The 72,089-nt window shown below is 37.2% G+C and overlaps 1 long non-coding RNA gene across 1 annotated transcript; it reads right to left on the reverse strand.

Moving 5' to 3' along the window:
- Window positions 1-15,947: 15,947 nt before the first annotated feature.
- LOC118889552 lies at window positions 15,948-30,761 on the reverse strand. Its single transcript, XR_005018570.1, has 3 exons — window positions 30,641-30,761; window positions 20,389-20,391; window positions 15,948-15,959 (listed from the first exon to the last, which is right to left on the reverse strand). It is a non-coding gene; the product is annotated as an uncharacterized LOC118889552 (long non-coding RNA).
- Window positions 30,762-72,089: the final 41,328 nt, after the last annotated feature.

Consider the following 72,089-nt stretch of genomic DNA (forward strand, 5'->3'; position numbering starts at 1 on the left):
TGCCTGTGAGCATGAGTGAGGAATGTGAGTAGTGCAGTCTATTCAGGGTTTGGATTTAATGAACAAATATGAGTAAATGATATGACTGTTCAAGTGAGTATTGTGACAATGAGTAGAGTAACTGACCAAGACCAGGTAGAGAGGCAAGTGACTCTGGAAAAGAGCCACATGCATTTTAGGGACAGATAGAGACTGAGGGGCTAGAGGTAATGAAAGGGAAGAAAAATATGTACAACACAGAGAATGAGTAGAAGAAGTGGAAAGATAAGAGGTATGGTCAAGGTTGGGAAATTCAGAATTTTAGATCTTGGAAGTGGAGAAATTTCAAATAGTGACAACCTCAAGGTATGGCAGACCAAAAGAAATGAACTTGAGGGTTGCTGGAGTTCAGGAAGTCAAGGATCTGTGAGGTTGGCATTTTAAGGATCATTGACACGGTGGTGAAGTTACAACCAGTGGTCACAGAGGAAGTGGTAGACTGGAAGCTTATGCATTGGTGGGTAAGTTACAGTAGCTCAGAAGATTGTAATAAGATTGAGAACAGGTGGTTTAAAAACAGGATGACAACTACCCTCTGTTACCTTTGTGTGACTAGAAAATCTTGATGCTGCCCTGGGCTAGGTCTCAGATTTTAGGTAGTGGTGCTTTAATTGGATTTCAGCTCCTACCTATGGGCATCTTTTGAACATGGCATAACCTGCAGAATCACAGCCATATTTATAGATGGTATGAACTTTAAATGAGAAAAGGCATTGAAAGATGGTAGAACATCAGTGGTCAGCCAAGTCTTTGCAGATGCCCAACCACATCCCACAAATTCTTACAATAATGATATCAGATCATGTGTATACATTCTCCCATGTTTAGAGACAATGTAATCATCCTAGAGCCATGACTGCCAGCAAAAACAGTGATGAGAATTAAATAGACCGATCAATTCTCCTTACCCTGAGTGCCAAGTGGGAGAAACGGCTTTTATTGCAGTGGATTGCAAGAAAGGGTCCATCCCCTCCCCAAATGTGAAAGCCAGGTATCACTTCGGAGGGAAGTTGGAGTAGTGTTTATAGGAGAGGCTGAAGTATAGGTCTGAAAGTCCTAAAGTCAGGGCCAGCTGAAGGAAAGACCTGGGTAGGGTAAGGGGGAATGGGCTGGAGTTTCTAGGACTGAGATTCCAGTGAGAAATCGCAGTGGAATAGGAGTGTGAGCTCAGAAAATATGACACAAATGGACTTATCTATGAAACAGAAACAGACTCGCAGACATTGAAAACAGACTTGTGGTTGCCAAGGGGGAGAGGGAGTTGGGGAGGGATGGATTGGGAGTTTGGGATTAGCAGATGCAAACAATTATATATCTGGTTTTAATATATATACAGCTTCATTTTCTTTTACAGCCTTGAGAAGTTAATAATTCATACTTATTTTCTTGTTTATACTAGTAGGGTCATGTATGCAAAAGAAGTACCAGCAGCTTTGTTACTCCAGTTCTATAGACCTCACAGAAACTCCTACTACTAGACCATGAATTTCCTGGTGGGGGACTAAGTCTTAACGAATCTCTGCATTCCCAGTGTGTAGCAGAGTCTGACACGTAATAGATCTCTAATACTTTTTGGTTGAAAAAATAAATAAATTGAGTCAGAATGCAGTCTTACAGAATTGGAGGCTATTCTTTACCTCTAAATCCTTTTATGTCAGAAGTTATCATTGAATTTTGGGGGTGGAACATAAATGTCACCATGCGCATGTTTCAACCACATCAACACTAACACTGTCTTACTCTGTTATTTTAACTGAACCTGAAGTAATTGGGACCTGGTCTTCTTGTCTGACTGATGAGTAATCTGCAAACAGCTGAATGGATTGGTATGACCACACGGAGCTGGTCAGAGTCATTCTATCTATCTCATTCCCTCTGCAGACTATCAAGAAAATGAGCCTCTCAGAGTTGTATTTATTCTAGAATAGAACACTGTAAAAGGAAAATTAAAGTTATTTATAAGAAGGCCTGGGAGAAAAGTACACACAACAATTCTTGATGGCAATGATAGGGAATTCATTTAAAAAAATCAACTGCCCTAATCAATTTATAGCTTTCCTGATATAAAAGAACCAAACTCTCTTATTCATGGGTTATGTATTTTTTTCTAATTTTTAAAAATTGTGAGCAGATGACAAATTAATGCATGAGAAACACATTATGAGGACTGAGCATGCATGTTTATATTTCATTGTTTTAATCTAATCTAATACAGCATACACCAAAGTCCCTCATACACACATTTAATGGCATGCGTAATCATGATTGTGCTGCATAATAATTAGGCATTAGTGATAAGCAGTTCCCATAAATTACTGTAATTAGTATTACTTTTACACCACCACAGCCATTTGTTTTTTTTTAGGTTTTCCCTTCTAATTTTGTTAATTCTTTAGTATCTATCATCAACACAAATGTCAGCAGTTTCCCTAATGTCATGTGTGACTTAATTATCATTATTCTTTGCCCAGAGTGAGATCTCAATCAATGTTTGTTGGATTGAATTGAATAAACTCATCACACAGCAGCTAACATTTGCTATGTTATAAGGCAGAAAACTTGGATTGGCTCTTCAGAGGTGAGGGCCTCTATGTGCATTTCTCAGGGTCGAATGCTATCTCCTCCACTCCATACGCTTAGTCTCCTTACTCCCCTCTTGAAAGAACCTTGAGTTTCAGGACTTAATGAAATATTCTGAATATTGATGAGAATATTATCTATAGCCCTTGAGGAGGAACTAAGGGTTCTTGACTTTGGTTTACGGCTAAACTATTATTATTTTGTCTTGCTTGACTGTTTTCCTTTGTTTCTGCATTTTCTCACTTCTCTGGTTAAATTTGATCTTTGGAACTCAGGAAAGGCCTAGGAGGCTGCAAAGGGGTGGTCCTTCTCTGGAAAGACCCTGCAGGTCCCTAACAAGGTACCATAACTTTAAAACCTGTGACAGGACATTCACCCCCCTCTCTGGAGTAGTCGCCTGCCTCTAGCCTCCTTAGGTCCCTTCTCACATTAGGGTTCATGTTCTAATGGAGGTCGTTTCCCTGCATTCTGTCCAACGCAGGAACAGGTTCTTGGTCATTGAGTTCCTGGGAGCCACTGTGTTTGCGACGTTCACAACTTACAGATTAGACATCCTGCTTGATTTTTATGGTGACTTTCAGGTTTAGAAAGCATGAGAATAATTGTGGGTAAACATTTGCATAAAGATTACTGTATAATAGGGACTGTTTAAAATGCTTTACATATATTAACTCATTTAATCTTCACAACACTTATGAGCAGAGGGCTATTATTTATATTTTTAAAAATTTTTATTGGGGTATAGCTGATTTACAATGTTGTGTTAGTTTCAGGTATACAGCAAAGTGAATCTATTATACATATACATATATCGACTCTTTTTTAGATTCTTTTCCCATACAGGCCATTACAGAATATTGAGTAGAGTTCCCTGTGCTATACAGTAGGTCCTTATTAGTTATCTGTTTTATATATAGTAGTGTGTATGTGTCAATCCCAATCTTCAGTTTATCTCTCCCCTCCCTTTACCCACCAATAACCATAAGTTTATTTTCTACATCTGTAACTCTACTTCTGTTTTGTAGATAAGTTCATTTGTAGCCTTTTTTTAGATTCCACATATAAGTGATATCATATGATATTTGTCTTTCTCTGTCTGACTTCGTTCAGAAAGTGCTATTATTATTGACATTTTGCAGATAAGAAAACTGAGAACCATAGAGGTTAAGAAAAATTGACAAAGTCTACCTAGTAAACAACAGAGATGGGATTAAAACTCATTCTGTCTGGCTTTGGAGTGCATGCTTTAAATCACTACACTGCACATTGCCTCTCACAGTGCATGTAACAAAAGTTTAAATTAAAAACACAAACACTACTATACTAAACTAAAAATGTTGCTGAAGAGATAGAGAGTGGGAGGGGGAGTTAGGGGAAGATTTGAAGAAAGAGTGAGCATGCATACACACATAGGGGAGAGAGAGAGAGAGTGGCCCCCAGAGAGGGCCACTGGGTATGAGAGGCACTTTGCATATTGCACAAAGGCACCCATTGAGGGGTTCCTGGGGGCTGACAATGTGGCTAATTTGCATCCTGCTGAATCAGCCCAGAGGGGATATCTTTTCCTTCTTGCACAAAGTTTCACAAAGGTGCCATATAGGCCAGCAGCAACCATGTTTACAAGCTGATGAGTGTATATGAGCAAATTTTGTTTTTTGACTAGAGAAATGGATTTATCTAATAGATAGTATATTAAAAGATTCCAGAAATATGTTTTCTAGCATCGAGACTGTTTGCTTCCCATCAGAATTCCAAGGGAAGTATTTAAGGGATACTAGCATTGGCTAATTTTTATATGGTACCCATATAGCACTAGCCCATTCACCCTTAGACTGCTCAACTCCTAACTTGTATGAATCATTTCCTCTTTTGTTGTCAAGAGCTTAAAGATTAAGGTTTCAAATGGTCTACCTAGGTCTGAAATTTTGTGATTTGGCTTATTTTGTTGAAACATGAATAGTCCTCCAATGAAGAGATGCTGTCTTCTTCCAAAGCCACGTTGAAATGCCCTCATATGTCTCTAAGTGGTATTTGTGCCCCTGCTTAGGCTGTTAGATTTATCAATTTCTTAACTAAAAGATGTTCCATGGAAATCACATTAATCATTGATTTATAATGACTAGATAGCAGGAATACAATAATCAATGAATTTTAATCCTGAAATATTCTTAGTCACTCAGTAGTTAAAATATTTAACAACCTCATATTGGTTGTGCATTAAAACTGCTCTTTAACACAATGGCTGTTTCTGAAAGTGCTTGGATGTGGGAAATAATTGCATTTCTATTGAAGCTATTAGAATGAATCACAATTGGATTTCACATAAAAAGTTCTTAATGCATAGATATTTCACATAATATGTTCCTAGGCAAGGATTCTTCAAATAAAACTCTTTTGTTCTCAAGAAATTTTATCTGTGAGTCAGCTTTACCTCCAATTAGATCAGGTATTCTTGCTTTTTCTTTTTGTTTCCTTTTTTTTTTTTCATTTGCTACTTAAATTATTTCTAGAAATGTTATAACACTGCTGTGGACTGAATGTTTGTGTCCCCCTGCCCCCTTCAAATTCGTATGTTGAAGTCTTTATCCCCAGTGTGATGGTATTTGGAGGTAGGGACTTTGGTGATTAGGTCATGAGGGTAGAGCCCTCATGAATAGAAATAGTGCACTTAAAAGAAGAGACGCAAGAGAGATGAGTTCTCTGTCCGTCATGTGAAGACAAAGCAAGTAGGTGTCCATCTGAAAACCAGGAAGAGAGCCTTCACCAGACACAAGATCTACCAGCACCGTGGTCTTGGACTTAGCCTCCAGAACTGTGAGAAATACATTTCTGTTGTTTAAGCTACTCAGTCTATGGTATTTTGTTATAGCAGTCTGAACTAAGATAAGCACCTATAGTCATTGTTATGGTCACTCTGTAAAGCAGTCTGAACCCCTATCCAAAATTTGGTTTGAATATCAAGATGATGATGCCACATGTATACCAGGGTATGAAAAGGTCACATAATGGGACTTTCTGGGGATTTCAGGGCAGGACCCCAAGCTGGTCCAAAAATGGCTTAGGAGAACGAGGAAAGGAGACTGGCTTGGGTTTCTATAGTAATTAGAGGTGTGGGGCCAGAGTGGGGGCTTCTGCCAGTGGTTTGAACTTCCTACCAGAATCAAAGGAAGGAGCACTTGGGGCTTTAGTGTCAGCTTCACCAGCTGGGGGAAGAATAAGAAGTATGGGGGGGGGCGGTGCTTAAAAGCTAACAGCAGTCAAACATCAAAAAATGAAGTCAGACTCTTTCTTACAATCCTTGTGGAATCTAGCTATAACAGAGCAAATTTTAACTTCTTTTAAACATAAAAATTATGTACAGCATGGTCTGGTGGAAAAAGCAAGACTGAGAGCTAAATAGACCTAGACTCAAATTTGAGGTCTGCTGATTGCTTGCTGTGTCCGTCAGGATTCTGTGCAGTAAATAGAATCCACTGTAGGTAGTTAAAGCATTTGGGAATTTAATATAGGGGGTTCGCTACATACAGAATTGTTAAAGAGGCTGGAGAAACAGGTTCCAGGCTGTACCCCTGGAGTAACTCTAAGAGGACGCGGAACAGCGTCCCCAGGAAAGTACTACTTTTGATGCTGCTCTGTTGCTATGCTGGAAGCAACAGCCTCTTTGAGCACTGCCAGTGCAGCTGCTTCCATCATCCAACAGATTGGGCAATGACACTGGACTGCTGCTATAGTGAAACCTCACATTTTCATGGTCTTGCTTGCCAGAAACAGAAGCCAAGAGCCACAGGAAGTTAGCTTCTGCCTCACCTCCATTTCCCCAAATCTTGCCTTAATGTCTGTAAATGATAGAAGCCAATTCACATCTCAAATCCTAGCTTGAAGGGTCTGAGAAATGTTCATTTGAGTTTGACATGGTCCAGTGGGGGTTGACTGAAACAGTCTAGCCATTTCCCCCTCTCTGTGTGATCTGGGAGAAGAAGTATTTGAATTTTACTTTTCCCTTCTACAAAATGGATCTCATACTTAAATTGAAGGGTATCTAAGGACTAGAGGTCACGTAATTAAAATATCTAGTGTATGGTAGTTGGCCAAATAACCATATGTACTGTTATGGCTATGTCTATTTCAGAACTTTAGGAATCATTACACTGAAAGTCTTAATAAGAAGTTGCTTTATTGTAAAACATGTAATCAATGAATTTTCGCTTCAAGGTAATCTGTGGGGATTGTAAAGCCCAAGCACTAATTTTAGAGATAAATAATAGTAAGTAACATTGCAATTTATAAATATCGGGACTCAAACTCATGCCTCCCTCCATTTATGTATTCACACATTCATTAATTCCTCAGCTCCAGATTGTTTTTACCACCTATTGTGCCAGACATTGTGTTACCAACCCTCTCCAGTTGGGTGGACTCCAACCTTGCCCGTTGCCATTGTGCCAATTGAATGAGACCAAGTCGGGCAAAGAGGAGCAGAAACTGTATTTGTTGATCAAAGAATGGAGAAGGGAGAGCTCGTGCTCTAAAGACACCTTCTCCCCAAAGGGAGGAAAGTGGGGGACTTTTAAGGGGTAAGAGGCAGGTATCATCAGAAACTGGGGAAAAGGGTAGAGATACCAGGAATAGCTAGCACATGTGCAGCCCCTTAGGCTCCCTTGGACACAGCACTGATTGGGCATAGCAAGGTATACGTCTCCATTTTGGGGCCGAGATCTTAGCATGATAATGAAGCTAAGGCAACTTCCTCACACTTCTAGGTTTCCTCTGCACAGGTCCTGTTCTTGCAGTTAGACTGGAACTGGTTCAGGGTGGTTGACTGTCACATTTCCTTTGAGGAAACTAAAAACATCTTTGACAAACATCAGGTGTTTTGGAACAAGAATAGAAATAGGTTAAATCAGAGATCTTTCAGCTCCCTGGGGGATGTATGGCTGACAGTTGTACTTATTGGTAGGTATGTAGCAGAGAATAAACAGGCTAGATCCTGCCCATTGGAGCTTTATGGTCCAGTGGAACAGAGAGATGTTAAATAAATAATCAATGCGATGTAATTGTTATGAAGGAAAAGAATGTTAGTGTGGCTAAAGTGAATATGGAAGAGAATGGCCTGGAATGGGATCCCAGGGGCAGGCAGGGGGAGACCAGGCAGAAAGTATGCTCACTCAAAGCAGTGATTTAAAATTTTCATTTACAAAATCATTTTCAAATCATCTTACACGGAAACTTGTAGCATATAACATATAAGGTTGAAGCTACTCTGCTTGAAGGGTGGGGATATGGGGTATTTGGAAGGTCTAGACCCCTCAGTTTGCTCAGTAGTTTTCACCCCCTTCAGTAGCATCCCTCAATGGGACTAAATGGTGTGAGGTATTAGACCAGAGTGCTCCCTGAAATTGATACCCAGAGAGGGGAAATAACTTATACAAAGTTTAATGTTCATTTTAAAAGCATCAGTCCTAAAAATTCACTGGCTAGAAATGGGAAGTTTCTAAATTTACCTCTACAATTAAGATAATTTGAATTACAAAAAATCAACCCAGCACTTTGTGTTTGCACTGATCAGAGTGCATTCAAATCAGTTTAACATTTTTAAAATTAGCACCTCCAACTCATGTCTGATAGGAAATCAGTCATCGGCTGCTACAAGCATTAGAGTATTTGAAATCCAAAGAGAGTCTCCTTGACCTTCCCCAGCTCAAGGCAAGTCATCCCTAAGGAGGAAGGAAGCTAACATTTCATGAGCTTGTAGTATGACACCAGGTACACACCACTGGGTGCTTTACATAATGTCACATTCTCCCTCTTACAAATGAAAACAGGAAGCTCAGAGAGACAAAGTGACTTGTCTAAGGTTACCATTTAATTGGGCATGGGGACAGATTTGAGTTCAGACTTGTTTGACTGCAAAGCTGTCGGTTCAGAAACTGGCCCCCGTACATGGAGGTTAAGGAGAGACAGGAGAGAGAGGCCGCCACTCCAGATTGGTAGGTGGCAGGTTTAACATACAAGGAGGCTTGCCTTGGTCGGCTATAAGACAAATAGGTCTCTACACCCACCTGCCAGAATCTTAAAAAAAGTTTATACAGAGGCCTTAATGGGGCTCAGTCATGTATTCCATCCACATGATCTCAATAACACATTGCTCTCTCAGGGCTGAATCCTTGAAATCAGCTCCCACTGTGGGGACAGTGGGCAGAATGTACATTCCAAAGACAAGGGAGGGGGCTAGGAGCCTCCGATCCCCTGGGTCTAGCATGAGATCAGCTGTCAGTCACATGCTTCCGTGACCTCCTCCAACCAAAGCGTATGTCACCGTTTGAAGGAGGACTGGTCTCAAGTGTATTGCTACTGTTTAGGAGGGTGAGTAACCAAAAGTGATTTTGGTTTGTGTTTTATAGATAATATTTCAGTCTTTTTCACTTTCAGTCTTCAGTCACTTTCTTGTGACTCACTTGTAAGGGAATTAATGTTTAAGTTTTAAAACAAGTTGTCAATTTCACCTGTGAAGTTTTTAATTTCCTGTACTCCTCTGAGGTGTCAGTCATCTGCCATCCAGTAGGAGAGTTTTGTCTTTCACCTCAAGATCTATTGGATTTCTTGTAGTGATGGGATAAACAATATCATTAATTTATGACTATAAAGCGCTTCAAAACACATTTGCACCTTTCTTTAGAACATTTCAAAGTGTTGAGCAAAGAATTTTAAATGCTACATATTATTTCAGAACAATGGGTATCTATTACTATTATTGTTATGTTCAGGAAGAAAGAGAAAAATAGAAAATGCCAGAGTAGAAGAGAAAAGACCATGTGTATGAAAGCGAAAATAGAAAAGGATTTTTTCCTTCCAATGATTTCTGGCTATTATTATCCTTAAAAGTTAATCAAGAAAAGTAACTTGTTGAAGTAGTACATAGGATTATATTTCCAATAAAGAGCTGCTTGAAATTGTGAGTTCCCAAAATTACCATGAGATGCGGATATACTGCCCGCAGAGTTTACTGGAGTACATTTATGACCACATTTTAAATGCAGAGTAAAGTCTGGAAAAGTCAGTCTATCCAGGGACAGTAAAGAGGTTGTCCTCTCAGGTGCCAGCTCTGACACCTGATTGGCAGAGTGTCCCATTCAGAAGAATTCTGAAGCCAAATCTCAGCTAAAAAGAATGCATCAGGATTGGCCAGCAATGTCTGTCATGGCTAAATGATGGATTGTTTCTTGTTGAATGTGAATGTCAGCTATGAACTGGGTGTTGTAAGAGATTGGATAAGTCTCTGCCAATGTAAAGGCATACACACATGCAGTGTTTAATAAATTATTTCAAACTTTTTTTTTTTACTATGTACTTTTAAAGAGTAAGTTTGCAAAGAACTTATCTTTCTCCTTAGTATAAAAGGTAGAAAAATAAATTCTGGTCATTCTTGGGTTCTAAATAATTGATATACTTTATAAAAATTTTATACCAGTTGATAAATAAACAAATATATAAACAAATTAAGAAACAGACAGCAACCTCATTCAACTGTGTTTGAGTGCAAAGCAAACTGGAAACTTATTTATGTAGTTCTTGGGGCAAAGCTGGGAACATGATGGATAAACTGGAGAAAATAAAAGACTGAAAATGTTGGAACCAAAAAAGGGGTACAGACAATGGAAAATCATTTTTTAAACTGTGAGGAGGAAAGTAGTACATGCTAATACTTAGAACTCAAACTATTGCAAGAAAAAAATGATTTAATTAGGAGCACCTAATCATTTAGTGCTCAGAATGGACCAGAGATATAGAACTGCTTCTTTCCTTTTTATTTATTTATTTTTTATTAAAGTATAGTTGATTTACAATATGGTGATAGTTTCCAAAGGGGAGAAAATGGAAGGGGAGGGACAAATTAGGAGTATGGGATTAACAGATAGAACTGCTTCTTAATCTGTTATGTTTTGTGGGAAAATTTAATGATGGTAGATAATTCTACCATCATTCTTTGGTAGATAATTTAATGGTAATTTAATAATTTTTGGTAGATAATTTAATGATGGTAGATAATTCTACCATCATTCTTTGCATGAATTTGTCTTATATTTATATATATTATAATAATATAATATAAATGTATTATATATATATTAGTCACTGTTTATATTATTTTTCCAAAATCATGGGTAAGGAAGGTATATGCTAAATTTTTCACATCCAAAATAAAAATTTCTGAATGTGAATTCAATGCAAAAATAAAATAAATAAATGAGTGTAGTAGGCTGAATAATGCCCCTCTACCTCCCCCTAGAGATATTTATGTCCTATTACCTGGAACTTGTGAATGTTATTTTATGTGGCAAATAATGCCTTTGCAGATTTAAGTTAAGGATTTTGAAGTGAGGAAACCATCCTGGTTTATCCATGTGGCCCCTAAACGTAATCACATGTATTCTTATGAGAAAGAAACAGGGGGAGATTTGACACAGACAGATGTGGAGAAGGCAGTGTGAACAGAGAGGCAGAAGGTGGAGTGATGCAGCTACAAGCCAAGGAATGCCAGCATCCACCAGAAGTTGGAAGAGAGAAGGATCAGATTCTCCCCTAGAGTATTTGAAGGGAGCACAGCTCTGCTGACACCCTGATATCAGCCCAGTGAAAATGATTTCAGATTTCTGGCCTCCAGAACTGTGAGATAGTGAATGTCAATTCTTTTACGTTTTATTTTTTTTTGACATTCCTTCATTTTGTATTCTTTTCCATTATGGTTTATCACAGGATATTGAATATAGTTCCCTGTGCTATACAGTACCACCTTGTTTTTTTATCCATCCTCTCTATACTAGTTTGCTAATATAGAGAGGATGGATAAAAAATCCATTGCTAATTATCTGCTAATCCCAAACTCCCAGTCCTTCCCTCCCCCACTCCCCACCCCCTTGACAACCACAAGTCTGTTCTCTATATCTGTGAGTCTGTTTCTGTTTTGTAGATAGGTTCATTTGTGCCATATTTTAGATGCTACATATAAGTGATAGCATATGATATTTGTCTTTCTTTTTCTGACTTACTTAGTGTGATAATCTCTAGTTGCATTCATGTTGCTACAAATGGCATTGTTTCGTTCTTTTTTATGGCTGAGTAGTATTCCATTGTATATATGTACCACATCTTGTTTATCCATTCATCTGTTGATGGACATTTAGGTTGTTTCTATGTTTCAGCTATTGCAAATAGTGCTACTATGAACATAGGGGTACATGTATCTTTTTGAATTATAGTTTTATCTGGGTATATGCCCAGGAGTGGGATTGCTATATCACAGTAATTCTATTCTCAGTTTTCTGAGGAACCTCCACACTGTTTTCCACAGGGGCTGCACCAACTTACATTCCCACCAACAGTGTAGGAGGGTTCCCTTTTCTCTACACCCTCTCCAGCATTTGTTATCTGTAGACTTTTTGATGATGGCCATTCTGATGGGTGTGAGGTGGTACCTCATTGCAGTTTTGATTGAATGTCAGTTGTTTCAAAGCACCAAGTTTGTGGTAATTTATCAGCACCACATCAGGAAACTAATACACACAGTTAAAAGGGGAGCAAAGTATTTTAAGGCACTATATTTGTGGTAACATGTTATAGCAGCCATAAGAAACTAATGCAGTGGGTTTAAAAGAGGAAAAAAAGTTGAATATTTCTTCCTTCAGTAAAGTCTCCCCAGACTATGTGACCTTTCCCTAACACATACTTCCCAGCACCTCAAATTTACTTTTGGTAACATTTGTTCATTGTTTCTTTCAGCTGTCTTGTTTACCTGTATATCCCAAGGTGCCCAGAAAAGTAACTGGCACACAGTAGGGGTTCAATAAATATTTGTTAAATGATCAAATGGAATTCAAGGCATAGAATCATTAGGGTGGTGAAAGTTGGGTTGTGACTTATGCAACTGGTAGGATAAAGTTCTTTTGGGCAGGATACAGATTAGGAATAGGGTACAGCAGTTAACACTGTGTATCCTACATGTACCTTTGAAGATAGGTGGTAACAAAATGTGAATTGCTTAGTCATTTTGGAAAACCAACTGCCTATCACTATTAAAATTATAAACATATACAACTTTTGATTGAGGAGATCCCTTCTTGGGAATTACCAGTATGTAAGAATATATAAACAGGGATAATTATTGCAAGTTCGTTCATGGTATAAAATCCTGGAAAAAGTAAATGCCTAACTTTAGAAAAATGACAGAAACAATCATGGCATATCCATACTATGGAATATTATGCAGCCATTAAAAATTTAAATACAGCTATAATAATTGACTTGGAAGAATAGCCAAGAGATACTGCTAACTAAGGTGAGCAAGATGAGGAAGGGTGTTTGTTATATGATTCTTTTTCTATATATACATAAATATACAAACAAATGACTCTATGAGTATGGATAATAACAGTTTCATATAGATACGTATTTAATACTAGCTGAATTATTAATAAGGGCAGCGTTATAGGGGCACTGATGTAGTTGGGAGGGAGAGGTGGAAGTGAAATAGAGAAAAAGAAAATAAAAGACCACAGAGGCAAATATGTTATAATTGTTTAATGCACTTATGTAAATTTATATTTGTATATAGATATAGACATTTAAAAAGAATAAATACAAAAATGCTTTTTTCTTTTTTTATCAAGGTAAAATTGACATATAACATTATATTAGTTTCAGGAGTACAGCATGATGATTTGATATTTATACATATTGTGCAGTGATTACCGCAGTAATTCTAGCTAACATCTGTTACCATATACAGTTACAAATTTGTTGATGTTGTTTAGGAAAAGGCTTTCAAGCAGGAAAGGGGGCTTGAAATAATATTGTAGGAGGCTGTTGTCGTGAAAAAGTAAATGTATGTTATGGTCCCAGTATGCTGAGGTTTTGCAGTAAATCAGTTCTAACGGGAAGAAAGGGACAGCTCTGTGGTACATCTAGACTTCAGCCACACCAGTAGGAGCACTGGATTACTTTGGTGAGGAGGTGGGCACAGAGTAGGACCCCTGAAGAGACACAGTAGGTACACACACAGCCCCACCCACATGGCCTAGGGCTGTAGCCGTCAAGCTCTAATGCCTCCCAGCCAAGTGCGAGGAGACCGAGCCCCCTGCCACCCCAACCCAGGAAGCCAGATCTACTCAAACATAAGGCTTGGGTGCAGCAGTCTAAAAAGTTATCCAGATTGTTTTCTCCTGCCATGTGTACCCTGCTCTTCATTTTCATAATATGTATCACATTTCACATTTATTTACGGATTAGTCACTGATGTTCATTCTCCCTTCCTCCACACACACCTCTCTATGGGAAGGTACTTAGACTCATCGTGACATCCTCAGAACTTAGCATGGTGCCTGTACTTAGTAAAACTTGAAGAATATTTGTTGAAGGTTCATAAACAGGCATTTTCTATACTGTCAAATACATAAGGTAGTGATAGTTTACTATTTTGTTGTTGTTATGAGCCCACTTGGGACTTTAATGAAAGCTATGAAACTTCTTCCCAGAAAAATTCAGAATTTTGTCACATTTTCTGTGGATTCATTGACCCCCTAAAGCCCATTCATGTGGGGTTCATCATTTCCAAATTATGTTAATTTCCCATTTTAAACAGCAGATGTTAACTTTTACGGAGTACTTACTTGTCAGACTTTGAGCTGTTGAGCATGTAATATTTCAGTTAATCCTTATAGCTCTAGGAGGTAAGTCCTGCTTTTACTTTTTAAACAGGTGAAGAGTCAGTTTAAGAGAGACTGACTGACTTGCCTAAACTCACAGAGCTAATTAGTAGCAGAGCCAGGGCTCAAACCGAGAATTTTTTTTTATTCTAGCCTGAGTCTGCACTCCTAACCACTGAAAACCATCTGCCTGTTCTGTTTCCACCCATGGTAAGCGATGGAGTTATCCAGTGAAGACACTTAATCTCCCCTAGTAAGAGTCTGAAATGATGATATTAGCTGGCTTGAGCCCCTGACTTGATGTGAGCAAAGTTTCCTTGATCAAACAGGACAGGCTGTTCCCCCAACAGCACTCTTCATGCTTAGAGAGTCTACATTCCTGCTGCACTTGTTTAGCAATTGGCAGAGCTGTGACTCCAAATTATCTCATGCATGTTTCAAACCATTTAAATTGTCATGGTAGGATTTTGCCTATTAGCAAAATACCATCCCCTGAATACTGATTATGTAAAGTAACACAATTGCCTGGTGATAGGAAAGCAATGACTTCTTGAATGTAGTCCAGCAGTATAGTCATACTGCTCTTTTTCAATGAAATGTAAGGAAGTTGCTTCTGCAATATTCTTTATGTAATTAGATAGATTCAGGGTGTATTCATATTATACCCCATGTTGAAAGAAAAATAAACAGGCACAGTATTTTAAAAAATGCTTAATTGCACATCTAGATGTCCTTTGTCATTGAGGCTAAAGAAGAGTAAAACACGCCTTTTGCATTTTTCAGCCCTCTTCTTTGGTGGCGACAACATTTTCATCAGAGATTGAGTGAACCCAAGAATACTAAATACACTCTTGGCATAGGATTTAGCTCTTAGCTAGCCGGTCCCAGGTTGGGGGATGGGGGAAGGCACTCTCGGTTAAATCTGGAGCTTTTAGCATGCTGGTGATTGATCAGCTGAGTTATTCACTTTTAAGCTTCATCATTTTCACATTTAAAGTAATTTCAGTCAGTAAGAGAAAATTACACTCATTATATCCAAATGCAAATATATGTTTAGAAAGCATGTGGTTTAGAAAACAAATGGGATACAATTCCAACAGTAATGCCTCATAGGGGCATTTGCACACCTCTGTCTCCTAGCTCTTTATAATCATCATATGGTCATGCCTCCCTCCATGAAATAAGGAGATATATTTATTTGTGTCACTCTTCCCATGGGCATGAAGTGGAGCTCTCCCACCTCTATTATTTTTATTTCTTGCTTTCTGCACCAATGACTATACTAATCAGATAAAACTGTGCCTGAAATCATGCAGAAATCCTAGGTAATGCTGTCTAATCCCCAGGCGATCTCAAAATTAGGAAACAACTTCCCTTAGAATTCCTTTAGAATTCCCACCAGCACCAATCTTCAATTAGGGATCTTCAAGGGCTTGTCTGAAGTTAGCTTGTTTGCAGTAGATTAAAGATGGTTGCAAATTTTCTATTACCCTGCCCATTGGGAGATGGAGGCTAATTCATCTCCATGGAATCTGGGCTCACCTAGTGACTTACTTGACCAATTCAGAGAAAAAGACGTTCTGAGACTTCAAGGCAGTGTCATAAGAAGCCTTGCAGCTTCTGCCCACATCTCTTGGAACACTCTTTCTAGGTGCCTCGAGCTGTGATATAAGAAGTCTGCCGACTCTGAGATCATGTGCTGGTACTCCCCATGATAGTTCCAGCAGACTCCAGCCTTCCAACCATCTCTGCCACTGCACCAGTTTTTTTGTTTTTTGATCTTTTTTAATATTTCAATGTAGGTTTTATTGTTATGCAGGTGTAGTGAAGCCAGTAAGTCAGGAGATGACTGGCATTGAAAAGATAGTTTGCTACTCATAGTTTCTGAAAAGAAAGGGCATACCTGGCCATACAGGGCCACGTGAGGACGCACTGGAGTTGATAAGATGGCAGAGGAGTAAGGCGAGAGCATGGACAAGGGCCTGTATTTTGGTTCTTGTGGAAAGGAATGGAAGAGGCAGGGAAAGCAGGGAAATTGGCTAATTTGAATAATTTCAGTGGCCTTCCAGGTATAGGGGCTGACCCTAGTTGTCTGGTACCTGGCTGTGGGGTGATTAAAACAGAGGAATATTAGCTCTGAGTGTAAATGCTCTATGAGAGCCCAATAAAGAGAAGAGGGATAAAGATTTTGGATTGGGCTGGTTTGTGTATGAAAGGTACTCTTGCTATCTCTAGGACTTGGCTAGCCCTGTGAGAGGCAGTCCCTCCCAGGTCAGCAAAACCCCAGATGCCAGAGCATCAAGAATACAGACAATAAAAAAATGTAGTTAATGCAACCAGAAATGTGAGTGAAGCCATCTTAGACCCTCCAGAGCCGCCTATCTGCCAGCTGAGTACTAAGGAGAGAACTCCATCAGTGCCATGTGTACCTGAAGAATCACCCAGTTGACCTCTGCCCCAATTCCTGCCCCACAGATTTACAGGATATAATAAAGAAGTATTGTTTTCTTCTGCCGAGTTTTGGGTAGTTTGTTATATTAGTTAACTGGGATATTGCACCACAAGTTTAGAGCCCTTTCACTTTCTACCCATTCACCAGAAATCCATTAGAATGAGTATTCATTCTTGATCAATGCCAAAACTCAGCAAAATTTTGACTAACGTTGATTTCTTTGTATCTTTTGGCAGAATTCTACTTGGATAATATAATTAATCAGATTTCTTTTAGCTATTCTGATGAACAAGAAAATCACATACAAAATATAAAATCAAACAGATGAATACTAGAAATGACTTCTGGGTTTCTATATTATAAAATTACAACATTTTCAAACTTAAGTAGTTCAACTAATCTTTTTCAAATTGACTCTGCCAAAGGTTAGTGGGTGGGGCTTCCTGCTGATATTGACATAATTGGACTGTGAGGATAAATGGTCACGTTGAAAATGATGCGGCTACTCAGGGAAAAATGAAGAAAACCAATGCCATCTGTATTTCCATAAAGATTAACTTCAGAGGATCTTATAGTTCTCCCAAACAGTTCTTGCACGGCTGGCTTGAGTAGTGTCTGCATTTCCCTGTCCTACAGCTGCCTCCATCTGGAATTTAATATGCACTCATCTCTTTTCCGTTCCAGGAGGGATATGTACTGAAAATCTCCATATTAGTCATCAGCTGTCAACACTGACAAATTTCAATTACCATCCTCTGGTAGCAGTTCACACTAGAGAAGGAAATCAGGATGGCACGCTGGGATAGCATACTTGTGACAGATCTATTTTAATTGCCTTTCTTATCCACATTTAACCTCTATCATTTTGACAGGAGAAGGAAACTCACAGAGGAGGTAACTTTTTCTGCCAATGATAAAGTGGGGTGGGATGGGGAAATAAGCTTCTAGGAAAAGACTGGGTAACACGTTTCAACATAGAGACTGGCATTGATTGCTGGGGATGCTTTCACTGTGAGGCCCGTGGTGGTAACTTTCTGCTTATCAAAATACTTTGCATTTAATCAGCTGCCTGGATGGATGCTCCCGCTGATCATCCATAAATTATTCATCAATTAAAAAGACTTGGCATGATCTTTTTTTTTTTTTTTGCTTCATTTTCTGAGAGATGAATTTTCAAGAGCCCATAGCGGTAGTTTCCCTTAGTGAGTTCTCATTTCTTCTCATTCCTTGCAACAATACTGTTCATTTAGCCTTTTGATTGCAGCTTGATGGTTGCATCAGAGGCTACCTCTGCAGTGATGGATCATGTTGAGTTGTGCTGTTTTGCTCTTGCTTCGTTCTTTTTCTTTAATCCTGACGGATCTAAGCGCTTTTCTCAAAATAAAGAGAAAATGTTTTTCTTTAATAAGACATGTCAAAAAATCATTTATGGCCTCTGGTTTTTCACAGACCCATTTCTCATGGGATTTTTCACTGTGGGTTCTATTCCTTGGGTGACCTGGTTTCTGTTATGATCCAGTCAAAATGAAATTAAGGTATCTTTCTGTGATAACAATTTGCTAATATTTATTGGCCCTAGCTATACTTCACATCTGGATTACAATAGGTAACTTATTTTAATCATCAAAAACCCCTATGAAGTAGATACTGTTATTATCCATTTGTTGCAGATGAGAAATAAGCTCAGAGGTTTTTAAGTAGCTCTCTCATGGTTACACAGCTAGAAAATAGTGAACCTGGGATTCATTCTCAGGGAGTCGGACTCCAGAATCTGATTCCCAATTTCTCTGCTGCACTACGCATTGGGAGTTCATGTCTGCAATGTTTTATTAACCATTTTAGTCATTATTACTGCCCTGCAGAAGAGTAACATCCTCCTGGGGACTTACAAATTCATTATTGTTTTGAAAACTAGAAAGAAAGGATAATGTGGTTTCACCTATCTCAGGAAAAGACCAAAACAGCTAAGCTAGAGAATTAACAGCCAGAGACAAGGACAATAGTTAGATTTGAGAAAATTAGTAAAGGAGTTGACTAAGTCATTTCTGAATTTAGGAAAGAGTAACACCAGGAGTGAAAATGGAGCCAGATGGACCCAAACGGGTCTATCCATGACTTCTCTGTAGTCTTTTCTAGATATGGAACCACAGCGTTAGCCTGGATACTTTCTCTCTTCTATCCCCTCTTTTCTCCATTAAGTTTTTGTTCAGGCTGGATCAGAGTATTCTAAGAGTTGTATTCACACAGTTATATGATAAGGGAAGACATGTCACTTCTTAATTCTAATCCTTTAAACTAATGCAACAAAAACTGTGCAAACTGCTATGCAAATTAGCATAGTCCTCCTGAATCTTCAGGGTGTCAAATGGATGTTCCTTTCACCAGAAGGACTCTGAGAAACAAGTTATGAGTAAGATGTTAATGAAGTTTCAATTTTGAGAAGGCAGTTAAGACAGGAGAGAGAGCATGCAGAGCTGTGGATGCCTGGCCCAGAAAGAGGCAAATTACAATCAGTTATAAATCATAGTGGAATTGAGAGGGGTTAAGGAGGTAATTAAAATCTTTCTTCTGAATAGAGATTGCAACCTTAAAGTTGAAAGAATGGCCTTGGTGGAATTTAATAGAACTCTTCCTAATTATTAAAAGGATAAACCCCATCATTTGATAGAGTGTTCCTTTTTAAATGCAAGCAAATCAAAACCACCCCGGGGCATGTGAATTAACTGTGCTCATTTATAAACTATAAAGTGCCTTATATTTAAGAGAATGCATATGACAAGCTGAAGACAAATCTATGAATATATTTAGATTTGCTAGTGCCAAGATTTCTTACACTTTTTTGGGAAATATCCCAAATGAGATATAATGCAACTCTGGAAATATCAGGACTCATTTAATGCTTGCTGCTTGGTATAACCAAGGAGTCTGTGTAAAGCAGGATTGTCTTTAGAATGATTAGGATGTTAGCACAGATTTGAGTTATAAATATCATAGTTATCCCTGCCCCTTGTGTATGACACATATATCATGTAGCTCTCCAGCACCTGACATATAAGGCTTGGGGAGGGGCTTACATTTATTGCATACATATTATATATTAGGAAATGTTTGGTCTCTGAAAATTATTTTATTGAACTCTCCAAGCAATTTTGTCCATAAGGCTTCATTAGTACTGTTATACATAAGAGGAAACTGAGACTCGGAGAACTGAAGTCAAATGGCCACAGGTCATAAGACTGTAACTGTAAAGGCTGAGTTTAAATTCAAGGTCACTGGCCTTTAAAGTAAATACTTTCTATTATTATATCCTACTGTCTTCTAGAATAATATAGGTACTTCCTGCATATAGTAGGTGCTTAATAAATCTTTGTCGTATGAACTCTGAAGAATCAATCCATATGTACTCAATGGATTTGAAATTTTATTAAGAGAAAAAGTGGAATAAAGTACAATTAAAAGCAACATATGAATATTATTAAAATGATAGATGTAAACATATAGATAACATTTATAGAAACTCAGTGGAAAGTGCTACTATTGAAGTATAGTATTTATCAAGGGACTCTTCTCTGGGAAGAAAACTTTGCTTTTTTTAAATGTGCAATTCCTAAATAAAACTTCCTCTCCACATCTTCTTACCAATCCCTTCAGAAAAACATATTACAGTTTTTCAATATTACATACTAGAAGGTGCCTAAAAGCCTACTTATCCTGCAGTAGTTTTATCTCAGCACATTTTCCTTTCAGTAATAAGGTAAATTAAGACCACCTTCAGGTGATTTTTTTTTTTGACAGACTGCACAGGCAACCATAAAGTTCCCCCAATGAAAATGTCCTCAAGAGAAATGCTCTCCTTAGGTCCTCAAAAAAACTTTAGGACTGGCAGCATGTCCTCAAGAATAAATATCTCATTTAAGTAAGGCATGCTTGACCTTGAGAAGCAGCTGGGGATTCTGAACATCAAGCCATGTGACTTCCCAAAGGCCACAATCAATCTATTGCTGACTGTGTGTTGACTCTATCTTTGTGAGTCCTGAAAAAAAAAAAAGACAGAAGTAGCTTTTGGCTTAGTTTATTTGGTTAGAAGGGCCCCTGAAGACCAGTTTGGATGACACAAAAGTCAACCCACAGCCACTTTGTTTGGGATGATTTGATTAAGGTGCTTCAGTTGGCATCTACATAATGTAAAGTGAATTCCATCAAATTGCAGGGAAGCAGGGCTTCCCTGGTGGCACAGTGGTTAAGAATCTGCCTGCCAATGAAGGGGACACAGGTTCAAGCCCTGGTCCGGAAAGATTCCACATGCCGCGGAGCAACTAAGCCCGTGCGCCACAACTACTGAGCCTGCACTCTAGAGCCCGCAAGCCACAACTACTGAAGCCCGCGTGCCTAGAGCCTGTGCTCCGCAACAAGAGAAGCCACTGCAATGAGAAGCCCATGCACTGCAACGAAGAGTAGCCCCTGCTCGCCGCAACTAGAGAAAGGCCGCGTGGAGCAACAAAGACCCAATGCAGCCAAAAATAAATAAATAAAAATAAATAAATCTATAAAAAAAATTGCAGAGAAGCATGTTACCTTTAATTCCTGCCCCGTACTCTTCATTACTATAGGAAGAAGTATTTTTATCTCATTTTAGATTATTTCCAAATCATATTCCAGGTGCTCTCACTTTCTTACTTGTTCCTTCAAACTTTTATTTCCTAATTGGAGGTTTTGAGGCAGCTAAAATAAATTGAAAAATTATAGCATGCAAAAATATTCAATATTTAGTTAATGAATATGTGTAAAACACTTACAAAGGCTTTATATATTATTTCACTTAATCCGATGAGTTAGTTACTCTACCATCCATATTTTGCAGATAAGAAAACTGAGTCTCAGAAGCTTGAAAGAAATTTTCCAAGGTTACACTTGTAATAAAAGGTGAATTCAAATTTCAAACTAAGACCTGTATTTTTTCAAAATCCATGCTTACCTTATGACTCTGTGTTATCATCCTTCAGTTTAGGTGGGAAAGCTGTAACCTCACATTAATTGTCTCTTTTATCATGTTTCATCTACTTGTATTCATTCATGGAACAACCATTTATTGAGAGACTAATATATGCAGGTTATTGAAGACTGATACAAGGCACAATGTCCTCTCTCTTCAGTTTTTTCTTTTTTTGCAAAAGCTGAAATTTGGTGTGAAATATCATTATGATCCTTTTTAACATCACTTACTCAGTGATGTTTTATTTCATTTATTGATCCAAGCCAAGCCAATATCCCTTGTCATCTGGTAATGAGTACTTAAAGCATTTCACACTGGGCTACTCAGTTTCTCTGCATCCCTTTTTGTCCCTGTCTTGCTCTTTTCTGTGACTCTTCTCATTTTAGTTTTTTGGCCTTGATATTCTTTGGACTGATGTTCAAAAAATACTTCTACTCTCAGATAAGGAAACACGATAATCAGAACGATTTTACCTCTCTTTTTGTCCCTCATACACAGATGTTCAACAAGAATAACAAAGCAGTTAATGTTTTATACTGGTCTTTAAGTTCAAGTGAAATCTTTTTCGTATTTCATAGGGATTTCTGGATTCAATATCTTCTTATGTCAACAGCAAAATCTCAGTTTTTGGGGGTACTATACTTTCCCTCTATTACGATAGTTATATTGCCTTGCTACACTTGTATATCTCTATTTCTACCACTATGTTGTATACTCTTTATAATCAAGAACACTGTCTAATATTAATCACGGTTGTCACCTCATCCAGGCTTAGCACAAGGCCAAAGAGCAGACACTCAATAAAGATGATTGGTCCAATTCCCTTAACTAATAAATGTATGAACCTTTGCATTGGAGACACATCAATGAACTAAGTCAGACAAGGTCCCTTTCCTTATGAGGTTTATGACCTTGAAGTTATTTCAGAACGAGTAGACAGAAGAAAGGGAAAAAATAAGGAAAGATAATCTAATATTATATGAGTAACTGCAGTGTGTGAAGTAATGTTAGCTATCTTATGTTTGCTGCCCCACTTAATGTTTTAGTGGGGCAGGAAATAAATCAATCTTTCATCACAAAGGCAGTAAATCAGTCTTTCCTAAACATTTGTGTTACATCCTAATGTGAAAATAAACCTAAGTCGTCAACCTTTCTGGAGCATGATCATTTGGTAGTTGTTACTTATGGGAGTCCTTTTCCTTCAGCAAAGGTAGAAACTGGATTTACTGTTGCTGTCACATTTGAGTTCATCATTGTGAATAATAAGCATGTCACTTTTTTTCTCTACTGATCTTCTCATCCTTCGGGCATTTGCTGGTAATAACTCACTACTCTGTTGTATTTATTTTAAGAAAATAAACTTATAACCATGGATCTATAAAACTGCTTTTTCCCCGTCATATCACAATGTGGGGGCCAGGTGGGAGAAGTAAGTAGGCTTAACATAGCTATCAAAATGAGAGTTTTGTACTTGTTGTTTAGGCTACTTTCTTGAACTGAAAGATGATTTCTATTATCTATTTTCTCTACACACTGTATATGTTAGAGCTAGGGGTTGGTGGAGACTGACTTGCAAGAAGAACACCTCCAGAAACTATATGCATATATTCATTTGACCTAAGGGATTGAAATAGCTTTTTAACCATTTACCGGGAGTCAAGGCCTTACATCAAGGTTAGAAGCATAGTTGGAAACTAAAAGGCACTTTCCCTAGGAAATGAGACAGAACGCATTTTAAAGAAAGAAACAATTTTGTCAGGTTAACCCAATTGTAGTAGTGTGATTAAATCTAGGAGATGGGAGCCCCAAACCAGGCCTTATGGAAAGTGTAATACCACCTATAGTAAAGTTCTCACAGCAATTGGAGACAAAATGACAAGTGTCTGTTTGTAGAGAAAAGAGATTAACATGGAATCTCAGGACTTTGATCACAGAATCTTAAGGAGCTAGATATTGATGGGGTTTACAAACAATCACAAGAGCCCAAACTCTGCTTAAGTAGAGTGGATGGGAAGAGAGGAAAAACTACCTGTTTTATTCAAAAGGGAAGATCAAAGACTCTATGTTTAAGAAGATGATTTAAAATATAAATCATCAATATTGGTCAAAGGGTACAAACTTCCAGATAAACAAGTTCTGGGGACCTAATGTACAGTGTGGTGATTATAGCTAATGATACTGTTACAGGGGCTACACCAAACTAAGAATCTTCTGTATAGCAAAGTAAACTATCAACAAAATGAAAAGGCAACCTAACACATTTTGCAAATCATATATCTGATAAAGGGCTAATCCAAATATATAAATAACTCATACAACCCAATAGCAAAAAGCCAAACAATCTGATTTAAAAAATGGACAGAAGTTCTGTACAGAGATTTTTCCAAAGAAAACATTCAGATGGCTAACAGGTACATGAAAAGATGTTCAACATCACTAATCAACAGGGAAATGCAAATCAAAACCACAGTGAGATATCACCACACACTTGTTAGAATGGCTGTTTTCAAAAGATAAGAAGTAACAAGTGTTGCCAAGGATGTAGAGGAAACGGAAAGCTTGTGCATTATTGGTGGGAATGTAAATTGGTGCAACCACTATGGCAAACAATATGAAGTTTCCTCCCCAGATTAAAAATAGAGCTACCATACGATCCAGCAATCCCACTTCTAGGTATTTATTTGAAGAAAGCAAAAACACTAACTCCAATAGATACATGCACCCCCCCCCATGTTTATTGCAGCATTATTTACAATAACCAAGATATGGAAACAACCTAAGTGTCCACTGATGGATGAATGATAAAGAAAATGTGATATATATAAACACACACACACAAATGGAATATTATTCAGCCACAAAAAGAAAGAAATCTTGCCTTAGTGACAACATGGATGGACTAAAGGGCATTATGCCAAGTGAAATAAATCAGAAAGAGACAAACACCATATGTTCTCTCTTATTGTGGAATCTAAAAAACCCAAAACCCAAACAGCCCCACCCCCACAAAAAAACAAGCTCATAGATACAGAGAACAGATTGATGGTTGCTAGAGGTGGGAATTGGGAGGCGGGTGGGAGAAATGGGTAAACTTTTTTTTCGTTTAAATAAGTTGAAAAAAGTTCTGTGCTCTATACTTGTATGCTGCTAACAGAGTAGATCTTAAATAGTCTCACCACACAGAAGAAATGGTAATTATGAGACATGGTGGAGGTGTTAGCTAATACTATGGTGATCTTCCAGTATTCAAGTGTTTCAAATCAATAGGTTGTACACCTTAAACTTACACAATGTTATATGCCAATTACGTTTCAGTAAATCTGGAAAAAATAAATTGCAAGAGTAAGAAATGAAGAAAGAGGAATAGTTTTGAAGTCAGCCCTTCCTTCTCCTGGTGAATATTAGCATCTGTTCTGAAATAGAAGATGTAGTATAATTGAATGCAAGTCCCGATTTTGTGAGTTTCAAACCTTTCAGATTCTAGTAGCATTAAAAATGCAAAATGTGCACTTAAAAGTTTTTACAGTTTTGAGTTTTGAATACTTCTGTGTATGCTTTACTTTGTAAAAAAATCAATTTTAATTGTCTTTGAATTTTAATGATTTTTCCAAGTAATCCAATGAATCACTTTCAAGGGTTCCCAAAGAGTAAAAAAATTTTCATAAATAAGTTTTAGTTTTTCTTAATGAAAGCAAATGTTTTCTAAATGCCACCTTGATAGATTCAGAAGGTTGACTGTGCAAGTACCAAAATAGTGGATTACAAGTGATGTAAAGCAGTCAACTTGGAGAAGAAAAGTTAAGTTCAGAGTAACAAGATAATCAAATGGCTATAGATTAACAGGACAAAAAAAAAAGACTTAGGATGTTTTGGTCATAAGAGACCAAAGCAGGAGTAGATATCAATAGTATAGATAATTTTATTCAACATAATTTTGTGTTGCCATTAAGAATAGGACCCTAAAACATAAAAATGATGTCAAATGAGCACTTAGACATATGGCATAATTTATACTGGTCTTTCTTAAGCACCTTTTGGGCTTTGGGGCAGTGGCAGTGGCATTATCCAAAATTTGAATAGACCTGGAAGAGGTAATACTTTTTAATATTTTTCAGTCACAGACCCATTTAAAAAGCTGATGAAATTGATAGATATTCTTACTATGAAAAAGGGACATATGTTCCTACTCAAATTTGCACACAAATTATGGGTTATTATTTTAGCAATCTGGACTTTCCAAAAGCAGATGCTAAAATGTGAGAGATTTATTAGGGGTGAGATCTATGAACAACAATGGGAAAGAAATGGGAGGAGACTGGAGAGCTAACAGACCACAGTGCAGATCTGCCTTCGGTGAAGGAGACAGGAAAGAACAAAAGGTTGGTGAGACCATCTTGGACAGTGGTAGAGTTCTAAAAGGGTTTATCAAGGCTGTTGGGTAGTCCTAAAGCCAAACTTAACCCATTAGTGGAATCCCTCATCTCCCAGGGACAGGCGTGCCTTAGTATCCCTGCCATGCTCAGTCCGTGAGAAAATCTTTTTTTAATTGAAATGTAGTCAATTTACATTTACAATATTAAATTAGTTTCATGTGTACAGCATAGTGATTCAATATTATTATAGACTATACTCCATTTAAAGTTATTACAAAATAATGGCTATCTTTCTCTGTGCTGTGCAATATATCTTTGTTGCTTATCTATTTTATACATCGTAGTTTGTATCTCTTAATCCCATACGCCTATCTCACCCCTCCCCGCTTCCCTCTCTCCACTAGTATTCACTAGTTTGTTTTCTATATCTGTGAGTCTGTTTCTGTTTTGTTATATACAATCCTGTGCTTTATTTCTGAGATTCCACATAAGTGATAACATACAGTATTTGTCTTTCTTTGTCTGACTTATTTCACTAAACACATAAGCATATTGCTCTCTAGGTCCATCCATATTGTTGCAAATGGCAGAAATTCACTCTTTTTATGGCTGAGTAATATTCCATTGTATGTGTATATCACATCTTATTAATTTATTCACCTGTTGATGGACACTTGTGTTCCTTCCATATTTTGGCTATTGTAAGTAATGCTGCTATGAACATTGGGGTTCATATATCTTTTCAAATTAGTGTTTTTGTTTTCTTTGGATATACACCCAGATGTGGAATTGCTGGATCATATGATAGCTCTATTTTTAGTTTTTTGAGCAATTTACATTCCCACCAACAGTGTACAATGATTTCCTTTTCTACACATCCTCACCAATGTTTGTTATTTGAAGAGTTTTTGATGACAGCCATTCTGACAGGTGGGAGGTCATATCTCATTGTCCGTTTGGATTTGTCCTTCACTAATAATTAGCAATACTGAGCATCTTTTAATGTGCCTGTTAGCCATCTGTATGTCTTCTTTGGGAAAATGCCTATTTAGGTTTTCTGCCCATTTTTTAATTGGGTTGTTTGGTTTTTTTTTGGTATTGAGTTGTATGAGCTGTTTCTATATTTTGATATTAATCCCTTATTGGTCATGTCATTTGCTAATATTTTCTCCCATTCTGTAAGTTTCTTTCCATTTTGTTGATTGTTTCCTTTGCTGTGCAAAAGCTTTTAAGTTCAGTTAGGTCCCATTTGTTTATTTATGCTTTTATTTCTTTTGCCTTAGGAGAAAGATCGAAAAAAATATTGCTACGATTTATGTCAGAGTGTTCAGCCTATGTTCTCTTCTAGGAGTTTTATGGTTTCAGGTCTTACATTTAGGTCTTTAAACCATTTTGAGTTTATTTTTGAATTTGGTGTGAGAAAATGTTCTAACTTCATTCTTTCACATGTAGCTGTCCAGTTTTCCCAGCACCACTTAATGAAGACTGTCTTTTATCCATTGTATAGTCTTGCCTCCTTTGTCATAGATTAATTGACCATAAGTGCCTCGGTTTATTTCTGGGTTCTCTATTTTGTTCCATTGATCTATGTTTCTTTGCCATTACCATGCTGTTTTGATTGCTGTAGATTTGTACTATAGTCTGAAATCAGGGAGCATGTTATTTCCAGCTTTGTTCTTTTTTCTCAAGATTGCTTTGGAAATTTGGGTTTTTGTGGTTCCATATAAATTTCAGGATTATTTGTTCCGGTTCTGTGAAAAATGCCATGGGTATTTTGATAGGGGTTTCATTAAATTTGTAGATTGCTTTGGGTAATGTGGTCACTTTAACAATATTAATTCTTTCAAGCCAAGAACACAGGATAACCTTTCATTTCTTTGTATCATCTTCAATTTCCTTCATATATGTTTTATAGTTTTCAGAGTACCTCCTTTCTTTAACCTTGTTTTAAGTTTTTTCTCTAGGTATTTTACACTTTTTGATACGATTTTAAACAGGATTTTTTGGCTCTCTCTTTCTTCCTTTCTTTCTTTCTTTCTTTCTCTCTTTCTTTCTTTCTTTCTTTCTTATTTTTTTTGCTTTCTCTTTCTGATAGTCCATTATTAGTGTAAGGAAAAGCAACAACTTTCTGTATATTCTCTATAATGTGTCTGGAGAAAAACTTTGTTTGAAAGTACACATGCACCCCAGTGTTCATTTCAGCACTGTTTGCAATAGCCAAGACATGGAAGCAACCTAAATGTCCATCGACAGATAAATGGATAAAGAAGATGTGGTACATATATGCAATGGAATATTACTCAGCCATTAAAAAGAATGAAATAATGCCATTTGCAACAACATGGATGGACCTGGAGATTATCATACTAAGTGAAGTAAGTCAGACAGAGAAAGACAAATATCATATGATATCTCTTATATGCGGAATATAAAAAAAATGATACAAATGAACTTACTTACAACACAGAAACAGACTCACAGACTTAGAGAACGAACTTACGGTTACCAGAGGAAAGTGTTGGGGGGAGGGATAGATTGGGAGTTTGGGATTGACATGTACAGACTGCTATATTTAAAATAGATAACCAACAAGGACGTACTGTATAGCACAGGGAACTCTGCTCAATATTCTGTAATAACCTAAATGGGAAAAGAATTTGAAAAAGAATGGATACATGTATATGTATAACTGAATCACTTTGCTGTACACCTGAAACTAACATATTGTTATTCAACTATACTCCAGTATAAAATAAAAATTAAAAAAAAAACTTTTTCGGGGGCTTCCCTGGTGGCGCAGTGGTTGGGAAGCTGCCTGCCAATGCAGGGGACATGGGTTCAAGCCCTGGTCTGGGAAGATCCCACATGCCGTGGAGCAACTAGGCCCGTGAGCCACAATTACTGAGCCTGCGCGTCTGGAGCCTGTGCTCTGCAACAAGAGAGGCCGCGATAGTGAGAGGCCCGCGCACCGCGATGAAGAGTGGCCCCCGCTTGCCGCAACTAGAGAAAGCCCTCGCACAGAAACGAAGACCCAACACAGCAAAAAAAAATAAATAAATAAATAAATAAATAAATAAATAAATAAATTTAAAAAATGAATAGGATATTCTTCAAAAAAAAAAAACAAAAACCTTTTTCTATCACAGAGAGGTATGCTCAATATTTTTAATCTATCTCCATTATTTGAGATGTATGTTCCACTTGCATTTTCTTGGTGCAATTATTAATGGTACTCTCTTTCACTCTCAAAATGTCCTAATTTGAATGATTAATTTTATGATCAATTTGCTAAAATAAAGAACTATAAAGCCTTGTTTCAGATTTATGGGGGGAAAAAAAGTCCCCTACTATCTGTATTGTTAATTTTCTCCTTGTTAATATTTGCTTTATATATTTAGGTGCTCCTGTATTGGGTTCATATATGTTAAAGAGTGTAATATCCTCGTTTTGTTTGCTCCCATTATCATTAAATAATGCCCTGCTTTGTCTTTTGTTATAGACTTTTTTTTTTTGAGGTATAGTTAATTTACAATGTGTCAGTTTCAAACATACAGCAAAGTGATTCAGTCATATCTATATCTACATCTATCTATCTACCTTCAGATTCTCTTCCATTATAGGTTATTACAAGATATTGAGTATAGTTCTCTGTGCTATACAGTAAGTCCTTGTTGTTTACCTACTTTATATATAGCAGTGTGTGTATGCCAATTCCCAAACGCTAATTTATCATCCCCCACCGCCATTATCCCCTTTGGTAACCATAGTCCATTTTCTATGTCTGTGAGTCTATTTCTGTTTTGTAAATCAGTTCATTTGTATTTTTTTTTTTAGATTCTACAAATAAGTGATATCATATAATGTTTGTCTTTCTCTGTCTGACTTACTTCACTTAATATGATAATCTCTAGGTCCATCCATGTTGCTGCAAATGGCATTATCTCATTCTTTTTTATGGCTGAATAATATTCCATTGTGTATATGTAAATATATATATATTGTGTGTGTGTGTGTGTGTGTATATATATATATACCACAACTTCTTTATCCATTCATCTGTCGATGGACAATTAGGTTGCTTCCATGTCTTGGCTATTGTAAATAGTGCTTCAGTGAACATTGGGGTGCATTTATCTTTTTTGAATTATAGTTTTCTCTGGATATATGCCCAGGAGTAGGATTGCAGGAGCACATGTTAAGTCTATTTTTAGTTTTATAAGGAACCTCCATACTGTTCTCCATAGTGACTACATCAATTACATTCCCACAAACAGTGTAGGAGGGCTCCTTTTTCTCCACACCCTCTCCAGCATTTATTATTTGTAGACTTTTTAATGATGGACATTCTGACCGGTGTGAGGTGATACCTCATTGTAGTTTTGATTTGCATTTCTCAAATAATTAGTGATGTTGAGCATCTTTTCATGTGCCTATTGCCCATCTGTATGTCTTCTTTGGAGAAATGTCTATTTAGGTTTTCTGTCCATTTTTTTATTGGGTAGACTTTGTTTTATAGTATATGTTGTCTGATTTGAGTATTGGTACCTCCACTTTCTTATTGTTTCCATTTGCATGAAATATCTTTTTCCATCCTTTCACTTTCAGTCTGTGTGTGTCTTTAGCTCCTATGTGAGACTCTTGTAAGCAGCCACCCTATGACTGGAGCATTAATCCATTTATATTTAAAGTGACTGTTGATAGGTATGTACCTATTGCCATTTTATTACTTGTTTTCTGGTTGTTTTTGTAATTCTTCTCTGTTCATTTCTTCTTCTTTTTGTTTTCTTCCCTTGTGGTTTGTTGATTCTTTTTATTGGTATGCCTGTGTTTCATTCATTCTTTCTAGTTTTTGTGTATCTATTGTAGGTTTTTGATTTGTGTTTACCAAGGGGTTCATATATGTTGACCTATATCTACTTGTTTTAAACTGGTAATCATTTAAGTTCAAACACATTCCATAAGATCTGTATTTTTTTACTCCTCTCCCTCACATTTTGTGGGGTTTCTTTTTTTAACATCTTTATTGGAGTATAACTGCTTTACAATGGTGTGTTTCAGCTTTATAACAAAGTGAATCAGTTATACATATACATATGTTCCCACATTTTGTGTCTTTGATGTCATATCTTACACCTTTATGTTTATCCTTTCATTGTTTATTGTGTTTCTAGTTGATTTTACAATTTTTTTCTTTAATCTTCATACTAGCTTATTTTAGTGGTTGATCCTCAGCCTTTAGTATATATTTGCCTTTCCTAGTGCGGTTTTTCCTTTCCTATAGGTTCTTACTACTTGTTATGGCCTTTTATTTACCACTTAGAGAAAACTTTAACGTTTCTTTTAGGGTGGGCTTAGTATTGATGAACTCTTATTTAATTTTTGCTTGTTGAAGAAGTTCTTTATCTCTCCTTCAATTCTAAAATTGTATTGGGTAGAGTATCCTAGTTTGCGTATTTTCTCCTTTTAGCTCTTTGAATATATTATGCCACTCCCTTCTGTGCTTCCTGTACTTAGGTATTTCTTTCTTTCTTTAGGTTTGGGACATTTTCAACCATTATTTCATCAAATACATTTTTGACCATTTTCTCTTTCTGTTCTCCTTCTGGGACACCAATCATGCAAATACTGGTATGCTTAATGTTATCTGAGATGTCTCTTAAACTGTTCTCATATTTTTATATTTGTTTTCCTTTTTGCTGTTCTCTTTGGGTGGTTTCCATTATTCTGTCTTCCAGATCACTTATGTGTTCTTCTGTATCACTTATTCTGCTATTCATTCTTTCTAGTGTGTCTTTCATTTCAATTATCGTATTCTTCAGTTCTGACTTTTTAAAAAATATTTACTAGTTTCATATAAAAATTCTCACTTTGTTCATCTATTCTTTTTCCTAATTCATTTAGAGTTGTTATTACTTTTGCTTCAAATTATTTATCTGGTAAATTGTCTATTTCTGTTACATTTTATTTTTTTCCAGTGGTTTTCTCTTGCTCTTTCAGTTGAGTCCAGTTCCTCTGTCTTCTCATTTTACTTAATTTCTCTGTCTCTTTAAATTTAGGTGAAACAGTTACCTATTGTCATCCTGAAGGTTTGTCCTTATGTGGGAGCATCCCTATACAGTCTGCGTGTACTCAGTCACTTTGGCAGGAGAGCTGGATTTGATGTGAACACAAGTCCCTTCTTTCCCCAGGGTGTGCTGTCTGCTACCACCTTGGTAGAAGGTGGGGCTGGAGATGGAGGGGCTAGGGCTGGAGCCAGGTGTAAGGCAGGGTTTCCCCTCTGCTCAGTGGCTCTTGCCACCCTATTGGAGATGGTGTAGTATCTCCAGTTCCTGGAGCATAAGCCCAGAGGATTGGGTCTGAGCTGGCTCTGTTCCTTTTAAGTGTGTGTTCTCCCCTCTCTCTGCATCAATACCCTTGTCCCAGAGGGGAATAATGCTGGAACAAGAGGGGTCCGTGCAGGCTGTCTGCTTGTGATGGGGCATGGGCTGTGGCAGGCCAGCCCCAGACAGAGGTCTGGGCTGCTTCTGATGAGCTTCCTGTGTCAGCACCAGTAATGGCTGCCCCCGTCCTACTTAAACTCAGCCTTGGGTCAGAGTATCCTCTGTCCCTCACAGCTATCACTCCCCTCTGTTTCTGCCACCCCCACCCTGATGTTGAGTCAGGCTGCTGGGCAGACAGGGCCTGTGCAGGCTCTCAGTGTGTATTGGGGTATGGGCTGTGGTGGTCCGGTTGCTGTCAGAGATCAGGACCACTTCCAATGTGCTGCCTGTGTAAGTGCCAGAAGTGGCTGTCCCCGTCCCACTCAGACACCACTTTGGGTCTTGGCTGCCTGTTTATTTCACAGCCAAGCTTTTTCCTTGCTTGTGGCAGCCCTAGCTCCACTGTGGAGCTGCAGTGTGATGTAAGCAGGGCTGGAATGTTCACCCGGCTCAGGCTGGGGCATGTACTGAGACAGTAGTGGGAAACCAGGCAGCCTCTCAAGCTGCTTTCAATCTGCCCTCTCTGCCCTGCTTCGGGAGCAAGCCAGCGCATGTGTGCTCCTCACACGTGGAATCAAGGCTTTTCACAGTTTTCCTGTTGGTCCCACTGGCCCTCCAACCAGCCAAGGGAGCTCCTTTTCCCTTTGTCAGAACCCAGAACTAGGGCACCCAATATGTGACCTGAACCGTTGACTCCCCAGGGCAGATCTCCACCTGTGTTATCTCCTTTGTCCTCTGAGTCCCCTCCTAGGGGCACAGGTTCTGACCTGATTGCTTCTTTTCCCTCCCTACCTGACTGTGTGGATATTTCTTACAGTCTTGGTTGTACAGGAGTCCTTCTGCCAGTTGCCAGTTAGTTTTCAGTGAAAATTTTCCACATGTAGATGTATTTTTGATGTGTTTGTGGGGGAAGGTGAGGTCCAAGTCCTCCTATTTTGCCATCTTGATCGATCACTCTTCTTTATCTTCAGTGAGAAAATAATGGATGTCACAGGGTAGCAGCTGGGGCTATAAGTCCATTATGCTCCCTGTGGCTGCAGATCAGAGAGGTGCAGTCTCATAGCCCCCATACTCATGGACCCCAGGGTGAATCCTTGGCTTAAGGAAAAGTAGCAGTTATGATCAGAGAGATAATTTTTACAAGATGATTATCAAATCTACGCCTCTGATTTAATCTGAAGATAATGACTGAAAATGAGTTAGACCCCAGGTATTAGCACTGAAAGTATTTCAAATCTAAATGTACTGAGGATTCTGTCAATGATTGATACCATTTATTTGTTAGTACCTACTCTGAGCTAGATATGATACTAAGCAATTTATATTAATTAATTAACTGTGAGGTCTTATGATATTCAACTTCATAGTTTGGAAAACTGAGTAAATTGCCCATTTATCTAGAAACACTCATATAACTTTTAATGCTTTTTTTTTTTTTTAGCATATAAATTTCTACATATAAATCTCTACATTACCAGTGGTTGCAACCAATGATCTTGAGATCACAATACTTCTAGAGAAGGAAAGATGGACTTTGGGCAGGAAGGTTAGCCTCCTCTTTGTGACAAAGTCCTCTTCCGTAGTCTATGAGAAATTATTTCTATTTCTTTCCATCTTGCTTTCCAGAAGTGTACTTGAGGGAGAAGAAAGCAGAACACAAAACTGAGGTAGGAAACAAAACTTATCCTAACATTTAAAGAGAATAAGGCCACAAAACTGAAGACTTAAAAACTATCTTCAACATAAAATGGAATTATATGGAAAATCCTAATACACTGATGGTGGTACCATAAGAACAGTGTTCATTTGCAACAGGAAGGTTTAGGTTAATTATAAGGAAGAGCTCCTTTTCATTCTTATTAATCAAATGAATTATGTATGTACTAAATGTGAATATGTAAAAAGAGAAAAAAGAGGATACAAACAAGATATGTTATTGAGCCTTCCATTTCAGAAGGATGGGTCAGAAATGACCCTTTTGTGCTATTGATACTTTTAAAAAGAACATTCATGTAGTACAGTGGCTTTCGAACATCTTTTAATCATACAATATACATGTATACACACAAACACAAACATATAGTTCATAATGACCGCAGCTACCTTATTACCTGCAGTACATTCTATTTTGTCTATTTTGTTCTATTCTATTCATTTTTGTCCTATTCTATCCTATACTTTCTCATTGAAGAATGCTAGTCATGGTCAACTTAATTGATTTCACTATCTGCTAATGGCTCACAATTTGAAAAATTGAACCAGTATGTGGTTCAGCCTCCAAAAGACAATTGGTTCAATTACAAGAATCATGACACCATTAAAGAAAGAGGGAAGAGATGAAAGAGTTTTGTGTCACCTTACCTATCATATAGTTATGGAGTAACTGTACAGTAAGGATTTCTTTTTTAGTGTGAGAGAAGTGATGACTGATTCTATATTATGTAAGCAATATCAGTTGTTGTTTAGAGAATAGTTTTCAGTGAATGCTGATGAATCACAGATATTCTATTCTCTCTATCCCAGGCATCATACAGAATGCTGAGAATTATATGAAGGTAGCCTGGCCTTGTTTGTAAGAGCTGTTGGATACTTTAACACTAAAAATCAGGGAGCTGCCTTGAAGAGAATGTAGATCAGCTCAGGGCTAGGTTGTAAGATGGCATGAGCCTAAGGCTCAAGGTCTCATGAGTGGTCAATCTTTTCTGACAGATGGACCCAGAAGTTGAACAAGTTAGCCTGGGTCATAGTGATATAGTGGAATAACATAATTGGCATTGAAATAAAAATCTTTATCATGTCAAGCTCAGCTGGTTATTTGTTCAATGGTTGTTGAGCAAATACTGTGCACTAGATACTGCTAAATGCTGAGCATCCAATGAAAAGAAAACACAGTTTGATCTCAAGGATCCCACAAAGAAGATCTGCCATGTGGTTATTCAGTTTGCTACTCTCCTCCCTAAATTCACCCACTCCCTTCTCTGTCTGCCCTACTTCCTCACTCAGAGGTTCTCCCTGGGCTCTGAGTCATCTTGCCTTTTGCCTCACAGTTGGGCTTGGCCAAAGTGAGTCACAGTAGAAGATTGGAAAGTGGGAAGAGAGAAGTCAGGGCTTTTCTTTTCTACTCCCTCCATATCTGGACTGTGCTTTCTGGTGATGCATGTTTCCTCCATAACTACAGTTCTTGTAGGATAACCCCTTTCCGTTGCAAGCTCTCAATGTTACAGTAAAGCTCTCTGCCCTCCTTGCTATTCTGTCCCTTTGGGTGCTAGTGATGTCTCACTGTGACTAATCTTTGCATCCTCATCATCTATTTCTGGTTTCATTAACCTTTCCCACATCTTTGCAAATGTATTGTTAGGTCTCTTGAGTCATTTGAGTACTCGTCTGTGTCTGCTGAGACTCTTGACTGTTATAGGAGAAGCCATATATAATATAGGAGCAAAATGGAGGAATATCAGGTGAGGGGAACTCTGCAGTGACATTTTTAGAAAGTTTTTTTTTTTTTGGCACATGCAGTGATGGGGGCAGGGCTACTGAGAAAGGTTATTTGAGGTAGGTCATTAATAATTGGAATAAGAGTGTGTTAGATGAAGACTTAACAGAACTGAACCTGACATGATATATTCATTCAGATTTTTACTATTGCGTCTTTTCGTTTTTGAATCTTGGCTGAGCTATCTTTCAGTTCAACGAAAATGTTGCCACTTTGGACGTGTTCGTGAGCTCACCTCACATTTATTTACTGGTGAAAAATAATGAGCACTTAAGGGCATGATGTGCTTTTAGGCTGGACACTAGAGTTATGCCTTTGGGGAATATTTTATTTTTAATATAATGTTCACTTTCTCAAAGCACTGTATCTTTAAGGCTCATCCTAACTTCATTAAAGACTGAAAAATGAGGACTTGTGCTAATGTATGTAGATGATACAGTTTTCTGTATATTGTTCTATCTACTTTTTGTAATTTTTTAGCTGCTACAACCAACCTTTTTACCTTGATCCCATTTGACAGGTTGGCTAATTTAGTATGAAACAGTAGCAAGCAAGATAAAGCTAACTTCTGCACATCCGAGGAAGACATGGACATGCTGGATGAAACTAAACAAACATGAATCTTTGACCTTCTCCTTTAACTAGCACTCCCGTCCACTGAGCTCATTATAGGGAAATCTGTTAGCATCCTTCAAATGTTGGCAGATGACTGGTACTCAGCACATGCTGCTAGCCCATCAGGGGATCAGAAGAAGCCCAGTTTGTGCATGACCCATCACTGCTAAATAGCAGATTCCTGCAGTTACTTGCATTACACAAAACTGCTTGATGCACATTAAAGAGAAACTTTTTTTGAACCCCATACTCATTAGTTTTTTTCTCTTTAATTCCGTTTTCTGACTTCTGTGGTGAGATTGCCTTAAAGTCTTATCATACGTGCTCACACTCTGAGCAGCTAATGAATATGGATGTTGTTTGGGTGAAAGGGTTGTTGCATACTTTCTTGAGTAGGGTAAAGAAGGGTGAGAATGCATTATTGTTCTCTATATGAAATACCAGTGAATCATGTGTGGAGACGAGGCGTGTCTTGTCTTCATAATTATCTAATCATTAATACCTTATTTAGGAATATCTAGAATTCAAATTTAGTAGGGCTGTAAATATTGTTTTACAGGCCTAAAATGAATATTAACCAGAGTTTGAGTTAAGCAGAGCTAGTTGCCCCAAACGAGGTGCTAATATATCTTTTACAAGAGTCTCATGTGACTGTGAGGAGAGATTGAGGAGAGACTAGATTAGGAATTGAAGCATGTCAACATAATTTGACAAAGTCTGAACACGGAAACATTGTCCAAGGTCAAGAGATCTTTTATTGTAGAGGATACAGTGAATTGATTCCATTTAGAAGATATTAAACTAGGTAAACCATCAAAATGTAAAAGTTAAGGGAGGGCTTCCATGGTGGCGCAGTGGTTAAGAATCCACCTGCCAGTGCAGGGGATGCGGGTTCAAGCCCTGGTCCAGGAATATCCTGCATGCCATGGAGCAACTAAGCCCGTGCGCCACAACTACTGAGGCTGCACTCTAAAGCCCGCGAGCCATAACTACTGAGCCCGTGTGCCACAACTACTGAAGGCTGCATGCCTAGAGCCTGTGCTCCACAACAAGAGAAGACACTACAATGAGAAGCCTGCACACCACAACGAAGAGTAGCCCCCGCACGCCGCAACTAGAGAAAGCCCGTGCACAGCAACGAAGACCCAAAGCAGACAAAAATAAATAAATAAAATAAATAAAATTTTTTTAAAAAGTTTAAAAGTTAAGGGAAAGCACAAATAGACTTACTTAAGCTAGGTTAGGAATTAGGTGTCCCTCAAAACCACATGGCATATGACTGCGTTCTAGACTGTGGTATGGAAATAACATGCACCACTAACAGTCTTGGTTTATAATCTTTCATATGAACTCCTCCTTACTTATTCTCATTATGGCTGATTGGAATAGAGATAACTTACGGGAAATCTTTGGAAGACATATCCTGAAGATGGCAAAGCTTCCATCAGTTTGTATCTTTGGATGATGTCATTAAAAATGACTTTTCTGGCCACCTATTTACTTGCCCCATATTTTTACATGAACAATAAATCTCCTATTGGCTGACACTATTTGTTAAAGATGTTAGCTTTACCCTAATGAAAACAAAGTCTGAAAACAATATAGAATATATGGCAGTCACTCATAAACTTTTTACAGGGTTATGAATCCTTCTGAGAACCTTTTGAAAGTTATGGAAACTTTTTCCTTAAAATGCTTGCATTCAGCATTTATGTAGCATTTTGCAAATAATTTCCTGAACCTTATGAAGTACATGCCTGGACGTTAAAGATGTTTTAGGATTTCTAAAGAATCTTAAAATTCAGGCATGGAGCAAATGATCACTGGGGGTCATGGGGAAAAGCCAGTTGGCATAGGATATTTCAGACTATGTGTTGGAGATTTATATCATTGAAAGATGTAGTTCTGGGTTACCCAAGGAATTGGGTTAACAGGCAGGATACCCAACCACTGGTGGTAGAGTTGGGAAGGCTACAGAATCAGTGCCCAGCTTCTGGAATTTTAGAAGAAAAAGTCTGTAATCTATTACCCTTACTGAGTAATTTGTAATGTACACCCAGTATAGTTTATAGATTATGAATAGTCTTTTTTTGTTGTTAATTAGGCCTTTCAGTTGCAAAGAAGAAATACTCACGAAAGTGAACTAAAGTCCTGAGGGTTGATAGTAGGGATACAGATGGCATTAATGGAAAAGGAGATCTCAGAGATGATAGCAGGTCTTGTGATATCATGTGTTAGAAATTGGTTCTGAATTCAAGGAAGCTGAGAGGCAGATTTTAGTGTCTCTTTATAGAAATAAAACTTTTTTTTTTTCTTCTCTCTTAAGATGTGATCCATCATGATGTCACTTTGTTCTCCATTTGTCTGTTTGGCTCAGTTTCAATCAAATTCTTTTCCTCCTACTAATGCAATACTCTGCCTATGGTGTAGCAAAAGAGAATTTGGTTCATCTAGTTATTTACAGTCATACACTCCAGACACATCCTAGACCATCACATAGGTTGTCGTGCTGTTTAAATATTGACTGTACTTGAGGTACCACTGTGGTGGTACAAATATCTGAAACTTTGGAAAGGAGGAGATAACATCATATAAAACAGAATTTGTCATCCAGGTCTTAAAGAAGAGCCTACAGAAACTTCTGTCAGTAGAAACTGCAAATGGGAAGCTTCCTAAAGATTAGAAGATAACATGATGTGGCTGACATCACATTTCTCTATTACAGTTATGAATGTGCTGGTAAACCAGTTCTCTGGAAAAAAAGAGTTCTGATTTGCAGTGCTTGCCAATTTCCATGGTGTAAATACTCTCACCTTAGCCAATTTCAGCTACTTCTGGTTTTAAAACTGGCTGAATAAATCCTAAATTTTAAACAATTGGCTTTTGTAAGCTGGAAGTTTCCAGCATCAACTCATCACCAATAAGAGAACTTGTGCTAAACCAGTAAATTGGTTAAAAAAAAAAGAGAGAGAATGAAAGAGAGAGAAAATTAAACATCACTTGTACGAAGATTGGAATTAGTCAAAATGATGAGAGGAAGTTTAAGACTCCCAGTGATCAAGGATGAGACTGAAGCACCAAGAAGTCTTTCAAAAGTAATTAAACTAAATTTTAGTCCTTGGCTTTGATATATTTGAAGGGCAGACCAGTAGAACCAAAGTAGTAGTCACTTGGGTAGTCATTTCTCTTATTCTGCTTAGCTCGTATTAAAATGCATAGCTCTAATAGTTTTGAATGATTAAATGGGTCTAATTATTAAGGAAGGTCTTCAATAACTGAATGGATTTGCTTAAGAAGCAGATGCTACCATTACATACAACACTGACAAAAATATCAGCTCTTCGTCCTTGGGGATTGCAATGTCTGCAGCAAGATCCCTGCTACCTTTCTAGCAACACCGAGGGTTCTCCAATGAAAGGATGTTTGAAGGAGCTGTAATTAGACTCGACAGGGGTTTAATGTATTGAAGACCTAACACTGATTTGATTTTATATTTGCATTGATGATATATGCTTATACTTGATTTCCCTAACTGAGTCTGACACCTTTATTGGAATATTTGCAAAATAGAAAGGAATGGCTTATATGAAATATGACAACATGGTTCAGACCAGATGGATGCTTTCTGCATTAATGTGATATGGCACCTGAGGATCTGGTAACTGCTAGACTCAATATGACCACTAACTGAATGGGAAACCATTGCACTCTTGAGATGAGCCAATTTGACCCACACATTTGGCCCATGCACTTCCATCCTCTCTTTATTCACAACAGATTTGGAGCCATGCAGTATACAGAGAAACTGCTTAGTATCTCAGGCTACACATTAACATTAGCCAGCAAAAATGAATGGGGGGGTGGAATCATTGCTGTGAGATGAGAGTAATACCAGAGAGATTATGATGACTAAAGGAAGGAATGATAGAAGCTGGTGTAAATAAATGCAAATGTTCAATTCCACATTTCTGTGAATGTATTATAAATAAAAAGTATGGTCAATTTTCCTCAGAAATTATCTTCCTTTTTCTGTTTGGCCATAGAAAATATAAAGTCAAGGAAGCCAGATAATACTTTTTCTTTTACTCTCTGCCTCTTATTTTGATTTGCTTGGCACCTTTCCTACCTTCATTGTCTGAACCATTTGAGTTTGGACTCCAGTAATTTTCAATTTAAGACATCACAATACAGGAATTAACCACTCTACTATGTTTAAAGAAGACTTTTTATAATAGGTAATTCTTGAGCTGGGCTTTAAAATAATTGTATGAATGTATTGGGCTTTTGGAGAAGTTTTCGGAGGGTGGATTGCCTGCAGAGTATCATTATTAGTTGAGGGGAATGTGTGTAAGCACGTGAGGGTAGTTTTTTCCCCAGGGAAGCCTTGCTTGGATATGAAAGCAGAGTTCTAATAGTTGTACCTCCTTTGGTAGTTTATAGACTAAATAATACTAAACTGTCCCTCTGAGATTTATTTCTAGAAGTTCCTATATCCTGACAGTTGCCTTGCACAAGACCATATCTTTTGTAGAGTCACTGCCTCATGGCCAGCAATTATAGTCCCTCTAAAAACACCTAAGGAAAGTCTAGCCTCTATAAAAATCTGAACCCTTCTCCAAATTATAGTTTGGTGCCAAAGAGTATCATACTATATATATCCAAATCATTAGAATACTTCTTAAAAATGTAGGTTCCTCTTGGAATTCACTCATTGACGGAGGCAGAGAACTCATATTTTTAACAAGCAATTCATGGTTCTTAAGAATCCAACTCGGGCTTCCCTGGCGGCGCAGTGGTTGAGAATCTGCCTGCCAATGCAGGGGACACGGGTTCGAGCCCTGGTCTGGGAAGATCCCACATGCCGCGGAGCAGCTAGGCCCGTGAGCCACAGTTACTGAGCCTGCGCGTCTGGAGCCTGTGCTCCGCAACAAGAGAGGCCACGATAATGAGAGGCCCGCACACCGCGATGAAGAGTGGCCCCCACTTGCCACAACTAGAGAAAGCCCTCGCACAGAAACGAAGACCCAACACAGCCATAAATAAATAAATAAATAAATAAATAAAATAAACCCAAAAGTTTAAAAAAAAAAAAAAAAGAATCCAACTATATTTCCAACCACAATTTAGATATTAATTCTCAGATTCGAGACATAATAACCTATAGAAAATCTTCCTTTACATCTCATTCCAATATGCTCACCTTCATCATTCTTAGATCTCTATATGGGCATCTTTTCTAGGCATAACCATAAGCTATTCAATAAGGAGGAAGAAAAAAGTCCTAGAATGCCTGTATAGAAACCCAAGAACAGAAATATTGAACAATAGAAAATACCAATAAAGGAAATAATGAAATTGCCTGTATATGTGTGTGTGTGTGTGTATATATATATATGCACATATATGTGTGTGTTATGATATTATATAAATAGATGGGTCTGATCTTGTAAACAGACAGACATGATAGTTATATTCTTCTATATTTCTAGATATTAACTACATAATGATATTTACAGAAGAGAGTTTGAAAGTCCATGTGGAATCTGGGAAAGTGAGAACAAGACTTGAAATGCATGCTAGAGAAAGAAGTGATGTTGTTTAGAGTGTGGATGTCTAAATCTGAAGGCTCAGTGTTAATAACTTTTTTAAATATTAAAGAAGAATTTCATGCATTTCAGTATTGGTATTTTTTTTAAAGTGCTTTTGAAAGCATTTCTAAAGAATATCTTTAATCTGAATTTTCCGCAAGGTTTACTCCCATGTCCCAAATGCTCTCATGTTGTGAATTTTTGTTGTTGTTGTTCATGATACTTTTATTTAATACTTCAAAAGATCTTATAGATTCAGTGCAAGAGTATTCATGGGTATTTATATATAAAAGGACATTTTATTTTCTCAAGTTATGGGTTTTAATTACATGTACAAACTCACTGGAGCTGCCTTGATGATTTTATTTGTGGAAAAAAGAAAGCATCCTCTGAAGCAGGACTCAAGCCGCTTGTATTTTCATTTTTCCTTGGACCACAGATAGGGTAACAGTCTTTTTTTAACCAAATGGAACATGGGGAACTTTTATGTATCTAATGTTTCATATTCATAGGTTACAAAACTATTACTGAGACTGGAGTCTGGGCATCTGGTGCTATGCAAGGGAAGTAGAGCAGTTATTATGGGTCCAACAGCATGGAACATACTGCTTTGGATTAAGTGTTTATTACCCAGAATATAAAGGATGTTGGCAGAGGTACTACTGGAGGGAACACAAGCAATTTATTAAAAAAAAAAAAAACTCTCAAGACCCTCTTATCTGTCCGTGTAGATTTTTCATATTATTGCAGGTCATCAATGGAAGATAGAGTCCACAGTAGAAAGAATAATTTAAGATAAGGCAGACCTGAGCTAAAATTCTTGTTTCCTTTATATGATATGTAAAGTTTGGCCAGTTTTTGAACCCTTTTTGATCTCTGATTCCTCATATATAAAATAAGAATAAGCAGAATTACATAGAAGACTGAAAACGAAATGAAGTATGTATCAGGGGAGAAAGTAATTCATAGAAAAGTATCTTTTGATGTGATAGATTACATTGATTGATTTTTAATTTGAAATGAACTTGCATTCCTGGGATCAACCTTTTAGATCATAATGCATTATCTTTTTCATACATTGCTGGATTTTATTTGCTAATATTTTGTTAAGGATTTTTACATCTATGTTTATGAAAGATATCAGTCTGTAGTTTTCATATGATGCCTTTGCCCGGCTTGGTTGTCAGTGTAATATTAGCCTCATAACACAAATTCACAAAGATTTCTTCCTTATTTTTGTAGAAATTTGGTCAGGATTGGCAGAATTTCTTCCTTAAATAATAGAATTTACCAGTGAAACTATCTGGACCTTTATTTTGGGGGAGAAGATTTTAAATAACCAATTTTATTTATTTAATTGATATAGTACTACTCATTTTTTCTATTTTTCTTGAGTTAATATTTGTAATTTTGTATTTAAAGGAACTTGTTTCACATAAAGTGAAAGGATTTTTGGCATGGAGTGTTTATAATATTCCCTTATCTTTTTACTATCTGTAGTCTTTGTATTGATATCCTCTTTTTCATTCCTAATATTGGTAATGTGTAGTTCACTCATTTCTTCTTCTAGCTAAAGATTTAGCTAGATAAATATTTATTCTAGCCAAAGATTTCTGAGTTTTAGTGATCTTCTGAAAGATTTAGCTTCTATTTTAGATGACTTCTTTTTTCTTTAATCCTTTTCCATTCTTCAAATTGAATAATTTCTTTTGGTGTATCTTCAAGTTCACAAATAATTTTTTTTCTGTCATCTCAATGCTGCTATTAAATTCATCTAGTGAACTTTTACCTTTAGTTATTGTATTTTTCAGCTTTAAAATTCCTACTTGGTTCTTTTATATTCTTTTAATTTCTCTTGAGATCCCTATTTGCTGCTTATTATTAGCACATTTCCTTTAATTCCTTGGACATATGTTTTTTAAATTTGGGGGACATATTTATAGTGATTGCTTTGAAGTATTTGGCTATTTCGTCCAACATATGTGACTTTTTTCCTGATTATGAGTTACACTTATTAATTTATCTGCTTATCTAGTAATTTTTGGTTGAAAGCTAGACACCAGGTAATACATTGTAGTGACTCAATTCTATTTTGTTCTTCTGACAGTTGCTGTTTTTATTTGTTTGTTTTACTAGTCAGTTAACTTTCCTGATCTTCACATGTAAAATCCTTCACTTCTGTGGTGTGTATCTACTGCTGTCTCTGCTCACTTTTCTTTAGCCTTTGTCCCTAGGGGTCTACTTTGTGCCTACGTAGTTCAGCAGTCAGCCAATGATTTAGACAGAGGCTATTCTCAGACACCAAAAGCCAATGCATCTTTTATCCTCTGCACTCCTGAGCTGTGGATTGAGGAATACATTTAATATGCAGCCAATTTTCATGTTTCTCCAAGGCTTGCATGCATAGTTTAGAAGTCACCCAGGGATATGTGTAGAGCTTATCTCAGCTTTTCTATGATTATCTTGGTCCCAAACTCTTTTTTGGTTTCTAGTTGCTGTGCTTTGGCCTTGAACCAAATTTCTACCTCTGGCAAGTGAGGCTGTAGTTGTCATCCTCTGAGTTGGAGATGGGAACAATCTAGTGTGGAAAGACCACAAATTCACCTTTCTTAACCAATGAAACAGCCATTTTTCATGAATAAACACATCTCAACTTGTTGCCTGTCTGGTCATTTTTAGTTCTTGAAGTGATTATTCTGAGTAATTTCAATCCATTTTATACCTGTTTTCTGCTTAAGGGAATGACCTAACTCCTTCATGATTTCAGTGCTGAAAGTAGAGTTCTGATTTTTACTATTTAATTTTATACCATTTTAAAAGTAACTAGTTAGTACCAGGCATATAGCAGGGACTCAATATTAACTCCTTTAATCTTAATATGAAGCACTGAATATGGCTATACGGTGAAAAAGACAACTTTCAGATAAGAAGCAAAAGTATAACACTACTAGTTTGGAGATAAGTAATGGCAAGCTGCCATCAATAAAACCTTGAATTTTTGAATAAGGAGACTGAAAGCAATTGATTAAATATCTTCAAAATGGTTACCAAACTGGGTATTGACCAAAGTTATTTGATGAGACATCAGTGACAACAATTCTAGTGAAATCTTCTATTATTTAATAGTCCTGTTCTTTGACCAACTCTATAATTTATGAAGTGGAGCTTAATCAACCTCTTTTGAATATTATGTCCTGTTCCTGAGAATGAAGTTGTGCTAAAGTTTAAGACATTGTCACTTGTCTAAGCAAGCTTTAAGAAGACTTTGTTTCTGAAGGTGCTGAGTCTCTGAAATATTTTCTATTCAGTACTACAAAACACTTATTATTTAATAAGACACCAAGCACATTAAAATTGAGGGGTCCTTAGGAACAAATTATTTATACGAAGGACCTTAAGATACTTAAGACAGAAATTTCAGCCAAAGAAGTATATGAAACAAAAGTCATTAAAGATTAAAAAAGATGAAGAAGAGTAAGACGACAGAAATGGCTCATATTATTGCCTGGAGAAGCCACTGAGAGAGACTCTACTTATAAATTTAAGGAACTTGCACAGTTTAAAAGGATCTTTCTTCAGAATCATCTGCTCTTAACGTCTTATTAGTAGTATAGAGCAAAATTAATATACAAGATGACCTATATAATGGCTAAATTTCAGAATAATGCAAATAGTGGCTAAAAAGTCAAGTAGAGTGATCAAACCTTACAACTTTACCATTTATTTTCCAGTTGGACATTACTTACATTACTGTTGATAATAGGACTGTTAACCATTAAAATTTTATTTTTATATATTTGGTCATGTCAGTGACTAATTCACTTTATTAAAAATATCTGCCTTAAGTAGATTTTGAAATGAAGCCGAAAGTGGCTGGAGAGAGAGAGAGAGAAACAGAGAATGACCAATGGGAGTAGAGAGAGACAAAGTGATGGGAATGTGAAAATAGTATTTAAAAAAATTTTTACCTGGCAAAAGTTGTAATGTAATTAAAAAATTCAATGTAAAGTAAGAAAAATATCTACTCTTAAGAAAAATCTTTTAAAAAATTATACCTTCCAAATTGTATTGTTTATTCTCCTGCAACATTTTATTTTTGTATTAACTCAAACAGAAAAGGTAAGTTGAAGTTCAGAATGTATTAAAAAAAATATAATGAATGACTCTTTCTCTCATTTATCTGACAATAATGTTATAATTTTAAAAATCCCTGTCACTTTCCATAGTTCTAATTAGCTCACCTCTGAGGTTGCTTTCTCAGTGGTGTTCCTACCACATCTTTTCTTAGCATAATTTTGTGCATTCGCTGTCTGTCCTTATAATGATCTTTAATTAGTGCTTCCTGGGTGGCAAAATTATTGATGAAAATTTTTTTAATTCTGTGAAATTTGAGTCTATTGTTTTAGTTTTTCAACTTTACTTGTTTTGCCAAAGCCAAAGCCAGTGGTTTCTTCTAACATTATAAATATGTTGATCCAGCTGTTCCCAAGTCTGGAAATTTGAGAAAGGCAATTCATCTACAGGTATTAATTTATCAAAATAAAATCAAGTTGGCTAAACTTTTTGTTTGCTCCATTCAAAAAAAAAATTCTGATAACAAAATTAATGAATTTGCATCGTCATTTAGCATATTTGATAAGAGCTTAATGTTTGAAAAAAAAATCATAGAAGTGTCTTAGGAAAACAGAATTCTCCATCACCATATTAAACATGAAGATCTATTTTGAATATGGATGCACTTTCCTTACAGGTAGTGTATGATAGAGCCCAAGGAACAAAGATTTAAGAAAGTAAAGAAAATGAGGACATTTTCATTTCTACTTCTTTTTTTCCCCTGGCATTTTCTCTAGTGAAACCAGGATTTAGAAACATGAAAATAAGACAGAACATTTCACTTCAAGGTTTCTTTAACACTGAATGATTCATTGTTCCTTTTTGAATCTGGCACTTGAGTGACACAATTAGGAGTCAGAAGATGTGCATTTTGAAACATTAGGCTATAGGAGAAAATAAGTAAATGAGATATAAATGTGCTTTAGAAACCAAATCACTCTAGGGATTCTATACAGATCTTTAAAACGTATAATTTTCCTCCTATAGACACATTAAGGAACAACTTCAAATCTAGTATCATATCTATGTCAAAAATATGCCATTAGTAGAGAAAAGATATTTTAATTAGATGTGTTATTACTTATATATTTACTTTGTCTCTTCCCTCACCATATTCTAAGTGGAATTAAAATTACACTGACTAAGATTGGGAATTTAAATATACATAGCTTTAAAACATTTAAAATGTACCACAAGGGTTTTTAAATTTCTGGGTACCCACCTGGTCATCAACATGTAAATCACTGTCTTAATTAGAATACAATATAATGAAACATTTTTTCAATGCACTGTTAAAAGTTTTTTTTTTTTTTTGGTGGGGAGGATAATTAAAATTATCAACTAGATTTGTGTTTCAGTTCCTGGTTGCTTAAAAGCTGCCACATACCCCCACCCCAGCCTGTTTACACACACACACCCTTTCTCTCTTAATCCTCTAAAAGCTAAAAAAGAGGAAGAGAATTGAGAGATAATATCAAATGTTCTCAGTGCTTAACCTATAAAAACTAAAAAGAACTATTGATGACTTTGTCTATGGTATCTAAAACTGGGTTGAGTAGAGCAGTTGTTTACTGCTTGACAGGTAGAATAATGACCAAACACAAAAGGGAGGTTTCTTTCTGCAAATTCCCCAGTTTAGAACCCAACTGTCAATTCTCACTAGTTCTGAAACTGCTTTTAATTCCTAGCTTAAATGCCGGTTCAGCCCAGGGAACTTCCTCTGCCGTCTTGCTCCTTAGACCTACAACTTCATAGCTCTTTACCAGCAACATTGAGGCTAGCTCTCCTGGGCTGGTTTTGGTACCTTTCTAACCAAGTTCAGTCTAACTTGACCATACTCACCCAGGGACAAAAGGCCTTCAAACTATAGGAATAGCTTAATTTCTTCCTCATGTCTAATAGTAGTTAATAATGACTGAGCACTTACTTGTGCCAGACACTGAGCTAAGGATTATACTAGTTTCACTTCATTTAATCCTGGTCATAACGCCATGAGGTAGCCATGGCTAATACTGATGAGGACAGTGATCCCTGGGATACTTGCTAGAAAGTCATCTAAGTGGTATGTGTCAGAGTCAAGATTCAAACTTAGGTTAGTCTGAATCCCAAACCCGTGCTGGTAACTGCCACTCCCTACCGTCTCTGTCATGGCCATAGTATCAGGAAATGAGTTCCTCCATTCTATATAAAAATGAAAACAATTTAATGTGTTCTACTCATGGCTTTTCAGAATGCCTTATTCCAGTTTTGGATTCTCCAGCATACAGACCCGTCTAACCCATTTGATCACCACATTTCTGTCTGTCATTTGGTGAATCATCTATTTCCTCTTCCCTACAACTTCTTTCACTTCAAAGCTGCAACTTTTTGTTCAGAAATTCTCTGCAAAATAGTTAACTCCAGATTTTCCCCCCTGCAGATCATCCATTTTCTCAAGGCTACCTAGTCTGACATTGCCTTTCTTTGCCTCTTATCCTTGGGCTGTTTTATACCTAGAGACTAAAGATCAAAGTTACGGACTGTTCCTTGATCTTCCTCTGTAGGGTTTCTGTTTCAGCCTGAGTAAGGTTATTGGTGAAAGAAAAATAGACAGTTACTTAAAGATATTTAAGGCAACTGATGAAAAGAAAGGGAGAGCGATACTTGAAATATTATAGTACTAAACTTAATGGGTTATTATCCATCACAGATTTTAATACCAGTGGGGTGACAAAAGATCACGTAATCTTAGCACCTTATTTTATAGATGATGAATCTGAAGTCCAGAGGAGGTTACTAACTTGTGTAAGATTTCTGGGCTAGTTAATGCTAGTTAGTGGCAAATCTGAGGTTAGCCTCCTAAATTCAAACATCTTTTCAATTATCACACACTGCTTTCTTATCTTATTTCCACTGATTTGGTAACATTTGTTTATCTATCCAACCACGCATCCAATCTGTAACTAAAATTCAGGACATGTTTATCAAAGACATGCTGTGTGCAAGATAATGCACTATAGCTTGTAAGAGATATAAATATAACATTGTGTTTGTTCTTAATGACCTGACAACTATATATAATCCAAAACACACACATATGAGTAACTATATTACAATCTTGATATATTCATTCACTGTGTGGGCCAATAAGTAAATTCATTGATATGAGAAGAAAATAAAGCACTTATTTTTCATAGAACAATTTTGTGACTAAGTAATTGTTCATCTAGTTTGTGAAGTCTAAAGAAAGGAAAAGCTAGATGAAAATGAACAGGTTCTGGGCAGGAGGCACACAGTAGAGGTCCTCAAAGATGTTGCTAGTCTAAGAGCTCGTTTGGGAAAGGGTCTGATTCTAGGCTGACTGTCATGGACGTGAGACAAGTTTGGATCCAGCAGAGTGTGGCAGAGACAGGCAGAGTTGAGGTCATAGCCAGTATTATTCTAAAAATTCATTATGAAATCAGGCAAGGGTTTATATACTTGAACCCGATAACCAGGAGACAGATTTTTGTTGTTGTTTCTGTTTATGAGCCATGCCCTTGGTAGGGATTAAAAATAGGAAACAAAAAGAGAAAATGACTCAAATAGCCTGATATATTTATTCCCTGAAATATTCAGTGAAAGAGAGTGGCTTCAACATCACGGCAATTCAAGAGTTCCTGGTACCACTGCCTTTGAGTGTTTTGTAGCAGAGTTATTATTTTCAAATCTTTTTGGAAGTTGTGATAAGGACTAAATTCATTGGATGATGTGAATCAACAACCTATCAGTAACTGAATGCTTATGATTATATAGAAAGAGTTGAAATGGATTACTAGGGAACTCATATTGGTGTAAAAACTTGCAAGGGTGTGGGTGGGTATCAACCTCTTAATGGTTATGCATTGACATGATAATCTACTCCATCAAGATAGTGTGAACTATACAAATACTGGTCCAATGATACAACTATATGACAATGTCGCATGATTTATTTGTTACAAAATGAGTGATTTAAGATTTTTCTTAGGGTCTGCATTTTTTCTTTCATCAATGTAAATGAGGTCAAAGAATGTTGAAAAGTTTGAGGCAGTCATTCATATATATATATATATATATATATATATATATATATTTAAAAATTTTTTGAGATGTGAGGAAATATCTGATTAGTTTAATTAACTATTTAATGTATTTATGGTAGAGTGTTAGACTAAAAACAGTCTCCTTTCAACTATTCAGTTGTCCTGCATATGTTAATATTTTAAGGTCCTTCTCTATAGAAATTTTCGATTTCATCTGACCTAGAAGTTCTTATTTATTCATGGTTCTGGACACTTCAAAACATGACAAAGGGATAAGGATCTGCTACCCCATTAGAATGAATAGATGTAAAAGCCCATAGAAGACAACAGACTTAGGTCTCAAGGTTTCTGAGATCCCAGTTTAAGAACTTCGGATAGAGCTTTTCAAAGAATTCTTTCCCCCGGGACAAATAGTTATACCTGTACTAAAGGAAAGGGAAGAATCAAATATGCTGGCCTGGTTACTTTGCTCAAAATGATAGATAGTAATTAGGGCTGATTTAATTAAAATTCAATTAAACTATAAATTGGTAATTATTTCTCATATACATGATTGTATTAATAAGGATAATCTATTCTTATGCTGAGAAAATAAACTCCAAATCTTAGTGGCTTGACGGGACAGAGGTTTACTTCACACTTATGCTACTCAAGATAAGGAGGCTTCTTCAGAGATCCAGGGGGATGGCAACTCCACTGTCTTGTAGTTACAACATAACCTCGATACACAGCTTCCTGGCTCAGGGCAGTGAGGAAAGAGAAACTGGAGAATTGCACATAGATTTTCTTCACTGTCTCAACCAAAAAAGTGACAACACCACTTCCAATCACATTTTATTACTATAAATATTCACATGAGTAGCCGCAACTGCAAAGATTTAAGGAAATGTAATCCTCCAGTGTTCCCAGAAGGAGAAATTAACCGGGTATGATTCTACATTAGAAGTTCCTAGCAGTGTTGCAAGAAACAAAAAGGGGCATTGTTCCCACTCTTAAGGTACCTACCCAAGAGCATGAGTACACCATAAAGGATACTACCAAGGTTAGCAGTTTAGGATTACAAAAACAACAAGAACAGCAACAAAGTGTAGGGTGAATATATGTTATGGGGAAGTCGCAGAAGAAATCAAGTTGAATATTGTTTGGGAAAATTGAACGTTTCAGTGAAGTTGACACTTTTGGTTGATGAGCAAAGCTGATGCTGATGAACTCCGACATCTCAACTCATGAGAGAGAAATTCTTTTCTGGGGTCATCTTTGAATTGGTGACATTCAAATTCAAGCTTTTCCTATTGCTATGCTTAGGATGTCAGGCTTTGAAGGAATCAAGAATTACAGTGCCCAAGATGACAAGTTTTTTCTCTCATTATTTTTGTCTGATGTTGTTAATTTATTAAAACAATGTTCTGACAAAATACATGAAGTCTGAAAGAAGTATTACTGCATCAAAATTCAGCAATATGCTTTGAATTTGCAATTTTTGCTATTACAAATGTTTTAGCATCAGACTTCTTAATGAGGCCAATGAATAACAAATAAATGCCAAGAAAGAAAAATGCCTACCATTTGAGGAATAATCCGCTATATTTATTCCAGTTTTCTGAATGTGGCAGTAAGAAATCACTCTATAGGCCACACACATACATGTACTCTTGCAGGGATCAATAAGTACAATCTCTTCCCGTGTATCTGGGAATTAGATGTCCAGTGGTTCAGCCTTCTTGAACGTATAGTGAAGTGTGCAGAAATGACCTCCAAGTGATGAGAAGATTAGTTATCACAGCCTCGTATACTATTCCATGGCATAATGTAGAGTAAGTCTTGGACTTTCTCCTATAATCCTAGAAGTTACATATAAAATAAACCTTAATTTTCAAGTTTGGCTAGTCTTTTCTACAATTTGCAGCAAGGAGAAGGCCAAGTGAGGAATGAAATGCAGTAAGAAAATGATGCTAGACTAACACAATGACAAGCAGGACAGAGAAAGGAGTTGCAGTTAATTGAGAGAAAGGTCTATCAATGATTTTGAAAGTAAACACCAAAAACCCAGCTCAAACCAGATAAAACAATTTATTGAATTGTGTAACTAGGAAGACCAGTGGTAGGGTGGCCTTCAGTCATGGTTCAATCAGGATGTCAATTCTATAATCCTACGAGTGCCATGACACTGTGTTTGGTTTCACCCTCAGGCTGGCTTTTCAGAGTCCAGAAATTTGGTGTCAATTTTGTGTGCTTCCTCACTCACATTCAGTGCACATAGGGAGCTTGTTTCTGATTTTGCCACATCTGAACCAGTCAATGTTTTTGGTCAGGATACTGGCAAGCCCTACAGTGTCATGCCTGAAACAATGACTGTGGCAAAAGAAATGGAGTTACCCTGATTGGACATCACCCTGAAACTGAGAGAAAGGTCAAAGCCAGCCTCTTCCTCTAAACCACATGGCTGCTTTTCAAAAGAGATATTAGTACAGTGTTGGGGAGAAAACCATAGTATCAGCAATGAAAGGACAGTACGCAAGTATAAAGAAAAGATGCATGAAATGGTGGGACATGGTAATGTGGCCCTTTAATCTAGGGAGAAATCAGTTCATTGCAATAGCTTTTTTTCAATACAACAGCATATAATAATTAGCGCGTATAATGATGGCACGCGACAGCAATGTAATGTGAAATTATATTCTGTATATTCTTTTTAGAGACTATGTTGTCTCATGTCCTGGTGTTAAGTGTAACTTTAACAAGATATAGGAATGATTAATTGATTTTTTTTTTCACTTTTCGGCTACGTATTTGACTTTATTTATGTTGAAGCAAAAACATAAACAGTCTTGGAAAAGAGTCCTTAAAAACCTATGGAGAGGGGAGGCCTTCAAGATGGCAGAGGAGTAAGACGTGGAGATCACCTTCCTCCCCACAAATACATCAAAAACACATTTGCATTTGGAATAACTACAGAACACCTACTGAACGCTGGCAGAAGACCTCAGACTTCCCAAAAGGCAAGAAACTCCCCACGTACTTGGGTAGGGCAAAAGAAAAAAGTAAAAACAGAGACAAAAGAATAGGGACGGGACCTGCACCTCTGGGAGGGAGCTGTGAAGGAGGAAAAGTTTCCACATGCTAGGAAGCCCCTTCACTGGCGGAGACGGGGGTGGCGGGGGTGGGGGAGCTTCGGAGCCATGGAGGAGAGTGCAGCAACAGGAGTGCGGAGGGCAAACCAGAGAGATTCCTGCATAGAGGATTGGTGCCGACCAGCACTCACCAGCCTGAGAGGCTTGTCTGCTCAGCCACTGGGGCAGGTGGGGGTTGGGAGCTGAGGCTCGGGCTTCGTAGGTCAGATCCCAGGGAGAGGACTGGGGTTGGCTGCATGAACACAGCCTGAAGGGGGCTAGTGCACCACAGGTAGCCAGGAGGGAGTCCGGGAAAAAGTCTGGAACTGCCAAAGAGGCGAGAGACCCTTGTTTCAGGGTGTGCAGGAGAGGGGATTCAGAGCACCGCCTAAACAAGCTCCAGAGACAGGCGTGAGCCACGGCTATCAGCCTGGACGCCAGAGACGGGCATGAGACGCTAAGGCTGCTACTGCAGCCACCAAGAAGCCTGTGTGCAAGCACAGGTCACTATCCACACTTCCCCTCCTGGGAGCCTGTGCAGCCCGCCACTGCCAGGGTCCCGTGATCCAGGGACAACTTCCCTGGCAGAACACAAGGCATGCCTCAGGCTGTTGCAACGTCATGCTGGCCTCTGCTGCCACAGGCTCGCCCTGCATTCTGCACCCCTCCCTCCCCCCAGCCTGAGTGAGCCAGAGCCCCCTAATCAGCCACTCCTTTAACCCCCTCCTTTCTGGGCAAAGAACAGATGCCAGAGGGTGACCTACATGCAAAAGTGGGGCCAAATCCAAAGCTGAACCCCGGGAGCTATGCGAACAAAGAAGAGAAAGGGAACTTTCATTGGGCAGCCTCAGGAACAGCGGATTAAATCTCCACAATCAACTTGTACCCTGCATCTGTGGAATACCTGAACAGACAACAAATCATCCCAAATTGAGGCAATGGAATTTCAGAGCAGCTGTAGACTTGGGGTTTACTTTCTGCATCTAATTTGTTTCTGGTTTTATGTTTATCTTAGTTTACTATTTAGAGCTTTTTATCATTGGTAGATTTAATTATTGATTTGGTTGCTCTCTTCCTTTATATATATATATATATATATTGTCCTTTTTCTCTTTTTGTGACTGTGTATGTGTATACTTTCTGTGATTTTGTCTGTATAGCTTTGGTTTTACCATTTGTCCTAGGGTTCTGTCTGTCCATTTTTTGGGGATTTTTTTAGTATAGTTTTTAGCGCTTTTTATCATTGGTGGATTTGTTTTTGGGTTTGGTTGTTCTCTTCTTTCTTTCTTCTTTTAATTACTGTTTTATTTTTAATAATATTTAACAATTTTTAAATAACTTTATTTTATTTTATTTTATTTTTTCTTTCTTTTTTTTTTCCCTCAATTTTCTTCTGAGCCGTATGGCTGACAGGGTCTTGGTGCTCCAGCCAGGTGTCAGGCCTGAGCCTCTGAGGTGGGAGAACCAAGTTCAGGACGTTGGTCCACCAGAGACCTCCCAGCTCCACATAATATCAAAAGGCAAAGTCTCTCCCAGAGATCTCCATCTCAATGCTAAGACCCAGCTCCACTCAATGACCAGCAAGCTACAGTGCTGGACACCCTATGCCAAACAACTAGCAAGACAGGAACACAGCCCCACCCATTAGCAGAGAGGCTGCCTAAAATTATAATAAGGTCACAGATACCCCAAAACACACCACTGGACACTGTCCTGCCCATCAGAAAGACTAGATCCAGCCTCATCCACCAGAACACAGGCACTAGTCCCCTCCACCAGGAAGCCTACACAACCCACTGAACCAACCTTAGCCACTGGGGGCAGACACCAAAAACAACGGGGGCTACGAACCTGCAGCCTGTGAAACGGAGACCCCAAACACAGTAAGTTAAGCAAAATGAGAAGACAGAGAAACACACAGCAGAGGAAGGAGCAAGGTAAAAACCCACCAGACCAAACAAATGAGGAAACAGGCAATCTACCTGAAAAAGAATTCAGAGTAATGATAGTAAAGATGATCACAAATCTTGGAAATAGAATGGAGAAAATACAAGGAATGTTTAACAAGGACCTATAAGAACTAAAGAGCAAACAAACAATGATGAAAAACACAATAAATGAAATTAAAAATCCTCTAGAAGGAATCAATAGCAGAATAACTGAGGCAGAATAACGGATAAGTGACCTGGAAGATATAATAGTGGAAATAACTACCACAGAGCAGAATAAACAAAAAAGAATGAAAAGAATTGAGGACTGTCTCAGAGACCTCTGGGACATTAAATGAAATGCACCAACATTCAATTTATAGGGGTCCCAGAAGAAGACGAGAAAAAGAAAGGGTCTGAGAAAATATTTGAAGAGCTTATAGTTGAAAACTTCCCTAACGTGGAAAAGGAAAGCCAGTCAGGTGGAGGAACCACAGAGAGTCCCATACAGGGTAAATCCAAGGAGAAACACACCAAGACACATATTAAACAAACTATCAAAAATTAAATACAAAGAAAAAATATTAAAAGCAGCGAGGGAAAAGCAACAAATAACATACAAGGGAATCCCCTTAAGGCTAACAGCTGATCTTTCAGCAGAAATTGTGCAAGCCAGAAGGCTGTGGCAGGACATATTTAAAGTGATGAAAGGGAATAACCTACAATCAAGATTACTCTATCCAGCAAGGATCTCATTCAGATTGAACAGAGAAATTAAAACCTTTACAGACAAGCAAAAGCTAAGAGAATTCAGCACCACCGAACCAGCTTACCAACAAACGCTAAAGGAACTTCTCTAGGCAGGAAACACAAGAGAAGGAAAAGACCTACAATAACAAACCCAAAACAATAAAGAAAATGGTAATAGTAACATACATATCCATGATTACCTTAAATGTAAATGGATTAAATGCTCCAACCAAAAGACACAGACTGGCTGAATGGATACAAAAACAAGACCCATATATATATGCTGTCTACAAGAGACCCACTTCAGACCTAGGGACACATACAGACTGAAAGTGAGGGGATGGAAAAAGATATTCCATGCAAATGGAAATCAGAAGAAACCTGGAGTATCAATTCTCATATCAGACAAAATACACTTTAAAATAGAAGCTATTACAACAGACAGAGAAGGACACTACATTGATCAAGGGATCAATCCAAGAAAAAGATATAATAGTTGTAAATATTTATGCCTCCAAAATAGGAGCACCTCAATACATAAGGCAAATGCTAACAGCCATAAAAGGGAAAATCGACAGTAACGCAATAATAGTAGGGGATTTAAACACCCCACTTTCACCATTGGACAGATCATCCAAAATGAATATAAATAAGGAAACACAAGCTTTAAATGATACATTAAACAAGATGGACTTAATTGATATTTGTAGGACATTAGACCCCAAAACAATGGAATACACTTTCTTCTCAAGTGCTCATGGAACATTCTCCAGGATAGATCATATCTTGGGTCACAAATCAAGCCTTAGTAAATTTAAGAGAATTGAAATCATACCAAGTATCTTTGCCAAGCACAATGCTATGAGACTAGATATCAATCACAGTAAAAAATTTGTAAAAAATACAAACACATGGAGGCTAAACAATACACTACTAAATAACCAAGAGATCACTGAAGAAATCAAAGGGGAAATCAAAAAATACCTAGAAACAAATGACAATGAAAACACGACGACCCAAAACCTATGGGATGCAGCAAAAGCAGTTCTAAGAGAGAAGTTTATAGCAATACAATCCTACCTCAAGAAACAAGAAAAACCTGAAATAAACAACCTAACCTTACACCTAAAGCAATTAGAGAAAGAACAAAAAAACCCGAAAGTTAGCTGAAGGAAAGATATCATAAAGATCAGATCAGAAATAGATGAAAAAGTAATGAAGTAAATGATAGCAAAGATCAATAAAACTAAAAACTCGTTCTTTGAAAAGATAAACAAAATTGATTAACCATTAGCCAGACTCATTAAGAAAAAAAGGGAGAAGACTCAAATCAATAGAATTAGAAATGAAAAAGGAGAAGTAACAACTGACACTGCAGAAATACAAAAGATCATGAGAGATTACTACAAGCAACTCTATGCCAATAAAATGGACAACCTGGAAGAAATGGACAAATTCTTAGAAATGCACAACCTTCTGAGACTGAACCAGGAAGAAATAGAAAATATAAACAGACCAATCACAAGCACTGAAATTGAAACTGTGATTAAAAATCTTCTAATAAACAAAAGTTCAGGACCAAATGGCTTCACAGGCGAATTCTATCAAACATTTAGAGAAGAGCTAACACCTATCCTTCTCAAACTCTTCCAAAATATTGCAGAGGGAGGAACACTCCCAAACTCATTCTACAAAGCCACAATCACCCTGATACCAAAACCAGACAAAGATATCACAAAAAAGAAAACTACAGGCCAATATCACTGATGAACATAGATGCAAAAATCCTCAACAAAATACTAGCAAACAGAATCCAACAGCACATTGAAAGGATCATACACCATGATCAAGTGGGGTTTATCCCAGGAATGCAAGGATTCTTCAATATATGCAAATCAATCAATGTGATCAATGATATTAACAAACTGAAGGAGAAAAACTGTACGATTATCTCAATAAATGCAGAAAAAGCTTTTGACAAAATTCAACACCCATTTATGATAAAAACCCTCCAGAAAGTAGGCATAGAGGGAGCTTACCTGAATATAATAAAGTCCATGTATGAGAAACCCACAGCCAACATTGTTCTGAATGGTGAAAAACTGAAACCATTTCCACTAAGATCAGGAACAAGACAAGGTTGTCCACTCTCACCACCGTTATTCAACATAGTTTTGGATGTTTTAGCCACAGCAATCAGAGAAGAAAAAGAAATGAAAGGAATCCAAATACGAAAAGAAGAAGTAAAGCTGTCACTGTTTGCAGATGACATGATACTATACATAGTGAATCCTAAAGACTACCAGAAAACTATCTAGAGGTAATCAATGAATTTGGTAAAGTAGCAGGCTACAAAATTAATGCACAGAAATCTCTTGCATTCCAATACACTAATGATGAAAAACCTGAAAGTGAAATTAAGAAAACACTCCCATTTACCATTGCAACAAAAAGAATAAAATACCTAGGAATAAACTTACCTAAGTAGACAAAAGACCTGTATGCAGAAAACTATAAGAGCCTGATGAAAGAAAGTAAAGATGATACAAACAGATGGAGAGATATACCATGTTCTTGGATTGGAAAAATCAATATTGTGAAAATGACTCTACTACCCAAAACAATCTACAGATTCAATGCAATCCCTATCAAACTACTAATGGCATGTTTCACAGAACTAGAACAAACAATTTCACAATTTGTATGGAAACACAAAAGACCCCAAAAGCTCAAGCAATCTTGAGAAAGAAAAACGGAGCTGGAGGAATTGGGCTCCCTGACTTCAGACTATACTACAAAGCTACAGTAATCAAGACAATATGGTACTGGCACAAAAACAAATATAGACCAATGGAACAGGATAGAAAGCCCAGTGATAAACCCACGCACATATGGTCACCTTATCTTTGATAAACCAGGCAAGAATATACAATGGAGAAAAGACATCCTCTTCAATAATTGGTGCTGGGAAAACTGGAGAACTATAAGTAAAAGAATGAAATTAGAACACTCTCTAACACCAGACACAAAAATAAACTCAAAATGGATTAAAGGCCTAAATGTAAGGCCAGACACTATCAAACTCTTAGGGGAAAACATAGGCAGAACACTGTATGACATAAATCACAGCAAGATCCTTTTTGACCCATCTCCTAGAGAAATGGAGATAAAAACAAAAATAAACAAATGGGACCTAATGAAACTTAAAAGCTTTTGCACAGCAAAGGAAACCATAAACAAGATGAAAAGACAACCCTCAGAATGGGAGAGAGAAAAGGGCTTCCCTGGTGGCGCAGTGGTTAAGAATCTGCCTGCCAATGCAGGGGACACGGGTTTGATCCCTGGTCTGGGAAGATCCCACATGCCACGGAGCAACTAAGCCCATGCACCACAACTACTGAGCCTGTGCCCTAGTGCCGCGAGCCACAACTACTTAGCCTGCGTGCTGCAACTACTGAAGCCCGTGTGCCTAGAGCTCGTGCTCCACAACAAGAGAAGCCACCACAATGAGAAGCCCGTGCACCACGAGGAAGAGTAGCTCCCGCTCGCTGCAACTAGAGAAAAGCCTACACGCAGCAACAAAGAACAAACACAGCCAAAAATAAAATAAATAAATTAAAAAAAAACCAAACGTTCACTTTATAGCAGTACACCATATATACTCAATAAATACTTGTTAATCAATAAATGCTATTTAAAGCTAAGTATAATTTAAAAAAAAAAGAATGGGAGAAAATGTTTGCAAACGAAGCAACTGACAAAGGATTAATCTCCAAAATATACAAGCAGCTTATGCAGCTCAATATCAAAAAAACAAACAACCCCATCCAAAAATGGGCAGAATACCTAAATCGACATTTCTCCAAAGAAGATATACAGATTGCCAACAAACACATGAAAGGATGCTCAACATCACTAATCATTAGAGAAATGCAAATCAAAACTACAATGAGGTATCACCTCACACCAGTCAGAATGGCTATCATCAAAAAATCTACAAACAATAAATGCTGGAGAGGGTGTGGAGAAAAGGGAACCTTCTTGCACAGTGGTGGGAATGTAAATTGATACAGCCACTATGAAGAACAGTATGGATGTTCCTTAAAAATCTAAAAATAGAACTACCATACGACCAAACAATCCCACTACTGGGCATATACCATGAGAAAACCATAATTCAAAAGGAGTCATGTACCACAATGTTCATTGCAGCTCTATTTACAATAGGCAGGACTTGGAAGCAACCTAAGTGTCCATGAACAGATGAATGGATAAAGAAGATGTGGCACATATATACAGTGGAATATTAACCATAAAAAGAAATGAAACTGAGTTATTTGTAATAAGGTGGATTGACCTAGAGACTGTCCTACAGAGTGAAGTAAGTCAGAAAGAGAAAAACAAATACTGTATGCTAACACATATATATGGAATCTAAAAAAAAAAAAAAATTATGAAGAACCTAGGGGCAGGACAGGAATAAAGTTGCAGACGTAGAGAATGGACTTGAGGACACGGGGAGGGGGAAGGGTAAGCTGGGAAAAAGTGAGAGAGTGACATGGACATATATACACTACCAAATGTAAAATAGATAGCTAGTGGGAAGCAGCTGCATAGCACAGGGAGATCAGCTTGGTGGTTTGTGACCACCTAGATGGGTGGGATAGGGAGGGTGGGAGGGAGACATAAGAGGGAGGAGATATGGGGATATATGTATATGTATAGCTGGTTCACTTTGTTATACAGCAGAAACTAACACATCATTGTAAAGCAATTATACTCCAATAAAGATGTTAATTAAAAAACCAACAAAAAAACCTATGGAGAGGGAATTCACTGGTGGTCCAGTGGTTAGGACTGTGCGCTTTCACTGCCAAGGGCCCGGGATCAGTCCCCAGTTGGGGATCTAAGATCCTGCTTGCTGCCCTATGGAGAGAGATGCTCCATTTTAAGAAGTCAGAGTGTTGGACTTACATTGAGAAAATTCTTATTGAGAAGGCAGACTGAGAAGCTGCAGTGATAATGCATCATGTTTCTGTGTATCCATATGCCCCTCCTATCACTGAAAAACAGCCATCTTAATGAGAAAAAAGCCCTGATATATTTTTTCCACTGGAAAACTTAACTCTTTTTATTTATTTAATTAATTAATTAATTAATTAATTGTGGTATAGTCGTTTTACAATGTTGTATTAGTTTCTACTGTACAGCAAAGTGAAGTAGAGTTCCCTGTGCTATATAGCAGGTTCTCATTAGTTATCTATTTTGTACATATTAGTGTATATATGTCAATTCCAATCTCCCAATTCATCCCACCTCCCCTTCCCTGCCTTGGTGTCCATACATTTGTTCTGTATGTCTGTGTCTCTATTTCTGCCTTGCAAACAGGTTTGTCTGTATCATTTTTCTAGATTCCACATATATGCATTAATATACGATATTTGTTTTTCTGAGTTACTTCACTCTGACAGTCTCTAGGTCCATCCACATCACTACAAATGACCCCATTTCATTCCTTTTTATGGCCGAGTAATATTCCACTGTATATATGTATCACATCTTATTTATCCTTTCGTCTGTTGATGGGCATTTAAGTTGCTTCCATGACCTGGCTACTGTAAATAGTGCAACAGTGAACACTGTGTCTTTTTGAGTTATGGTTTTCTCTAGGTATATGCCCAGTAACGGGATTGCTGGGTCATATGGTAATTCTATTTTTAGTTTTTTAAGAAACCTCCATACTCTTCTCCATAGTGGCTGTATCATGTTACATTCCCACCAACAGTGCAAGAGGGTTCCCTTTTCTCCACACCCTCTCCATTATTTATTGTTTGTAGATTTTTTGATGATGGCCATTATGACTGGTGTGAGGTGATACCTCATTGTAGTTTTGAGTTGCATTTCTCTAATAATTAGTGATGTTGAGCATCTTTTCATGTGCCTCTTGGCCATCTACATTAATTACAAATCTTTTTGCTTCAAGTAATACAAGGTCAGGTTAATGTGGCCTTTGGTTAACATTCCGTTGGGTATGAAAAGAATAGCAGAATGCCACAGGTAACAGTGTCAGTCAGGGTCTAGGAAACAGATATTATCCTCTAGTTGATTAATTTGTGGGAGTTTAATATAGGGAATATTCACAAAACTAAGGTCAGCATATAGGAAACCTACCCTGGAGCTGTTAATGGCAGGAATTATTAACACCTCTAGGTCTGAAAAGACAAGTGGAGGAAGCAGTTACTGGGCAGAGAGGACCACCTGATAGGGCTGTGACCTTGTTCCAGGGACCCATCAGGCCCATTGTGAGCCTCTAGGGAGGGTTCCAGGGGAATCAACATCCCTATCTCCTTCTCACACAGAGCTCCTGCCAATAATCTGCTTTTGCTGATTCCAGTCAAAATCCTGAGGGGAAGAGGGCATGAACATGAGCATGCTGGACACAGAGCAGGTAGAAAAAAAGTGGAGAATGGAATTGACAGCCCAAACAATAGTTATCTAACATAGCAACATTTCTTTCTTTTTTACCTGAAAAAATGGCATTTCAGTAGTCAGAGCATTCGGTTTGATTGAGAAGATCCTTCCTCAGAATAATAAAATGCATATAAAATTTGCTTCAATAAATAATTCAAATGTTATATCTTAATATCATTACTCTTCACTTATCTGCAGGCCATACTAAGTAACCTCGTAAGTTTGTCTGGTTCTTGTTCCCAGCAGGATGATTTTCATAAAAATAAAATCTTCAGACTTCTAGTCCCTTGAAGGTTTGTGGTGAAAGCAGAAAAATTGTGCTAGAGTCTAGCTAATGGTGTACCCTTAAATGACCTTCAGTGACAAGCCAATGACTTGTTAACAGATTCATACTAATGAGGTGGGGCAAGAGATGGAGGGGAAACTGACACACTAAGGGCATTTCATAATGCTGACTTCTGTGCTCACTCTTAGCAAAGACTGGAAAGTTTGAGAAGCAAATCTCAAATGTAGGCAATCACAATATGTAACATATAATAATATTTTAAGAAAAAGTAGTGGCATGCACTCTATAAAGGTTTGATGCCTATTTGAATGAATAAGGAAATGGCCTGAGGTTAATGTACATGTGATTTTCCATTAGATCATATAAGCATGGAGAGAGCTCATTATTACTAAACTGGCAGTGGTAGCGTGAGGCTAGCTTCAAAGACTCAGCTGATGAAGGGGGACACCAATATCCTGTCTGCATCTCTCCAGGTCTCCTAACACTTCCTGCAGTGACTTGATCAGTGTACTTAAAAGAATTCTTTCTATGTGGACGAAGGAATTGGACGACTAGTGGAACCTTCTCCAGGTGGTTCCAGTGCTCATAATTGTTCTCTATATTCTCTGGGACATCATGAGAATCTCTGAAGCAATGCTTCAACACATACTGTATTACTACTAGGAGAATTGGAACTTATCTGAAGCCATGTTAAGAAATCCAGAGCAGATATAGTAAAAAAGCATATTTTTGTCAATTTCAGGAATTATGGAAAAAATAGAACTATTTTAGGTCACACACAAAAATAAATAAAAATGGCCTTTGAAAAATTTGAGAAGATGCTCAACTTCACTCATAATAAGTGAAATACAAATTAAAACTATGCTGAAATAATTATTTCTCATCTAACTGGCAAAAATTCAGAAGTTCAATGACATATTCTACTGGTGAGTCTCTGGAGAAATGAAACTCATATATTGCTGATAAGAATGTAAAGTGGTACAGCATCTAAGGAAGAGAATTTGGATACATCTACCAAAATTATAAATGAATTTACCTTGTGACTCTCCATCCCAATCTAGGAATTTCACTTGAAGATGCTCTTCCACAAATATGCACAAGATTATTCATTTGGCATTATTTGTGATAGCAAAATACTGAAAACAACTTAATGTTCCACATTTAAGGAGAGGAGACTTAGATTATTTATTGAATAATAATCTAAGGTACAGCCATATAATGGAGAACTTTGCTGCTGAAAAATATAAGAAAATCTGTATAAATTAATATGGAGTAATTTTGATTTCTCAGATCCACTGTTAAGTTAAAAAAATATGAGTTCAAGAGTCCATGCTACCATTTGCATGTGAAAGGTAAAACACCAATATCGCCTATTTAGAAAAGAAAAACTTAGGAAAGATAAAAGAGAAACTGTTGAAAATGGCATCTATGGGGAGTGAGTAGAACTAGGATGAAAGGGATAGGGATGGTGGTGAGATATCCTTGATTATACTATTTTTAAATAATTTTGACCCTTGAACTATGTAAATATACCCTTAATAATTAAACTGAAAATGGAAAAAAGCAGACCTGAAATTGAATATAAAAAAAAGCAAATAAGTCTAACTGTATCAAATTGATATATAAACACTTAGCAAAAAATAATTAATTCAAGTAACTTTTGATCACAGTACTTTTACCCTTCATAATTAGTGTCTAAAGACATAAAGAATTACAGACAACTCTTGAATCCTCTATTAGGCTTGGTTTTGGTGATGAGATTGATGTTTAATTATGAAAACATTTTGTTTGTATTGGTTGGAACAAATAAGGAAATATATTGATGTTCTTTGGAATTAGGTTTCTCCCTTGGTAAAGAAAGATACAAATACGAAATCGGAGGAAGAGAGAAAGAACCCTGTGGTCTTGAATTTGAATTGGTAAAATTAGTATAAGCTCATTATATAATAAATATAGGAATCAAGGAAATGCTCAAGGACTAATGGAAAAAACTTAAAGACACAATATCCAACTTGAAGGGAAAATCACTGGTCAAATTTGGAATAATTTGAGCATCGAAAGGTATAATGATGGCAATGTATTATAAATAGATTGTAACTCATTAAATAAAAAAAGAATCCAGATGGATAAACAATAAGGTCCTACTCTATAGCACAGGGAATTATATTCAATATCCTATGACAAACCATAATGGAAAAGCATATTGAAAAGAATGTATATATATGTATAACTGAATCACTTTGCTATATAGCAGAAATTAACACAACATTGTAAATCAACTATACTTCAGCAAAATAAACAACAGCAACAGTAAAAACAATTAGATAAAAAAAAGGAATCCAGGAGTCATAGTGATACTAAAAAAAGGGGGAGACTGTATCTCTTCTTCACAGAAGAATGACAGCTAATGAAGGTAGAAGAAATGATAGAATTAAAAAATCACCATTTTGAAAATAGCACTCTAATAATTGTTTCAGGCAAGGATCCTAAACAGATATAAAACTACTGGGTAAAATGTAATTGTGGGACAGAATATTCACATAGTATCAATGTACCAAGCCATGGATTTGTAATTAATTCAAAATGGAAATAAATAACTTTACAGTAAAGAGTTCTAGCAAACACCATCTTATTCAAATGATCAAACTCAGGATCAATCAATGATTATCCAAACTAACATCAAATACCTCATGATAATGATGCAAATACTTTTGAACTATTCTCATACGAACTCTTTAACTTCAGTTTCCTCATGTGGAAAAATCGGATAAATCTAGATTGTAGAACATTCTGTAAGAAAATGGACCTGAGTTCTTCAAGAATATTAATGTTAAATTAAAGAAAGAGATTAGGGAGTGTCCTAGATTAAAGACGGCTAAAGAAACATGGCAATTTAACGCTATGCACAGTTCATGTTTGAATCCTGGATTAAGAAAAAAAGAAAGAAGCCATAAAATGCGTTCTGGGGAAAATGTGCACATGGTCAGTACATTATATATTGTTGTATATACACATTCTGTTCCTTGGATATGAAAAATTATTGTGGTTATTGAGAGTAATGATCCTGTTTTTAGGAGATTCTGAACCATTTAGGAGTGAAGTATGATATCTGCAACTTAAAACTGTTTTCACAAAAAAGGTAGTGAGATAAATTGAAATAAAGGAGAAAAGGGAGAAACCCAGAAGGGAAGGAAAGAAGGACAGAAGAAAGGAAAAATGTAGCACAATGCTAATATTTGGTAAATCTTGGCTCTGGAAATATAGTGTTCATTGCAGGTGTCTTTTAACTTTTCTGTATGTTGGAAATTTATCAAAACAAAAGAATGAAATGCTATTTGCAGCAACATGGTTGGACTTGGAGATAATCATACTAAGTGAAGTAAGTAAGGCAGAGGAAGACAAATATCATATGATACTGCTTATATGTGGGATCTAAAAAATTATGTTACAAATGAGCTTATTTACAAAACAGAAAGACTCACAGACATAGAAAACAAATTTATGGTTACCAAAGGGAAAGGGGGGAGGGATAAATTAGGAGTTCAGAATTAAAATATACACACTACTATATAAAAAATAGATAACCAACAAGGACCTACTGTATAGTACAGGGAACTATACACAATATCTTATAATAACATATAATGGAAAAGAATGTAAAAAAAGAATATATATATATAACTGAATCACTTTGCTGTACATCTGAAACTAACACAACTATGTAAATCAACTATATTTCAATAAAAATTAAAACCCAAAAAAACCCCAAAATTGGGGAAAAAGGAACACATACACATGAATTGGGGGTCTTTATTTAGCTTTACAATCCATTCTTATGGGTTTTTTACCTATGTGTAAAATGTGTTTTCAATGTTTCATTGACAGAAATGTGGAGGGACACATGCTCCAAGAAGCATGGAGCTTAGAGTAATAGTGTCTGAGGCCTGATTTCCAGGACTGGAGCCTAGATTCAGCATGAAGAAAGGCTAAGATGCCATTAAGTTCCTTTATTGCTCCTGCTGCTTCCATCATACCCTGTTCCAAACCTTTCTGATGGTATGGAGTGCAGGTACTCATTCATTTTTTTACATTTAAGAACATCTCTTTTATGTAGGGACTGTGCTGTTTACAGAGGTTGGCGCTCTCAGGGATTGTCTTTTGTAGAAGGATGGATATAATCATACAAATAATTGTTTTATAAGGTGGATTAAATAGATGCCTTTAAGGAGGTACAGGCTTCATTTGAAATTGTAAGAGGGAGGAAGGAACAATTGTTTCCAATTAGAAGTTGGGTTGAATGAACTGTGCCTTGAGTGATGAGAAACATAAATTAAAATGAGCAAGAGTTTTATACCAGCATTAGAGCACTGTGAAGGAAGGTGGAGACATAAAAATGCTGTGTCTTTTGAGACTGGCCAGTTATAAACTGAATTCAAAACACATATGAAAGGGCCGGTGTAGTGCAACATGGCGAGGCCTGCTGCAGACTCAGGAGTATGTACCTATGTATGTGTATGTGTCATAGCAAGAATTTCCTACTGGGGAGAATATCGAATGAGAAGTTGGAGCTGCCCTTTGCTAATCTTCACCATATAAAAGGCAGAAAGCCCATGGCTTTGAACAGGGATTTGTTTTTTTTCCTCTGTCAGGGCTGCACTGGACACATCTTCCAAGACAACTGAGGGTTTTGGGAGGCAGGATGAGCTCTCTCTACTCATTTGTGTCTTTATCTAGTTACACTCCTCACACTGCTTACTTTCTGATTTATAGTAAAGTAAAGTGAAAATAACCTCTCTGAAGCAAGGTCACCATTTTTGCCTACCTTTGTGGTCTGGTCTATTTCAATCATTGTATCATTGCTGGAGATAAAAAGATGCATATTAGACATGGTTCTTGATCCTGCTGCATTTTCACTATTGAAACCACTGGCTTATCTATATACTCTTATTCCTATCTCCTACATTTTGGCCTCAATTCTTAAGATTCTTTTCTGGGTTTGTTCCCCTATGTGTAAAATATTGTCCTTTTACATTTTTCGGGTTAGAAGACAGGTTGATAAAACAGAGGCATAATTTTTTTTTTTTTTTGTGCTTTGGTGTAATATTTTATTAAATATTAAACTTTGGTTCTTCTGGTTGGACTTTTGCCTAATGTAATCATAATATAATCATATCACATAATCACATCATTTAAAGCAACATTTTGATTGAACACAACTTCATATTTTGGGTGTTACTGGCAATTGGACAATATTTTCTTTTTTTTTTTTTTTTTTAAACATCTTTATTGAAGTATAATTGCCTTACAATGGTGTGTTAGCTTCTGCTTTATAACAAAGTGAATCAGTTATACATATACAATATGTTCCCATTTCTCTTCCCTCATGCATCTCCCTCCCTCCCACCCTCCCCATCCCACCCCTCTAGGTGGTCACAAAGCACCGAGCTGATCTCCCTGTGCTATGCGGCTGCTTCCCACTAGTTATCTATTTTACATTTGGTAGTGTATATATGTCCATGACACTCTCTCACCCTGTCACATCTCACCCCACCCCCTCCCCATATCCTCAAGTCCATTCTCTAGTAGGTCTGTGTCTTTATTCCCGTCTTGCCACTATGTTCTTCATGGCCTTTTTTTTTTTTTTTTTCCCTTAGATTCCGTATATATGTGTTAGCATACTGTATTTGTTTTTCTCTTTCTGACTTACTTCACTCTATATGACAGACTCTAACTCCATCCACCTCATTACAAATACCTCCATTTCATTTCTTTTTATGGCTGAGTAATATTCCATTGTATATATGTGCCACATCTTCTTTATCCATTCATCTGTCGATGGACATTTAGGTTGCTTCCATGTCCTGGCTATTGTAAATAGAGCTGCAATGAACATTTTGGTACATGACTCTTTTTGACCTATGGTTTTCTCAGGGTATATGCCCAGTAGTGGGATTGCTGGGTCGTATGGTAGTTCTATTTGTAGTTTTTTAAGGAACCTCCATACTGTTCTCCATAGTGGCTGTATCAATTTACATTCCCACCAACAGTGCAAGAGTGTTCCCTTTCCTCCACACCCTCTCCAGCATTTATTGTTTCTAGATTTTTTGATGATGGCCATTCTGACCGGTGTGAGATGATATCTCATTGTAGTTTTGATTTGCATTTCTCTAATGATTAATGATGTTGAGCATTCTTTCATGTGTCTGTAGGCCATCTGTATATCTTCTTTAGAGAAATGTCTATTTAGGTCTTCTGCCCATTTTTGGATTGGGTTGTTCGTTTTTTTGTTATTGAGCTGCATGAGCTGCTTGTAAATCTTGGAGATTAATCCTTTGTCAGTTGCTTCATTTGCAAATATTTTCTCCCATTCTGATGGTTGTCTTTTGGTCTTGTTTATGGTTTCCTTTGCTGTGCAAAAGCTTTTAAGTTTCATTAGGTCCCATTTGTTTATTTGTGTTTTATTTCCATTTCTCTGGGAGCTGGGTCAAAAAGAATCTTGCTGTGATGTATGTCATAGAGTGTTCTGCCTATGTTTTCCTATAAGAGTTTGATAGTGTCTGGCCTTACACTTAGGTCTTTAATCCATTTTGAGTTTATTTTTGTGCATGGTGTCAGGGAGTGTTCTAATTTCATACTTTTACATGTATCTGTCCAATTTTCCCAGCACCACTTATTGAAGAGGCTGTCTTTTCTCCACTGTATATGCTTGCCTCCTTTATCAAAGATAAGGTGACCATATGTGTGTGGGTTTATCTCTGGGCTTTCTGTCCTGTTCCATTGATCTATATTTCTGTTTTTGTGCCAGTACCAAACTGTCTTGATTACTGAAGCTTTGTAATATAGTCTGAAGTCAGGGAGCCTGATTCCCCCAGCTCCATTTTTCGTTCTCAAGATTGCTTTGGCTATTCAGGGTCTTTTGTGTTTCCATACAAATTGTGAAATTTTTTGTTCTAGTTCTGTGAAAAATGCCAGTGGTAGTTTGATAGGGATTGCATTGAATCTGTAGATTGCTTTGGGTAGTAGAGTCATTTCACAATGTTGATTCTTCCAATCCAGGAACATGGTATATCTCTCCATCTATTTGTATCATCTTTAATTTCTTTCATCAGTGTCTTATAATTTTCTGCATACAGGTCTTTGTCTCCTTAGGTAGGTTTATTCCTAGATATTTTATTCTTTTTGTTGCAATGGTAAACGGGAGTGTTTTCTTAATTTCACTTTCAGATTTTTCGTCATTAGTGTATAGAAATGCAAGCGATTTCTGTGCATTAATTTTGTATCCTGCTACTTTACCAAATTCATTGATTAGCTCTAGGAGTTTTCTGGTAGCATCTTTAGGATTCTCTATGTATAGTATCATGTCATCTGCAAACAGTGACAGCTTTACTTCTTCTTTTCCGATTTGGATTCCTTTTATTTCTTTGTCTTCTCTGATTGCTGTGGCTAACACTTCCAAAACTGTGTTGAATAATAGTGGTGAGAGTGGGCAACCTTGTCTTGTCCCTGATCTTAGTGGAAATGGTTTCAGTTTTTCACCATTGAGGACATTGTGGCTGTGGGTTTGTCATATATGGCCTTTATTATGTTGAGGAAAGTTCCCTCTATGCCTACTTTCTGCAGGGTTTTTATCATAAATGGGTGTTGAATTTTGTCGAAAGCTTTCTCTGCATCTATTGAGATGATCATATGGTTTTTCTCCTTCAATTTGTTAATATGGTGTATCACATTGATTGATTTGCGTATACTGAAGAATCCTTGCATTCCTGGGATAAACCCCACTTGATCATGGTGTATGATCCTTTTAATGTGCTGTTGGATTCTGTTTGCTAGTATTTTGTTGAGGATTTTTGCATCTATGTTCATCACTGATATTGGCCTGTAGTTTTCTTTCTTTGTGACATCTTTGTCTGGTTTTGGTATCAGGATGATGGTGGCCTCGTAGAATGAGTTTGGGAGTGTTCCTCCCTCTGCAATATTTTGGAAGAGTTTGAGAAGGATAGGTGTTAGCTCTTCTCTAAATGTTTGATAGAATTCACCTGGGAAGCCATCTGGTCCTGGGCTTTTGTTTGTTGGAAGGTTTTTAATCACAGTTTCAATTCATTGCTTGTGATTGGTCTGTTCATATTTTCTATTTCTTCCTGGTTCAGTCTCGGCAGTTTGTGCATTTCTAAGAATCTGTCCATTTCTTCCAGGTTGTCCATTTTATTGGCATAGAGTTGCTTGTAGTAATCTCTCATGATCTTTTGTATTTCTGCAGTGTCAGTGGTTACTTCTCCTTTTTCATTTCTAATTCTATTGATCTGAGTCTTCTCCCTTTTCTCTTGATGAGTCTGGCTAATGGTTTATCAATTTTGTTTATCTTCTCAAAGAACCAGCTTTTAGTTTCATTGATTTTTGCTATTGTTTCCTTCATTTCTTTTTCATTTATTTCTGACCTGATCTTTATAATTTCTTTCCTTCTGCTGGCTTTGGGGTTTTTTTGTTCTTCTTTCTCTAATTGCTTAGGTGCAAGGTTAGGTTGTTTATTCGAGATGTTTCCTGTTTCTTGAGGTAGGCTTGTATTGCTATAAACTTCCCTCTTAGCACTGCTTTTGCTGCGTCCCATAGGTTTTGGGTCGTCGTATCTCCATTGTCATTTGTTTCTAGGTATTTTTGATTTCCCCTTTGATTTCTTCAGTGATCACTTCGTTATTAAGTAATGTATTGTGTAGCCTCCATGTGTTTGTATTTTTTACAGATCTTTTCCTGTAATTGATATCTAGTCTCATAGCGTTGTGGTCGGAAAAGATACTTGATACGATTTCAAGTTTCTTAAATTTACCAAGGCTTGATTTGTGACCCAAGATATGATCTATCCTGGAGAATGTTCCATGAGCACTTGAGAAAAATGTGTATTCTGTTGTTTTTGGGTGGAATGTCCTATAAATATCAATTAAGTCCATCTTGTTTAATGTATCATTTAAAGCTTGTGTTTCCTTATTTATTTTCATTTTGGATGATCTGTCCATTGGTGAAAGTGGGGTGTTAAAGTCCCCTACTATGATTGTGTTGCTGTCGATTTCCCCTTTTATGGCTGT

The sequence above is a fragment of the Balaenoptera musculus genome, chromosome 2 (assembly GCF_009873245.2).
Source record: "Balaenoptera musculus isolate JJ_BM4_2016_0621 chromosome 2, mBalMus1.pri.v3, whole genome shotgun sequence".
Lineage (NCBI taxonomy): Eukaryota > Metazoa > Chordata > Mammalia > Artiodactyla > Balaenopteridae > Balaenoptera > Balaenoptera musculus.